At 42.6% G+C, this 72,089-nt stretch overlaps 1 protein-coding gene across 2 annotated transcripts; it reads right to left on the bottom strand.

Moving 5' to 3' along the window:
• Positions 1-32,917: 32,917 nt before the first annotated feature.
• Hprt1 (hypoxanthine phosphoribosyltransferase 1) lies at positions 32,918-64,836 on the bottom strand. 2 transcript variants are annotated; one of them, XM_051141251.1, is made up of 9 exons: positions 64,710-64,836; positions 55,670-55,776; positions 53,009-53,192; positions 46,364-46,429; positions 41,017-41,034; positions 38,450-38,532; positions 34,208-34,254; positions 33,954-34,030; positions 32,918-33,281 (listed from the first exon to the last, which is right to left on the bottom strand). In XM_051141251.1, the coding sequence occupies exons 1-9, from the start codon at positions 64,734-64,736 to the stop codon at positions 33,234-33,236; spliced, it is 657 nt and encodes a 218-aa protein (XP_050997208.1). In that variant the 5' UTR covers positions 64,737-64,836; the 3' UTR covers positions 32,918-33,233. The 2 variants fall into 2 exon arrangements, with proteins under 2 accessions (XP_050997208.1, XP_050997209.1); XM_051141252.1 differs by lacking the exon at positions 41,017-41,034.
• Positions 64,837-72,089: the final 7,253 nt, after the last annotated feature.

Below are 72,089 nucleotides of genomic sequence, written 5' to 3'. Positions count from 1 at the left end.
GTAAACAGCGTCGTCCCTAAGGATTTCTAGCATTACAGAAGAAAGACTCCCTTTCTTTGGCCACTCCAGACTCAAATTTAAGTCATAAAGGTTTTCCTTCTTGGACTGAACATACACGTAAACTGTTGCTCCCTGCCCCGGTGTCATGCCCACCCCAAAGCGGACCGCCAGGACCTAAGGGAGCCCTCTACCTGAGGGAGAGTTTGGCAGAGTTTGCCAGAGCGTAGAAAACCCAGCAGAGCCAGGACACAAATGCGCGCTGAGCACTCCCCTCCTGCAGTCTGAGGGTCCCTTGTTTCCCCATCCTGTTTCAGGCACCCCCAAGAAAAACAGTTCCCAAACAGCTTTGCTTAGCCGCCCTGTGTTACTGTCAACCCAGAGGACTGGGCCAGAGGACTAGTGAGCTCATCGTGACTTTTGGGACATAGGTCTTTGAGCTGGAGCAGAGCTACCTTGTGTCCTTCGCTTTGCTTCCCCCACCCCTCCCTTTCCCCTTTCCCCTTCCTCCCTGTTTTTTGTCTCCCTGCACCCGCGGCTACGAGGCTCTGTACGTGGCCACTACAGGCTCCCCGTGTCCTTCCCAGCCCTTCCGGGCTGCGGGCCAAGGCTGTGGCGCTGAGCGCCCGCACTGCCTCCACCCCCCTCCCCCTTCCGCCCCAGGGCCTCCACTCTGAGCGGGCGAATCGCTGGGCGGGGCACGGAACAGCGCCTGGCCACACCCCCCGGGTCGGCTTTTTCTAGGGCTGTTGCCGGCCACTGGGCGCTGGCTGCTCCCGCTTGCCTCTCGGTGTGCGCTCAGCTCCAGCCCGGCTCCAGCCCCGATCCAGCACCACTCCAGCCCGGCTCCACTTCTCCGCCACGTCTCTCTCTGAGCTCCGCGCCGAGACCGCCCCCCGCCCCGGCTCCCCGCTTTCCGTCGCTCTGTCGCCCGGCGTCCCGCTCCACTGCCACCTCGCGCCCTCCAAGTCCCAGTAAGTGATCTTCTACCCACACAACCCGGCCAACAACTCCTCCGCCCTTTCTCTCCCGCTCACCGCCCGTCTGTCAGACCGTTTGTGAGTCCTCCTCCCCACCCCTCTTTTCCTTCCTCTGTCCCGCTTCTCTGGCTTGTTCGCTAGCTCAACGCCGCGGAGCAGCTTCGCAGGAAAATCCCAGAAACCTTTGCAAAAAGCTTACAATGAAATTTAAGAAGTTCTACGATTTCGGCGCCATTTTCGACTGGAGTGAGAGGTGACTTGGGATCTTAAAAAGGGGGGAGGGGGAGGGGACTTTTGGCCCTCCTCCCCGCACCCCCCCTCCCGGCCCCCTGCCACTGTGATGCTGGCCACTGCAGACTGTCGCAGATGCGGGAATAATTCTAAAAAAAAAAAAGTTCTCTGTCGCGCTGGGTGGGGGGTGGGGGCGGAAAGCGCCTTTGAGGTTCAGGGTGGGGAGAGGACAGATCTTTAAAATGTCAAGCAAGTGAGTGTGGCCAGAGAACTTCTCAGAAAACAGGTGAGAAGAGTGAACCGGGAGGAGCGGGCAGAAAAAAGTGAGTAAGCGGCTAGCCTGCCAGGGTAGGGAGTGACTGGTTTTGACAGACTGTAAATGGACTTCGGGTGAGTTTCGTTTGTAAGCAGTAAAGAACGTCCTGGAAAGAAATGTAAAATTTGTTTTACATTGTTTCTGACTAATTAAAACTTTTCAAGGCTGTTTAGTTTTTTCCAGCATGAAACTCGACATTGGAAAAGTTTGGCTCGAAGGTGCGGAGGACGCATGTTTTGGGCGTGGGGGAGTATGGCATCTGCAACATTGGAAGACAAAACGTTCTCAACTCTGAAGAGAGGAAGAGGCGTATTCTTTGGCTCTTAAATCTTTTGGCCAAACACGTCGCAGTTTTGAAGGGGTGGGGCCATGGCAACTCCAAAGTATTGATTCTTTGTCTTTTGTATCAGGGAGTGACCCTCTCTAGAAGTGACCAGAAGCCTCTTTGTGCTCCCCTTTGGTAAGTAAAGTTCAGCCCAAGGGGAAATACATTAACCAGCGGAGTGAGGTGGCTTTTTAGGAATATATGTCGTTGTACTGTGACTGGAAGAAAAGAAATGAAGTAAAATATATAGATGAATTTAGTTCCGGTGTATTCGTTAACAAAATGATCTAGAAGGGCCTTCGTCTTCGACGCTGATGTTAACTTCGAATGAACTTTTGTTTTTATAAGTAGTCAACTAAGGAAATGTTAAATTACATATTTGTGTGGAACATAAAATTAAATAGGGAGAAAGTTATATATCTTTAAAATATAATTGTACCTTTACTAAACATGTTTTTTTCTCTCTCTCTTTAAGGGCGGCCGTCGATGTTTTTTTCTCCGTTATACCGTGTCTATGTAAAAATGACTTGTAATATAGCCAAGATAAGATGGAATTTAGAGACTCTTTCCAACTTAAGAGTGGGGCTACTATTATTAATGGCTTTATTTATCATGACCTAAACAATGCATTTGTTAGCGCTGGATCACAGTCTGTTATGTTAGGAATTTTGTACTTAGTTTAATTACATACTCTGTATAATTAATTAATTAGACCCAACATTCATTGTACTAGGTTTTAAAAACTGACATAATTTTAAATCAAAATACAGGCAGTTTAGTGACATTAAATCTCTATGTGTACAGAATGTATTTTTACTTTCAACGGCACTATAGTTTTATTATTTCAGTAATTAGGTTTGTGGTTAAGGTCTAAAGGATGTTTTCTGTGCTTTCTTGAATGCCTTGTTTAAACAAAAGGAAATGAATGAATGTAACTTATTGCTCATGTGTGTCCACTTTGAAAAGCAAGAGTGGGAGCTAATGAGTTAATCATTAAGGAGCATGCACTGTGCGGCCAGTTCAAGACGTGAGTTTCTGTGGAGTTGCGTTTCTGTGGAGTTGCGTGAGAAGGAGGGATTTGACATCAAGTATTTAAAGTTCTTGATTTGAGATTTGATATGTTGATGTTGATAGATGCAAATTAAGTTTGAGTAACCAGCAGGGTATGAGAACATCCGGGAGTTTCATCTGTAGAGCATGTTCATACTTTGTTCTTAAAAATAAGTAATGACAAGGTGTTTACTGTAAGAATGGAGGAAGCTCCTAGAGTTAAAGAAGACATCTGCTCCCTACACAAACAAGTCCTTATGCCATGCCTGTTGCAGTCAGTACAACCAAGTGGAGCTACCCAGAGGGTTGTTTATCAAAAGCCCCTTGCATCGATTTCCAATAAATGACCCAAAACTGGGGACAATAAATGAGACTTATACAATGCAGCAGGAAGTTTCACCAAGACTTTGGAGCTGGCAAGAGTGATCCAGATGTTACCAAATTGTCTCAGTTTATTTAATCTCACTTTTCATCTACTTTCTGAGGTAAGAGTATCCCCCCCACACCCGCCGCCACCCCACTACCTGCCATAGCTCGGCTTTCCACAAATACACTTTTCCAATATTCATGGATAGCACGCCCTGGAAATCTAGCAAACTTACAAGACATAGTGGTAACTTATGAAAAGGCTATCAATTTAGAGCGCTATGTGCTGAGAAGGAAGCATTGTACTCAATTCTCACCAGGAGCAGAACAAGGAGGGGCACCCTTCTACTTACAGAGACTTCTTCATTCGCAGGTACCCCAGAGCAGGCCCCCACCTTCATTGACTCCGAAGGGATGCAGCAGCAATTCATGTTTTGGAGTATTGTAAAGGTTCAAAACATGAAGCGCTGCAACACCCCTTCGCGGGGAATGTAGAAGGTGGGGACCCGCAGAACCGACCTGTGTGGGTTCTCCTAAGACCCCCCCCCCCAAGCAGGTAGGTGGGAGGGCAGGGGCTTGTCTGTCTTCAGTCCATCTACCCTGGCAGGGCCTTAGTCTAGTGAGAGCTGCTCTACATTGTTCAAGGACCTGGGGGGTGGGGGGGATGGGGGATAGGGGGCTGGGGGGGATGACTGCCTAGCAAGCTGGCCATTCACTTGGAGGTATCTTGCACGCAGCCAGCCCACCACACTCAGTCGTGCCCTAGCAGCGGGAACAGTACTGCAGCGAGTGTTGGGTGCCCTGGAGTATTGTTTCCGCTGCCTGGGTAAGGCTGGGACTTCCACGTGGGCACACCCACCAGGTAAGTTTGGGCCCATCGCCTGCAGCATAAGGCCCCAATGGGAGTGAGAGTCTAAAACAGCTCTAGCGTTTGTCTTCCGGGAAACATTTGCCGATCTGTGAATATGTGACTGGGCGGGACAGAAACTTTGTTGTTAGCACCTCATTCACTCCCCCAGGGAAAACTGAACCACCAACGGGGGGAAAGAAAGCACTTCCTGATCGCTTAGTAGAATAACACCCACAGGACAGCAATGAAGAGAGTTTTGTCTTCAGTCCTCAACAACAAAATGGGGAGGGGGAACCCTGAAAAGGAATAAGAAGGGTTCTGAGGTGACCAGGAAGGGTGACATGAAGCAATCCCCATTTCTCCTTGCAGTTCCCACTGAAAGAGTGGAAAGGACTTTAGAGGTCAGGAAAGATTAGGGGGTCCCACAGTGGGAACGTCCTTGGATCTCAGGCACATGGCCTTGCTGGCACATGGCTTTGCTGGCAGCAAACACCAGGTGGCACAGTGAGAAGCAATAAGCTAACAGGGGCGCCTCAGAGTGAGATCTTGCATTTCCAGACCCCTTTTCTCCTTTCGCAAAGTTCCCACACAGTTCTACCCTAGCAGCTCAAGGACACCCTTGTCCCTGCCTAGAAGTTTAGTATTGACAACCTTTGAGGAAAAAAAAAAAAAAAAAAAAAAACGGCAGGCAGCTGTAGATTCCTGGACCCCTTTGTGACACCCAAAACTGTATGCTGTGACCAAACTGTGGCACCTCTTGTAGTCTCATGCCACCTCCACTCCCTTGAGGAGCCTGCAATGAGGAAAAATGGGCTGAGTCACCTGGGCATTGGAGATGAGTGTTAACTGCCTAAGCAAGGCCTATTTTCCTGTGGAAAATCACTTTATATAATCCGGAGTATGGGCATGTAAACGACTATTGGAAAATGGTGAACTCTGTCTGTTTTGTCATCTTAAAAAAATAAAATACACATAAGCACACCCTTCTGGTCTGTATGAGCTGCCTTGTAGTGATCTTCCCCAGGGACTGGGCGTAGGCCGCCATAAAAAATAGTTACAGGAGGCCTTATGAGCCTGGAAGTCTAGCTGTAGCCACCAAATGCCTCTCACCCAGACTCCCTTGCGTTTGAATAATGTGGGGGAGGTGGTTTGGGCCCCCAAGGACCCCCAGGTTCCCAGGAGCACCAAGATCCCTTGGGACTTCCGCCAAACCTTGCCCCCCATCCCCCCCCCCCCCCGCCTCCACTCATCGGAGCCACGCCTCCAGCTCCTTCCCCTCACCCCGGGTGGGGGGGGCGGGGGGAAGGGGTGGCGAGGGTGGGTGGGGCCTGGAATCCCCTGGGCAAATGGGTAACAGGTTCAGGCAACCGCATTGCTAAGCATAGGGTTGGAGGAGGGGCGCTTTGACTCTCCCTCACCAGCTTCCCTTCTTCCTTTTGGCTGTTCGACAGGGTTTTCCCTTAAGACAGAGGAAGAGCGTTGGGGTGCACTGAAGGGGCCCACCCATCCATAAGAATCTGGCCCGCGCCATCTGGCTACTTCCAGTGGGTGCCTTCAGGACTAAGGTGAGATTCAGGCGGGTTGGGTACTTTAGAGCAGAGAGCAGAGGCGCAAATGGTCCAGATTGAGGGCCATTGCCTTCCAGAAACCAAGGTGCCCGGGGCGCCAAAATAGAGCTCATCCACACAGCACCTGGCTATGTGGTGCCTTTTTCTGATATGAAATGCCCTTCACACCTTTATTTGCCCCGTCGAAGTTATGGTGTGCCTAGATTTTCTTCCAAGGGCAAAAATGTGAATAAAGCAATATTTTAGCCAAACACTTCTATGTCAATTAAAAGGATGGCAATTCGTTCCGGACTATAAATTCTCTTTAACAACTCCCTAAGGTCTTCTTTTAAATTGTTTTTTCAAAACATTGCTAAATGTGCATCATAATGTGTGGGAGACTTGTATAAAGTGATTCAATTTATAGTTGGCTGATTAATTGATCCTCCATTACCACATTCAAAGAGGCACCTCTCCATTGTTTTCTCTGGCCCCCCCCCCCAACACATGTTATTTGTTAGTGAGGAAGCTGCGTGCACGTGGCACTGTATAAAGTTTATTAGACAGACATGGCTCTTAAAACTATGAAAAGCTTAGCCTGGCTTTAAATCTAAACTTTGACTTTTCTATAAGTTGTAAGACAAGATATTCTGGTTATTATGATACACTAGAATGGAACATAATTTTGCAACAGTTTTCATAACAGGAATACTTCTGAAAGCATTTTTCAGTTAGCTGTACTGCTTTGGTTTGGTTTGGTTTTCTTTTTTTCCAACAAGGGAACACTACATCAATAATCCTGGGGATGTGGACACAGAAGACTCCTGTTTCAAGAAAATACAATCACTTTTCAAAAGCTGTAATTTATATTCCTTTTACCACCTTAGATATCGAAAACCACCCACCTGGAGGGTTACAATATATCAATCACTAGTGTCATAATATATGTGTTTTTAAAATGTCACTGGAAAGTATTTTATGATCTGAAAGTCAGAGAATCCCATCCCACCATTTCACTCTTCCTGCTGTTCCCCCAAATCCAGCCTCCTTTGTTCCAGTTGGCATGTAAACTTGTTTTTCCCACCAAGTGAGTCAGCCACAATAGGAACGTCAATTGATTTGAACAGATGTGTGTCAATGTTACTTGGAAAGACTAGATGCCAATAACCAGGGCCACAGAAAAAGTCAGTGATTGTACCTCTGTGAAACATTTGTGCGTGCACACAGACGAGGACAACGGTAGATCCTAAACAGGAAAACACTTGGATATACTCCAGTGCTGGGAGACTAAAGAACTGCACGTTGCTTTTGATTTCCATTAACATGGGCGACTGTCCAATTAAACAGAAACCCAATAAGGACTTTGCAGTGCACATTATTTTGCTGATTATTCTAAAGCGCCATACCTATCCATCCATTGAGGAAGAGGGAATAGCAAGGGACTGCGTTTGTTCCTCAAATCCTAGAGAGAGCATGATTCTATGAGACAGAAGTTAATTTGACAGGCAGCTCTTCTGAGAGGTAGTGCAGGATGAAAACTACAAATAGGTATAAAAAGTATACTTCAGGAAGACCAATGAATATGTTTTGATAAAGATTGAAAGACTTGAGCTGGGGGCTATACCAAATTGATGCTCATTTCTAGAGATCTATTTTCCCATTGTCCAGAAGCATCTCTTGAGACACCAAAAGTTTATATGTTCATCTTTATTTAGAGTTCCTGCATAAGTCTTAAACAAAACACAGTATGTATACACCAATCATATCAAATATGTATGTCCCTGGCCCAGTACAGCCTGCCTATGCCCATCCATTAGTACCTGGCCACCACCAAGCTAGGATCTCCTGGCTCTGTCCTAATGTTTCACGCATCTGCTTCCCTTCCTGCCTCCACAACTGATCTCCTCCTCAAGTTCAAAGGAGCTTAGAGCCTTGTGGGGATCTCAAGCTGCATCATTAGGGAGGAGCCTCTAAAGACTTCCACTTCCTGTGGTCCCCCTTAAGCTCTTGAGCTCTGTCATCTGAGCAACTGGGGGAAATTGAAGAGGGGGCCCTGGCCCCAAGTTGGGGGTAGGGAGCTGGGAATACTGCTTACTTTGCAGCCTGAGTCTCCTGAGACAGGGCCCTTGCTGGGCTTTTGCTACCCCTTCCCCCCCCCCCCACACACACACTCTGCAGAGAGAAAGCCGGATTTTTGTGCCCTGGAAACACACTCTTTACAATCCACATCTCAGCATTTGCCATTATTTCCTTTGTTCATTTACTCTCCCAGCTGCTTTCATAGATTTGTTTTTGCAACAACTGTGAGAGACAAGTAAGGCAAAGTTTCAAGAAACCTGGGAATTCTGAAGATGAAGGGTGAATGGGAGCCTAGCCGCCAAGGCCTCATCATCCAGACTTGACACTGTGCCAGGTAATGTCCCTCCCTGGCCACCAAAAGCCTATACCATAGTGACTACAAGGGAAAATGGGACTACACTAGTATGCTTGCTTAGAAAAGGTCTAAGTGAAACTGCCTTGTCCTAACTGCTAGACATTTCCTTAATTGAGGCCTGGCCCAAGATTGGCCTCACAGTTAAGAAATGGCTATAAATTATTCAATGTGCACAACCTTAAAGTAAGGGAGTAAATAGGGGGTTTTAGTGGTATCCCCAATAGAACCTTTTCAGCCATTATAAATAATATTTATAAAAGCTACCAAAACATTTAGAAAAATGCTTAAGATAGCACGCCTTTAATCCCAGCACTCAGGAGGCAGAGGCAGGTGGATTTCTGTGAGTTCGAGGGCAGCCTGGTCTACAAAGTGAGCCCAAGACAGCCAAGGCTACATAAAGAAACTCTGTCTCGAAAAAACAAAAACAAAATATCAAGGCCACAGAGTTGCATGGGCTCTAGTGACTGAAAACAGAGCAGAAACTGGAGAGAAACTATGAAACTAAAAGATTTGTTTAACAGTAGAATTAGACCCAAAGGTTTTTGTTTGTTTATGTGCCTGTTTGGTTTTTTTTCCCTCTTCAAAGTCCTGTTTCTTTGTTTTGTTGTGCTTTGGTTTTGGTTGATTGTGAAATGTTGCTTTCTAAAAAAGTCTTGTAGAATCCTAGGAGATACAGAAATTTGAGTTTCCACATGCAGGGATCTTAGACGTCTCGGGGATCATCATGTCACGAGATACCACTGTGACCTTGTGACAGATTGATAACTGAAAGGTCTGGGAGCCACTGTCTTCCTAAGAACAGGTGGCATGAGATGAGTCCTCAGGAGGGAAGTGGGCCCTAAGCAAGGAGGAGGGGTTGCCATGAAGTGGAGGAGGGCATCAGTTACATTGTCATAGAAGTTTAATGACAGGAGTTTTATGAATCTTCATTTCTATTCAGTCCATTGAAGCCTACACAGGGGATATGATTTTATATATAGGCTAAAATATTAAAACAATATCCCCCAAACAGGAAAAACATTACCTGTAAGCATTAGAAGGTAAGCCAGGCATGGTGGCACATGCCTTTAATCCCAGCACTTGGGAGGCAGAGGCAAGTGGATCTCCGTGAGTTCGAGGCCAGCCTGGTCTACAAAGAAAGTCCAGGACAGCCAGAGCTGTTACACAGAGAAACCCTGTCTCGGAAAACAAAGCAAACAAACAAACAAAAACCAAACAATAAAATAAAACATAGATAAAACAAAAACCAACACATCAAAGTTACCCCTCCCCCCCAAAAAAAAGAAGAAAAAGAGTCCAAGAGAAGGCACAAGGAACAGAGACCCACTTGTTCACACATTCAAGAAACCTATAAAAATACTAAACTGAGGCAGGCATGGTGGCACACGCCTTTAATCCCAGAACTTGGGAGGCAGAGGCAGGTGGATCACTGTGAGTTCAAGGCCAGCCTGGTCTACAAAGCGAGTCCAGGACAGCTAAGGCTACATAGAGAGACTCTGTCTCAAAAAACAAAAAAAAAAAAAAAAAAATACAAACCACATAATGAGAAAGTCACAGAAAATGGAAAAATAAATCATTTTTCAGTATATTTATTACTATTATTTATTTTTGAGAAAAGATCTTATGTAGCCCAGATTGGACTCAAACTTGTGCAGCAAAGGATTGTCTTGAATTCCTTGTCCTGATTTCACCTCCCAAGTGCTGGGATTATAGGTGTATGCCATCATACCCACTTGATTGTTTTTATTTTTGAGACAAGGCCTCTCTCACTAGTTTGCTCATGCTGTCTTTAAACTCACTCTGCAGGCCAGGCAGAGTTCGAATCTGTAGTTCATTTGCCTCAGTCTTCTATATCAGTGTGATTACAGGGCCCCCCCTCACTTCAGTAGCTCTGAAGATGAAATTAGGAACATCCTGAATGACTAACAGTAAAAGGTTGCATAAATAAAATATTTTTCTAAGACAATGGGATAGGATGCTATAATTGAAATTGACATTTCTGAAAATAATTCTTGTGACATAATGATATGCCACAAACACTGATAAAGTATTTAATGATAAGCACACAAAATATTTTGCTTCTCTGTGTTTTCATTTTACATGGATAGGATCAATACACAGATAAGAGGCTAAGAGGAAAGACATCAAAATATTGTGCTTTAATGCTATTTAACAAATATGCTGGGGGCTGGTGGTGTGGTTGACTGATAAAGGAAGGAAAGAAGGAGCCAAGATGCTGAACCATTTTTGCGATGTGTTCCTAATATGTAGTATGAATATATTGGGAACATTTTGCATTTGTGGTTCTACATCAAGCACATGGGGTGAAGTCACTTACCTCCAAGCTATGGCACCACCAGTGACAAAAGAAAGATGCTGAACTGTTTTTGCGATGTGTTCCTAATATGCACTACAATTATATTGGGAGCATTTGGCATAAATGGTTTTGTATCAATGAACAGGTGAAAGGCTGGAAGAAAGAAGCCGCACATCTAAATAATAGTTATTTATGGTTTGCTTTTATAGTATAGGACTCAGATACAGAATTGTCTTTGCAGTATGTTCCTAAATGCCTGACATAAGTGTATTGGGGACATTTTGCATATATAATTTTGTATCAATATATGAGGGGGAAAATGACAAACTAACGGTCCTTATGTCTCTGATATTACAGATGATGTTTGGTTTTCTCTTTATATTTTTATTGTTTTTTTCAATTATTGTATAAACAGAATGTTTTTCTTTTATAGCAATAATAAAACATTTTATTTTAGTAATTGAGTCTACATTGATTTTGGGGCAAGGGGGTGGGCAGGGGAGTTGTAACAAGGTCTCCCAATGTAGCCCTGCCAGGCTGTCTTGGACTCACTTTGTAGATCAGTCTGGCCTCAAACTCACAGAGATCTGCCTGCCTCTGCCATCCCCGAGGACCAGGATTAAAGGCCTGCACCACTACTATACCTGGCTTTACACTGATTTATTTTTTTACACCATGAACTCCTGGCTCATGTAGGGGACAAGATTTCTATGAAGGTACCTGTGGCCCTAGAACATGTATTTCAACCTGTTTAGGAAAAACCTATAGGGCCTCCATAGGATCTGCACTGCAGATGTGTGTTTTCATTTACTCAGGGGAGAGGTAAAACAAAGTCTACTTTTAAAAGTACAGAAGTTAGAAAAACCCTGTCTCAAAAAAAAAAAGTACAGAAGTTGGGGGGATAGCTTCTTACTGACGTGGTTGACCTGCATTCAGCTCTCGGAACTGCTGTTTAAAGAGGGGCTGGACAGCTGATGGAAACAGATACAGAGACCCACAGCCAAACCTAGGAGGGGAGCACAGAGAGTCTTACAGAAGAGTTGGGGGAAAGGATAGAAAGACTCAGAGGGAACAGGAGCTCCACAAGAAGACCAACCAAGCCAACTAACCAGGGCCCAGAAGGGCTTGTGGAGACTGAAGCACCAACCAAGTACCATGCACGGACTGGACCTAGGCCCCCTACACAGATGTAGCTGGTGGGCAGCTCAGGCTTCAATGGGGGCCCGACTCTGACATGGACCCCATTGTCTGCATTACCATCACTTCCCACTGGTAGGTCTACCTGGCCAGGCTACAGAAGAAGATGATGTCCTCAGTCCTGATGCGACTTGATACATTGGGGCGGGGGAAGGCTCCCCTTCTCTGAGGAGTAGGGGAGGAGGAATAGGGGAAACAGGGAGAGAGGGTGGGACCAGGAGGAGAGGAGGGAGGAGGCTATGACTGGGACGAAAGGTGAATAAGTAATAATAAAAAAGAAGAAAGAAGGAGGGGCGGAAACGTGACTCCTCAGTTAAGAGCTCTTGTTGCCCTTGCAAAAGGACTGTAATTGGGTTCCCAGCTCCAGGGGCTTCTTCCTCCAAGAGCACTGTGTACATGTAGTGTGCATACATACATACATACATGTGGACAACAGGCTCAAATATTTTTTAAAGAAAGATCATCTGTATTTGAATCCCAGGGAGGTGGAGTTCTAACTGAATTGGTGAGCCCTAGGTCCCAGTGAGAGGCCCTGTCTCAAAAATCAAGGTGGAGGAGCCAGGCGGTGGTGGTGCACGCCTGGAATCCCAGCACTCGGGAGGCAGAAGCAGGCGGATTGCTGTGGGTTCGAGGCCAGCCTGATCTACAAAGCAAGTCCAGGACAGCCAAGGCTACACAGAGAAACCCTGTCTTGAAAAAGAAAAAAAAAAATCAAGGTGGAGAGCTCTGGAGGGAAGTAAGGTACCTAAAGCTGACTCCTGGCCTCCATGCATTCGCACACAAGTCCATGTATAGCCCTACACACCAGAGACACACACACAAAGAGAAAGAAATGAAATAAAAATATAGCCATAACGGCCAGGTGTGGTAGCTCAAGCCTCTGATCCCAGCAACACGCAGGAGAGGGAGGGAGGGAGGAGGTTGGCTGGACTACAGAGTGAGACAGGCCCTCTCTCAAAACACTGTATACACAGAGGAGTACCTATGACTGCTAAGCAGAAAGCTGGCTCCTATCTAACCAAACTCTCTAAACAGAAGGTGGAAAGGGACACATTTTCCTCCCGGAGCAATTCAGGAAGGTGGCACTCGCATGAATGCCCCTGGCCTCAAGACACACTGGCTGGCTTGGGAAATGCCTGAGCTGGGGGAAAAAGCCTTCCAGAAAAGCCCACTTTCATGGACAGACAGAACCAGCAGCTGGCTGCACTTCTCCACCCACGGCCCACTTCTATCTGAGTCCCTGGAACTTAGTAGCTCCATATTGGGGACAAGGTGCCTCTCAGGGGTGTTTTGGGCTTCTTGGGATTTTGTTGGCTGTTTTACATTTTGCTGCATGCCTGTGGGTTTGTGTGGTGGAGGGTGGAGGGATCAGAGGACGCTATGTGGAGTCAGGTCCTCTTCCTTCCACTGTGTGGATTTCTGGGACTGAACTTAGGTCCTCAGGCGTGAGGGCAAGCTCCGTTACCCGCTACTCCCTCCCAAAGGCTTTATCAGGGTTCCTCCAACTCGACACATTAGAAGAGGAGCTACAGTCCCCCTGTGAGCCACTTGTAAGCCCTCCAGGAAGACTCTCCCCCAAGACATAAAGCACTGTAGCCAAATGCATGTATTCCTTAAAACAGAGCCACCACTGTCAAGGAGAAGTACCCATTCACAAAGGTTCTGGGAGATCACTCACCTCCCACCCTGCCCTTCTGCTTGAGAGCAAGCACACAGCCAGACGTATCCTGAGCAATGAGTTTTGCATAAACATTTTATTCTGCCATATTTAGTTAGAGCATTTTTACCGAGCCCCTCACACTGTACAGGGAACATGGATGGGAGAGAAGCGAAAGTTAAGGCGAGGCTGAGCCGGAGAGAACTCGGATGTATAAATCCATTGATCTGTATGGTGTGAAGCAGAACTGGGCAGGGGCTTGTGACCTTCCACGCCAGGCCCAATCTCACAGAGAACTTCCTTGATGCCCTGAATGGTTAAAGTGACCTCCTTCCTGTGAGACCTCACTCTGGCCCTTGCTAGGCAAGGATTATGAATTCCTGAAATGGGAGGTCTCACTTCTAGGCCAGAGGAAGAGCGAACTCCATCAATTTAAGCACTGAGCTTCAAGCCCTCTGATTTAACAGTGGACCAAAGTAGAGAGTCTCATTTCTGAATCACAAAATATCCTAGAATTCGGTGGATGCAGACAGCAAACTTCTAGTTGGGAGGATGCCAAGAGGCTCGGGGTGGGGGTGGTGCAGAAGGAGGGAGGGCTTCCCTTTCTAACAAACCAGTCCTCCTTCCTTGCACAGAAGAGGAAACACAGTTGCAGAGAGAAGAAATGACTCCCAGAGAGGCCTTGCAAATGGTGAACTTGAGCCTGGCTCTTCGGGCCTCGCTCTACTGTCATACACTGGGCCTAAAGGACAAAGAGAGTGGCTTTAGAAGAGTCTGGGAAGTTTGTGGGGCTTGAGGGACACCTTCGAAGGTGGGTGGGGCTGGAAGGGGCAGAGAGAATGAGGGAGCGAGTTTCAAGCAGAGGGAAATGACAGGGGCACAGGCAGAGGCAGGAACAGATGGCTTCTGTCACAAAACAGTCAGGAGCGTCTGGAGGAACCTGTCAAGGACAAATCCAGCTTCCAAATGCGGGCTAGGCTATAACCTGAGAGTGGAACAGTGTCTTGGGAAGTGAGGGGTGGTACAAAATGGCCCCCACCCCCAGAAAACGGATGACACGAAGTCCCCGTGGTGCAGACTTGAGACATTTTCAGCAGTTTCTCTAGTCAGAGAACAGATTTAAAAATAAAAGCGAAGATCTCAAAGACTATTTCCAACTTCCCTATTTCTCTTGGGCTCCTCTGGGCTCCTCCCAGGCCAGCCTCATCCCTAGGGGTTGAATTCACACACCCGACTCCAGACATTCGGTTTTCCATCTGTTACTGCTGCCATAACTCTACTCTCAGGGTCTTCTAACAGTCCGGGGACTCTTTGCTTTGGTGAGCTACCCCCTCCCCCTACCATAATCATAAGACTCCGGAAGAGCTGTCAGTCATAGTAAACTGTTAAGCCCCCTCCCCCACAGGCTTCCTCCGCAGACAATCCGAGCACCTTTTCTTTTTTCTATTGATTGACCTAGAACCCAGCTCCTGTGACCCTAGTCTAGCCAACTGGAGTACTTGCTAGGGAGTTGTGGGCGTGGCTGAGTTGTTGTTTGGGGAATTTTGAAACAGGATCTCACAAGGTAGCTCTAGCTGGTCTTGAACTCTCTCTGTAGACCAGACTAAAGTCAAACTCACAGAGATCCTCCTGCCTCTGCCTCCCACTGCTGGGATTAAAGGTTCAAATCACCATGCCTGTCCTTGGATTTCCACCCGTTAATTAAACACTGACCCAGAGAGTCTGTTTTTCTTAGGCAGATTTTAACTGTAGAATTGTATGTAGTAGAGTCCTCCCTCACATCTCTGCGAATTCTTTCCTCGGTTTCCTCTTTTGTGGAATGAGGATTGGACAAAATGTTCTATCTATCTCACCAACCAGAGGACACCCAGAAAGAGAAAAGACACAGGGTTTCTCTGTGTAGCCTTGGCTGTCCTGGACTCACTTTGCAGACCAGGCTGGCCTTGAACTCACAGTGATCCACCTGCCTCTGCCTCCCCAGTGCTGGGATTAAAGGCCCGCACCACCACGCCCGGCTCAGATTTATCCTTATTTTCAATCATGTCTTTGTGTGGATGTGTGGATATGAATGCCAGTGCCTGCAGAGGCCAGAGGCAGCAGATCCCCCAGGACCTGGAATTACAGGCAGTTGTATATATAGATACTAGGAATCGACGTCCAGTATTCCACAAAAACAGCTTTGTGCTTAAACCTGAGCTACTGATTTTTTTTTTTTTTTTTTGGTTTTTTTTTTTTTTTTTTTTTTTTTTTTCCAGAGCTGAGGACCGAACCCAGGGCCTTGCGCTTGCTAGGCAAGCGCTCTACCACTGAGCTAAATCCCCAACCCCTATGTTTTGGTTTTTCGACAGGCGGTTTGTTTTTGTTTTCAAGACAGGCTCTTGCTATGTAATTCAGGCTGGCTTTGAACTCTTTGGGTAGCTGAGGCTTAGGCTTCCATCCACGCAAACTGTGCCTCAGCCTCCCCAGCGCTGGGAGTATATGCACACTATGACAAATCTTAGGTTTTGTTTTTTGGATTTTTTTTTTTTTTTTTTTTTTTTTTTTTTGTCCTTTGTGGGGGTTTTTGCTTTTTGTCTGAAATGGAGTCTCACTCTATAACTTTAATCAGCATTCCGAATGCTGGGAGTACAGTTCTGTGCACCCCACGCCTGGCCCTGAGTAGCTCAGTTTTTGCTGTGCCTCCTGAGGAGCATGACATAGATGAAGCAAGATCCCTTCAGTGAAAACCAGTTGTGAATGAAAGTAAGACCCTTCCAGGAAATAGTTTGTACCTAGGTCTTCTTGCCCTCTCTTGTCTGCTCACTGTGTCCTTTTAGTTCAGTCTTCCTCGGCCTGCTCCATCTACTTGTCCTTGGCCTCAGTCCTGTAATGATTGGCTGGTCACGTTGGACACCTCCACCCATGTCAGTCTGCATATGAAGTCCACATGCCACTAACAACAGTGAAAATATTAGCTGAAAGAAACATGTCTGGTCCTTGCCCCAGTCTATTCACTGTTTCATCTACCTGAGCCTACACTGGACCTCCTCTAAACTGCCACACGACATGTCCAAACACCTATTAAGAGTATCCAATGAGCTAGGCAGGCATGGTAGCACAGGTGTGTAATCCCAGGGAGGCAGAGACAGGCGGATCTCTGTGAGTTTAAGGCCAGTCTGGTCTACAAAGCAAGCCTAGGCCAGCCAAGGCTACACAGAGAAACCCTGTCTCGAAAGTTTGCCCTCTGTCTTCAGTAGGACTATTCACAACTGCCCAAAGGGCCCATTGGTAGGTAAGAAAACAAAATATCTACACAATGGAATATTATTCTGTCTTCACAATTGCTACAAGGCCTGGGGAGATGGCTCAGTGGGTGCAGGGCTTGCTGTGCAAGCATCAAGAAAGCACATGTAAGAAGCTACTATGCATGTCCATAATCCCAGCACCCAGGTGACAGACAGGAAAAGCCCAGAGCTGGCTGCTCCATTAATCCACCTGCCTAGCTGAGCTCCAGGTTCAGCGTGGTTCCAAAGATAAAAGGGAAGAGTCCAAGAGGAAGGCAGCATCTTATGCTGGCCTCTGCCCTCACACACAGGCGTGCTCACATAAACGTGTGCACAGGGAACGACCCCTCTGCGTGCCACACAGCTAAAATGTAAGCCAGGAGAGATGATGGATACATTTGGGAGGCCGGGGCCAGAAGACTGTGAGCTCAAGGCCAATTTAAACTCTGTAATGAGTCCCTGTCAAAATAAAAGGAAACACACACACACACACACACACACACACACACACACAATGGTGCTTGCCTTGCAAGTTGAGCAATAAAAAGAAAAGAATTAATGACTAATGAGTGTAGCGCTTACTTGGGGGAGGATAAAGACCTTCTGGAACTGTGTAATGAATGTTGATAGTACAACAGTCAAAACATGCTGGGCTATATATTTTGAATGTTTCGAATGGCAAATGTTATATGATGTGTCTATTACTATAATTGTAAATTTTAAATCTTCCAGAGATAATACTCATTAAAGTTTAGTCAGTGGGGAGCGGGTCTGTGGGAGCATTGGCGAGGCTGAGAAAGGGGGATTTCCACAAGTGCCAGAAAAGCCTGGGCTGCATTGTGGCTTGGAGAGTTAGTGAGATGACTCAGTGGGTCAAGGCATTGCCAAGCCTGATGACCTGAATTTGATTGCCCTGGAAGCCACAAGGTGAAAGGAGAGAACTTATTCCCTCAGGTTGTCCTCTCACCTCCACATTCCTTCCAGGTCATGTGCCCACCTGGGCGGGGGGGAGAGAGAGAGAGAGAACAGCAACAATAATAGTAATATAATAATAATATTTTAATATTTTAATAATTTTTCCAAAATCTTTTTGGTGTACAGAATTGCATAGCACACATGAACCCCTGGATTTGGTACCTTTTATTGTTCAAAAACGCCCCGAATCTTTCACATGATAAGCAAATGCCCTACCACTCAGTTACCCCCCTACCACTGTTATCCCCCTACCACTCAGTTACCCCCCCCCTTTTGTTTCTTTCTTTTAAACAATCCTCTTGCCTCGAGCTCCTCAATTTACAGCTTGGCATGGAGGTATAGGCCTAGAATTTCAGGACTAATGAGTGTGTGTTTTTAGCTTATCCTTCTGGTGCGACACAATGTTCCAGGTTCTTCTCGGGGACTTCTTGACCCTAACCTTGAATTAGCCATTTGTCCAAGTAGCCCTGTTGCTAGCAGAGGGAAAGAAAGGTCCAGGGTCACCAGGCAGTCCTTGCCTATCATGTTTCAAGCTCCAAGCTTCCTTTCCTTTCTGCCTCACACTTTCCTCTCTCCTGTTTTAGTTTTCCCTCGCTCTCTCTTCTCCAGCTATGATGGCTAAATGCATATTCCACTGACTGTGCTTTCCAAGCACCACAAGGGTCAAGAACCATTGTAGCTTTGTTGCTGGCCCTGTTCACTGACGTTACCTCTACTACCTAGATCTGGCGCGCACCTGATGTTCGGGAGATGTAGTTCAATGACTGAATATATTTAAGCTCACGCCGGGCGTGGTGGCGCATGCCTTTAATCCCAGCACTCGGGAAGCAGAGGCAGGCGGATCGCTGTGAGTTCGAGGCCAGCCTGGTCTATAAAGTGAGTCCAGGACAGTCAAGGCTACACAGAGAAACCCTGCCTCGAAAAACCAAAAAAAAAAAAAAAGTAGGAAAGACACATCTTACTTCATATCACATATCATAGGCAAAGGTACGCTTAAAAAATACTGCATAAAGTTATATATCATGTATTTACAGCATATGTGAGACATATGGGATGGAACTCAGACGGTCAAGTGTTTGCCTAGCATTCACAGAGCCCCAGGTCCTTTCCACAGCCCAAAGCATATGTAGTGCTACACTCCTGTAATCCAAGTGCTTGCGAGGGGGAGGCAGGAAGTTTAGAAGTTCAAGGCCATCCTCCTCTACATAGCAAGTTTGAGGTCACCCTGAGATACATGAGACCGTATCTTTAGGGGGGGGTGGGAGAGAGGGAGGGAGGAAGGAAGGAAGGAAAGATGGATGGAAGGAAGGAAGGAAAAGACAGTCAGCTGTGGTGGTATCTATCTCTAATCCCAGCATTCAGAAGGCAGACGCAGGTGGATCCCTGTGAATTTGTAGCCAGCCTGGTCTACATAGTTCCAGGACAGCCAGAGACACATAATAGAGACCATGTCTCAACAACAAAAACAAAAATAAAAGACAGAAAGAAGGAAATGCCTGAATGAAGGAATAAATGAACAAGTGGAGCAGGCGTGCATTTGTGGTCATTTAATCCCAGCACTCAGGAGGCAGAAGCAGGAGGTCGGTTGTGAATCTGAAGACAACATGGTCTACAAATTGAGCTCCAGGGTAAGAGAATCCCTGGGAGCCTGGAGCATGCAAAGGAGAGACTTTGTCTTAAACACAGTCAGGGCCCTGACACCAGAGGTTGTCTTCTGAGCTCCACATGGATGAAAGGAAGTGCCATGGTATAAACATAAAAGATCGTCTTTTCAATCCATCTAGTGAGGTACTATGAGTTAGGATGTCAACATAGGACATTAAGGCAACAGAATCCATGCCATAGCAGTGAGTTGGCAGACTTACTCGGCTCGATAGCAGTTCATACAAACAGCTAAGACTTACTACAGCAGGAGAAAGGCCTGTGTCAGCAAACTCAGAGGAACCAAGTACAGGTTCCCATTATCATTCATGTGGGCTGAAAGCACACACAACACAATTTCTTTATAGCAGCAAACTGTAGACATGGACTCAATGCCTCTGCCCAAAGTAGACTACTTAGTATCTCAAGATCTGGGGGCCATATGGCTGCTGGTCACAGAAACTTATCTGCTAGTGACTGTCTATGGCAACTGAAACTCAGGGTTCCAACGGTGAAAACTCAACTCAACATACCCAGCACAAAGATGCAAAATATTTTAAATTAAGGAAAATGTTATCTGATATAAAGACAATATGAAAATAGCTGTTTTCAAGTGCACACAGATGGATGAGGCTGGGGCAACTGGCTCTGAGGCAGAAGCCACCCTGGAAAAGCAGGTGACAGGAACACACACGTCACAGTTTCCAAGACTCTGACTCATCAGTGTTCTTCTGTTTTTCCTAATGCAAGTTAAATTGCTAACTTTTCACTTAGGATTCAATTATGAAACGATTATATTGAAAACAACAGTATGTTTATATTTACTTACTTGGGGGTGAGGGCAGTACACACTTAATCCCGAGGGTATGGAGGTCAGAGGACAACTTGCAGTTCTCAGGTTTTCTGCTCCATCATGTGGGGCCTGGTGATTGAACCCAAGGGCCTGTGAGTTCTAGGTAACACTACCCCTGAGCTACACCCAAGCCTGACTTCTTTCTGAGGGTTCTGAGGACTGAACTTAAGGAAGCAGTTTCCTGGTTGAGCTATTCCTCCAGTCCTCCCACGGCTTTGGAGATCAGAAGATTAGAATTTCAAGGCCACATTCAGAGAAAAACAGGGTGGTTGTTGCTCATAGGGGGATGAGTGGGGAAAGCTGGAAATCAGAAGTTGAGGAAGCCAGGAAGGACAAGGATGGAACAAAGCTCCTCTGAACAGAGCTTTCTGTGTAGTTCTGACTTGTTTTGCTTTGTTGTAATATGAATTATGGGCTGGGAGGCAGAGCCAGGTAGATCTTTGTGAGTTCGAGGCCAGTCAGTCTACAGAGCCAGTTCTAGGACAGCCAGGGCTATTACACCAAGAAATCTTGTCTCAAAAAACTACAGTATGGGAGACAAGAGCCTAATGGGGATAGAAACCCCAACCAAGCAAATTGCTACAAACAACACAGCAATATTCAACTTGGGGAGGAAGAAAATAACTAGGTGGTTTTGGAAAATAAAGTTTTGATTGAGTACCAAAAGATATAGGATTAAAAGAACGAGCAGGACATGGTGGCACACGCACTTAATCCCAGCACTCAGGAGGCAGAGGCAGGTGGATCTCTATGAATTCAAGGCCAGCCTGGTCTACAAAGCGAGTCTAGGACAGCCAAGGCTACACAGAGAAACCCTGCCTCGAAAAACCAAAGAAGAAAAAAGAAAAAGAAAAAGATCTATACGTAGGTCACCTTGCTACCAGGATGTGTAATTTCATGATGGTAAAGTAGAATAGCGCATATGAGGCATAGTAAGAGAATATATACGTGTGTAAGTATACCAACGGGCTGTTGAAAAAAACAAATTGACAATAAGGGACAAGGAACTGCAAAGATTGTCGCATGAATCAAGAGTTAGCTCTACAAGCCTGAGAACCTGAGTTCAATTCTTGATACCCACATGACAGTAGGAGAGGATCAGCTCCACAGTGGTCCTCCCTCTGACGTCCACATACACGCTGTGGCACATATATACCCTCCACACATCAATAATGAGATAAAAGGCCAGGAGGTGGCGGCGCACACCTTTAATCCAAGCACTCGGGAGGCAGAGGCAGGTGGATCGCTGTGAGTTCGAGACCAGCCTGGTCTACAAAGTGAATCCAGGATAGTCAAGGATACACAGAGAGACCCTGTCTCGAAAAGCAAACAACAACAACAACAAAAGCGATAAAAATTTTAAAAAGAAAAACAGAACTTTTAGAAAAGAGGGAAGGCTAGAATGAAACATGTGGTGTGAGCCAGAGTGCAAACATCAGTGTAGATGTGTGTTTACTTTCACATGCATATAGACAGAAACAGAAACATATTTTGACATATATCAGCACGGGGTTGTATGACTGCTTGCTTTATCTAGCACTGTCCCCGGAGAGACCCTAGAATCAATGACATCCCAACAGCAATGAGCATCTCCAGTGCCCAGATCCTCAATTCTAATTCCATTTCCCATGAAAGGAACAAGGGCTCATAAGAAAATGCCTGAGTCTAGTCCAGGGAAGGGAAAACACTGAGTCTGTGATGTCTTCTGCTCCAAAACGGGTTAGGCAAAGTGACAAGCAAGCACGAGGGGTGATGGGAAAACGTAGAGCATTAAGCTCTAGCTATGGCAAGGGAGACGGCGCAGTAGACCAGAGTTAGGATTCCCAGATCCTACATTATAAAAAGAAAAGAAAACCTGGTAGCAATGGGGCCAAAACGTAATCCCAGTGCTAACCATGGAGGTGAGATGGCTCAAGGGTAAGCTGGGTAGAGCCAGATTAGCTGAATGAGCAAGCTCCAGATGCAGGAAGAAAATCCAACTCAGTAAACAAAATGAAGCATTGAGGAAAACATGCGATGACAACCTCTGGCCTCCACATGTATCCCAAAAGTGTGCACGCGCGCGCGCACACACACACACACACACACACACACACACACACACACACACACCACCATGTCCAGATGCAAAGTAAACGTTCTAGGCAGAGGAAGCCATGTGTGCTACAAGCAAACCTTGAGGGGGGGGATGATGTCATGAAAGGAAGTTCTGCTGGAAAGCTACCAAATTTGAAAGTCACTTTGGTCATGAATCAGAACAAAGAAACCCATTACTAAGCACATTCATATAGTATAAAGCAAAACCCTGAAATTTAACTTGACAGTTTATCAGTAACACTTGAGGTTACAAATAACCATTAAAAAAAAAAAAAAAAAAAAAAAAAAAAAAAAAAAAACTTTTAAAAAGCATTACTCTTCCAAGTGGCTGGGGGCATCTATAAAATTATAAAATTCACATTTACAAATGGCAAAGAGCACACATAATCCTTCCTACTAGAAAGTTATTTTGTCTGAAGCTGCCCACATGACTGTAAAATAACCCAGAAGAAAAATGTGAAGAAAATGCTGCTTAATGCCATAGGAAGTCAAGTGGCATGCTTAAAGTTCAGCTGGGACCTCCGAAAGCCATGTGTGATGTCTAGGTCATTTCTGATTATTACCCTGCAATCAGCTTAATGCATTTCCTCCGTTGTTAGCATACTAGTTTCTACAGAAAAGCTGGCTTAAGTGGCAGGGCATTACTCAGGAAGATTCTGGAATAAAATTGCCTGCTTAACTTCCTTATCTGATACTTACTAGCTATGTGACCGGGGAAAAAACATGCAGCCCGCTCTGGGCCCGCATTTCTTTATCTGTAAAGTTGGGAGGGAACAAAAGAGCAAGCCCAACTTTCTCATCACAAGATTCCAAAAGCGCTTAGAACAGTTCCATTGCCTAACAGACATGTAATAATGGTAAAAAAAAAAAAAAAAAAAAAAAAAAGTTAGCTGTTTGTAATAATCAACAATTAAGGCTTCTTTTCCCTTCAACCCAAAAACATGTTTTCCATCTGCACCTGTGGGTTCTGCATATCTGGATTCAACCAGACTCAGATTATACATTTTTGAAAAATAGAATCACATGCACACTGAACAGGACTTTGTGTCTCATTCCCGCAACATACAGTGTAAGAACTATTTACGTAGCTTTCATAGAGTGCTATGTATTGCTAGCAATCTAAAGATGATTTAAAGAATACCACAGGTGGTGTCATGAACTTCTCCCCGCAGATTTATTGACAAGGGCAACTGCAGCCTGCCCTGTCTTGAAGCAATGCCCCCAGATCCTCCCCTGAACACAGTCTTGTGAGCTGTCCCAAAGCCATTTGTCACCCACCTCCCTATCTTGTGGAGGCTGCCTCCTGGGTTCTGGAAAGGCTTGGGACTTTTGACCTTGCCTCCCTAATAAGGGTACAGCTGCAGCTGCAGTCCATAAAACAATTAGGCTGGAGTCTGACTGTTCGAGTAATGCTGTGGGACAGGGACTTGGGGGGCTGACACCATGCTGGTTTCCACAGTCTAAGTTAAAAAAAAAAAAAAAAAAAACTTAGGCATTGGGCTTGTTTCCCCCTTAGCCAAATCTAGGCCAAAGTGATGAGGCCAAAGCAGCCTTTATAGGTGGTAGCTACAGTGGTCACGGCAGAGTTCACCAAGGTAACTCATGAAGTAGCCACTGGGCTGAGTGTCAGGGAAGCCTGCTAGGGAGAAGGGGCAAGCATTATAGGGATCCTGGGGCAAGGAGGAAGACAGGTTTGAGGCCTGGTAGAATGATGGTCTGGGGGAAGCGAAGGAATAATGAGGGTAACCAGGGATAAACATGGGTCTGCAGGCCATAGTTTGTTTTCTGAGACACTAAGGATGTGATGTAATCTGATTTATATTTTGAGAAGATCATCATCCTCCCAAAAGTCAAATAAACAGACTAAATTAATTTTTTAAAAAGATTTATTTATTATTATGAATTCAGTGCTCTGCCTGCATGTACACCCACAAGCCAGAAGAGGGCATCAGATCACATTATAGATAGCTGTGAGCCACCATGTGGTTGCTGGGAATTGAACTCAGGACCTCTGGAAGAGCAGTCAGTGCTCTTAACCTCTGAGCTAACGCTCCAGCCCAAATTAAAATTTAAGAATAGTAGAAATAAGCAAAAATAGGGCTGATAAGCTGGCTCAGTGGGCAAAGACAATCGCTACCAGGCTTCATAACCTGGCTTCCAGTCCATGCCTTTCATGGTAGAAGAGTCAACTTCCACAAGCTGTCCTCTGACTTCTGCATGAACAGCAAGGTACACACAAACACTGTAAAATGAAATAAGCCAGAGAGATGACTTCAAGTTCAGGGCAAAGTCTTCCTGGGATGGGAAGAGGAGATGGAGGTCAGCTAGGAGGCACTGATGGGAATCCCAGTGCTTGAACTAAGTTGGAGGGCAGCTCAACTATCCCAGAGCCTACATGGACATGACCAGGTTGTCATGAAGGGAGTAGATTCTCCACCACGAAAAGGATTTGGCTTTTACTGTAAAACTGAGCCTCACAAAGGATTCCAGCAGAACAGAACTCATTATGACTAAAGGGTTGTTTGTTTGTTTTTTAAATTCTTATCTTTAAGATGGGATCTTGCTGTATTACCCAGGCTGGCTTCAAATTTTGGGGGTTGTGGTCTTCCTGCCTTTGCCTTGTGAGTGGCTGAAATGAACAGCAGTCACCATCACTTCTTCGAGCTCCAACCAGGATGTTGTTTGTTTATTTGTTTGGTGTTTTGTTTTGTTTTGTTTTGTTTTGCTTTGTGAGACAGGGTTTCTCTGTGTAGCCTTGGCTGTCCTGGACTCACTTGGTAGACCAGGCTGCCCTCCAACTCACAGAGATCCACCTGCCTTTGCCTCCCGAGTTCTGGGACTAAAGGCTTGTGCCACCACACCGGCTTCTTGAGACAGGTCTCACACAGGCCAGCCTGGTCTGGATCTCCCTATGTAGCTGTGGATATGTTTGAATTTCTAGCCATCCTGTCTCCACCTTTCCAGTGCTGGGATTCATCACAAGAGTGTGCTCTTCTTTTATTTTCAGACATCTTTATGAGTATTTTGCCTGCATATATGTCTAGGGCCACAAACATGCTGGTGCCCACAGAGGCCAGCAGAGGGCACTGCTCCCCTGAAACTGGAATTATGGGTGTTTGTAAACCACCCTGTGAGTGCTGGGAACTGAGCCCAGGTCCTCAGCAAGGGCAACAAGTGCTCTTAACTACTGAGCCATCATTCCAGCCCCATCAAATATTTTATTTAGATTTATTTATTTTGGAATGTGCTTTTATTCTGGGCTTTACAAACGAGAGAGAGAGAGAGACAGAGACAGAGAGAGACAGAGACAGAGAGACAGAGAGGGTCAAGGGAGAAGCATATTAGGACATAAGCTACTACAACAGTCCAGACAAGAAATCATGGCCAGGGACTGGAGAGATGGCTCAGTGGTTAAGAGCGCCAATAAATAAATCTTTAAAAAAAAAAGAAATCTTGGCCAGTTTTCCATGGCAGACTTGCCTAATTTAGCCACAGAACACCTGAGATGACCTTTCCTTCGTGAAAAGTGCTGTGAATGCAAATCATGTGTACAAGTACTTCACATCAGGCCTGACTGTAGTAAACAGGAGTTGGCTGCCATTGCCACTGTCACTCCTGAAGCCCGTGAGCCTGCCTTTCAGAAGGCTCTTAGAGGTTCTTGTGCTCTTAAAAATGCAAATGAAATCTCAATTCTGGCTTAAAGTGCTCAAGGGCCTTTCCATTGTAGAATGCAGAAAATTCATAGTTCTTGCCATAACTTTCAAGGTCATTCATGGTCTGGCTCTGGCCTTCTTTTCTAGTCTTAGGTCCTACCACTCTTTGCCTAAGCAACATCTAATAGCTTGTCTCCACCGCACTTTCTTCTGTTTTTCTCTCCCTCTAGGCTTTCCCAGTGGTAAATGTAGTCCATTTCGGCTCAGTCATCACCTTCCCTACTTACCCTAATCTAAGAAGAGGGCCTGTCTCTCATGGCCAGCATTCCAAATTTAGTTCCTTCACAGCGCAGACTGTCTGAGGGCTGGAGTAGCTGAGTCGTAGAAAACTCGGCTAGCATGCGTGAGGCCTTAGGTTCATTTCCCCACTCAAATTTTTAAGCCTGGTGTGGTAGTAGGTCCATACCTGTAATCTCAGTCTGGTCTACAAAGAGACTCTGTTGCAAAAATAAAACAAATTAATATAAGTGAAATTTTAAAATGTCCTGTTTACTATTTCTCTAAGTAGAATGAATCTAGCTTATGTTCCCCCAACACGTGGGGCAGAGAATACCATTTCTAGAATTTCAAATGCAGGAAGTGGCACCAATTGGTTAGCCTTACAAGCCTAACAGAAGCAGTTAGCATTTATACATCTTCTACACAGAGAATTAAAATAGAGGCTAGATATGACTCTAAGCACTCTAAGCATCTGGAAAGGAGAACTACAAACACTTTTTTTGTTTGTTTTGTTTTGTTTTGTTTTGTTTTGTTTTCTGAGACAGGGTTTCTCTGTGTAGCCCTAGCTGTCCTGGATTCACTTTGTAGGCCAGGCTGGCCTCGAACTCACAGTGATCCGCCTGCCTCTGCCTCCCAAGTGCTGGGATTAAAGGCGTGCACCACCACCACCCAGCTTTACAAAAGCTTTTATGAAACAAACTACCAACACTTTCTTGGGCAGCAATATTCCTGAAACAAGTGCTTAGGTGTTTCTGTTCAAATGCATTGACTCTTCCCTTGGACTTAGCCAAGGTAACTAAAAGCAGTCTAAAAAGCCTGGGGTCTCTGCCTGCATTTTCTGTCTGTCTTCTTTACTTCAGCTAGAAGGGCCGAGTTAAGTCATCCTTAACCTTTCTTCCAGTTACCTAGGAATCATGGGACAGCAGAATCTTGTGGGACAGGTGGGAGCAATTATCTGTGAGGGCATACCCTGCAGCAGAGTGCTATCTGTAGGACCAAGGTAACTCCCTTGGGGGAGAAAAACAGGGATAAGGCCTTCTGAGGCTCATCTTGCAAAACCGAAACTGAGACAACTATGAACCAGATCATGCCTTACTTATGCCTCTCTTACCTTCTTTCCCCAGCTTTCTCTTTTGCAACCTAAACCTCATGCTGGTACTCTGGAGGGTTATCTTAGAGTCATGGGACCCCTTTATTTATCCCTCGCGACGTTGCAACAGTTGCAACATCTCTTTTTCACCATGACTTGTCTTTTCAGTGCATACTGGGGATGAGTGGCTAAGTCTAGTTTGCTAGGTTGCTAGGACCCAGGCTTCTGCTGCCTTCCTCCAAAAAACCCTCCAGTTACAATTCTTAAAATGGGTATATGCTTCCCCAATCTCTCAAAAGAGGTTTGATGCAATTTTGTTTTATCGGCATGCATTTTGCAGGACTGTAATAAAAATGAAGCCTTGGAGGACTGAGGTAGGATAGTTATGGCCATTTGCTCTTATACTAAATAGCCACAGGAAAGTACAGCTTCCTTTCAGATTTTACTCTTCCTGTATCTTAGACTGTTACCCTGAAAATGACTACTTCCTCTTTTTTATTTTTTAAAGATTTATTTATTATGTATACAGTGTTCTGCCTGCATGTGTGCCTGTGACTGAACTAATTGACCAAGTAATTAAACATGTCCTAAGTACAAATGGGAGCTCTAACATAAGCAATACAAAGCCATTTTGTGCGTTAGCTGCATAGACTTTCATTAAACTTAGAAATTTTACAACTACTTTTTCCATGAATAAGAAAAGAATTCTAGCATTAACAAAGTGTTCCGCTCAGTTATTCACTATAAAAATGTCTTTTTTTTAAAGATTTACTTATTTATTATGTATACAGTGTTCTGCCTGCATATGTCCCTGCACGCCAGATCTCATTATAGATGGTTGGGAGCCACCATGTGGTTGCTGAGAATTGAACTCAGGACCTTTGAAAGAGAAGCCAGTGCTCTTAACCTCTGAGCCATCTCTCCAGCCCCGTCACTCCCTCTTAGTTAACTCCCTTTCCCTGTCCTACAAACTGACTATTTGATCTGTTGAAAGTTGGTTTTTTAAAAGTGACATAATTAGGGAGGTGGTTATGTGCATGCACAAAGCCCTCAGTACAAGCCCTACCACTACACAAACTGGATGTAATTCCAGAATTTGGGAAGTGGAGGCAGGAGGATCAAAAGTGTAAGGTCATACTCAGCAACAGAGTTCAGGCCAGCCTAGACTAGACAAGAAGTCTGAATCGACAAAATTATTATCATTACATACCCTCAAACTAGCTTCAGTAAATGCAAAGAGGCTTTCTTTCCCAGCTGTTAGCTACAATTCTGGTCAGGTTAGGTAACCAGCTAAAACATTATACTAAAATCTGAAAATTCTTTGTGGTAAACTGCAGCAAATACCAGGAATATCAGGGTTAAATCTGACTCTGCCATAGTTTAACAAATAACTTCTTGAACCATTCGTTTGTTTTTCTTTAATAACTAATACTACTGGGGCATGTGCTATGTGTCAGGTGACTGTCTTGTGTCACCTGCACTATTATAGCTAATTAATCCTTGAGATAAGCCCAAGGAGACAGAAGACAGCACTGAGCTGGTGAGATAGCTCAGGAGGTAAAGGTACTTGCTGCCAAGCCTGATGATATGAGTTCGAGTCCTGATACCTGTAAGGTGGAAAAAAGTTGTCTTCTGACCTTCACATACCTTCTATAGCATGAGTGCACCCTTCCAAAAATGTAAAAGGAGAAAAAGACAGCACTACCCCTACTACCATGTCCTAAAAATAAGTATTGGATGTCAAATCACTATTAATTAAGTAGACAATCTAGCCCAGAGTAGGGCTACCTACTTGTCCAACAAATATGTGAGCTCCTTCTTCCTCCCCCTTCTTCCCTCCCTCCCTCCCCCCCCCCTCTGTCCTGAACTCATGAACTCACTTTGTAGACCAGGCTGGCCTCAAACTCAAAGCTGCCTGCATCTGCCTCCCGAGTTCTGGGATTAAAGGTGTGCACTACCACGCCCGGCTCTTTTTTTTCTTTTTTAAAGATTTATTTATGTGTATGAGTGTTCTGCCTGCATGTACACCTGCAGGCCAGAAGAGGGCACCAGATCTCATTATAGATGGTTGTGAGCCACCACCAGTGGCTGCCAGGAGATGAACTCAGGACCTCTAGAAGAGCAGTGTTCTTAACCGCTGAGCCATCTCTCCAGCCCCAAACTCCTATTCTCTAGGCACTGATGAACTCACCTAATGCACACCAGTGACTGTGACAGGTGCAACTCAGCTATAATTCACATCCTCCACATCCTTGGGAGGCAGAAGCAGAAGTAGCAATTTGAAACCAGTCAGAGTTAAGAGAGCCCTGCCTCAGTACACAGATAAAAGGGTTTTTTTTTTTTTTTTTTTTTGCGCTTTTTTTTTTTTGTCAGCTGGACAAGATGGCCCACCTCTTTCTTCCAAGCACAGGGGAAGCAGAGATAGATGGATCTCTGAGTTTCAGGCCAGCCTGGTCTCCAGCTAGAACTAACATAATAGAGACTTTGTCACAAAAAACGTGGTTTCCCTGCTATGCAGGGAGTTGGGCAAACTGTAAAAAATGAACACAAAGGCTGCCAATAGCCAAGTAGGGAGCTTTTTTATCTACAAAAAGTCATCTCAGCCGGGCAGAGGTGGCCCACGCCTTTAATCCCAGCACTCGGGAGGCAGAGGTTTGAGGCCAGCCTGGTCTACAAAGAGAGTCCAGGACAGGACAGGGCTCTGTTACACAGAGAAACTGTCTAAAAAAATGAAAAATAAAGAAAAAACCAGTCATCTCACATGACTCAACCCAACAGAGGTTATAGCACAACTGAAAGAGTTAAGAAGGCTCAGGCTCAGCAGTGTTAGCTAGAGGTGGACATTTGAAAGGAGAAGACTCTGGAGTTAATTAATTTTTGTTGTTTGTTTTTTGGGCTTTTTTTTTTTTTTGGTTTTTCAAGACAAGGGTTTCTCTGTGTAACCCTGGCTATCCTGGAACTTTTTTTGGAGACCAGGCTGGCCTCCAACTCAGAGCTCTGCCTGCCTCTGCTGGGATTAAAGATGTGCCACCACACCCAGGGGTTCTTCTTGACACGGCATTCGCACATACCACCACCAGGCTATCAAGAACAAAGGAGAAAACAGAAGTGAAATGTTTTGTAAACTAGACTAGGAAGTTCTAGGACTGTAGCAATTTTTTTTATTTAATTACATTTGTCAGCTTAGTGTGTGGGTGTGCACACATGTGCCTGTGTATGAAGGTGAGAGGACAACTTGTAGTTCTCTTCTTTTACCATGTGGGTGGTTAATAGGGATGGCAGCAAACCTTCACTGCCTGATCCATATCACCAGCTTGACTATAGTAAGTCCTTGGTATTATTATTATTACTATTATTATTAGGTTTTTCGAGACAAGGTTTCTCTGTGTAGCACTGACTGTCCTGGACTAGATTTGTAGACCAGGCTGGCCTCGAACTCATACACCTGCCTCTGCCTCCGGAGTGCTGGGATTAAAGGGGTGCACCACCACCATCCAGCTCAGTCCTTGGTATTATTTAAAGCTCCTTACTTAAGGGGCGGTCGTGGTGGCACGCTCACATGCCTTTAATCCCAGCACTCGGGAGGCAGAGGCAGGTGTATGAGTTTGAGGCCAGCCTGGTCTACAAAGTGAGTCTAGGACACCAAGGCTACACAGAGAAACCCTGTCTCAAAAAGAACCAAAAAAAAAAAAAAATTAAAAATTAAAAAAATAAAGTTCCCTACCTCACTGCTGTAAATAAAAATAAAGTTTGAAAGGGATAAAAATATGTACTGTGCTACAAGGTTGCTAATTCATACCTCACTATAACAGGAGGGCAAACAGGACTGTTTAAAATATTTTGCTTACTCTCAAAAAACAAAACAATGTTTGTTATTGTTCTTTGGCCAATAAAGCTTTATCTACATGAAAAAGGCAACAGGACACTTCTGAAAACGAACTGTAGGTCAGATTGTAAACAACCTCAGAGAAATCCATGAGATAGCCAATTTTTGAGACAGAGTTTCTCTGTGTAACCTTGAATGTTCTCGATGTACTTTGTAGACCAGGCTGGCTTTGAACTCACAGCCATTTACCTTCTTGTGCTGGGATTACAGGTGTGCACCACCACACCCGGTTGAGAGCCATGTTTTTTAATATAATTTATTCAGATTGTTATCCCCTCACTTGTATCTTCCCGTTCCCACCCTCCCTCCCCTAGACTTCTGACAGAAGGTGACCTCCTCTACCATACGACCACAGCCTACCAGGTCTCTTCCAGATAGCCTGCCTCCCCTTCCTAAGGGGATTCACATTGGAAAGGAGTAAATCCAAGTATCACTATTCACAGATGATATGATAGTGTACATAAGTGACCCCCAAAATTTCACCAGAGAACTCCCACAGCTGATAAACACCTTCAGCAAAGACGCTAGATACAAAATCAACTCAAAAAAGTCAGTAACCCTCCTGTATACAAATGACAAATGGGCTGAGAAAGAAATTAGGGAAACTACACCCTTCACCATAGCCATGAGTAATGTAAAGTATCTTGGTGTAAGCCTTACCAAGAAAGTGAAAGATTTATATGCAAAAAACTTCAAGTCTCTGAAGAAGGAAATCGAAAAGATCTCCTATGCTCATGGATTGGGAGAATCAACATAGTAAAAATGGCCATTTTACCAAAAGCAATCTTCTACAGATTCAATTTAATCCCTATCCAAAGACCTACACAATTTTTTAAGAACCTTGAAAGATCAATTCTCAATTTCATATGAAAAAACAAAAAAACCAGAATAGCTAAAACTATTGGGTAAAATAAAAGATCTTCCGGAGGAATCTTCATCCCTGATCTCAAGTTGTACTAGAGCAACAGTAATTAAAAAAAAAAAAAAACCAGCATGGTACTGGCAAAGAAATAGGCTGGTTGATCAATGAGCCATGTTCTTTTAACAGAAGAAAGTGTAAAGTCAGGCATGGTGGTGCACACCTTTAATCCCAGCACTCTGGAGGTAGAGGCAGGTGATCTCTGTGAGTTCAAGGCCAGTTTAGTCTACAAAGTGAGTCCAGGACAGCCAGGACTACACAAAGAAACCCTGTCACAAAAAAGTGTAGTAATAGTACTGAATGTCCGTAATTTAGTCCTAAGTAGGTAGGAGCTTTCCTAGGTCTACCAAACCATTCTACCAGATAACCATTACTTGGAATACTTGGTCAGGATTACAATTAAACTAGTTCCTAAAACTTTAGGAAAAGATAATCAATCTATGGAAAAATATATACTAAGTTAATTTGTAGAGAAGACGACTTTTTTAAAAAAAAGTGTTTCAAGACAGGGTTTCTCTGTGTTATCTTGGCACTCCTAGACTCATTCTGTAGACCAGACCAGGCTGGTCTCAAACTCACAAGATCCGCCTGCCTCTGCCTCTGAGTGCTGGGATTAAAGGTGTGTGTCACCACACCTGGCTTAATTTGTAGAGAAATGATAGACATGTAGAGTTCCTTTAAAGAGACAGTTTTAGTTTTAAGGACTTTTACACTGAAGAACTCAAAAAGCAGTCATTTTTTTTAGAATTTATTTATTTGCATTTAAAACAAACTGTTGACAACAATTCACTGATAATCCAAGTGGTAAAATACAGCCAACACTGCTAAACCATGTTTATTTCACTGAGCAAAACCTCTTAGATGCTGTTACTGACATGAAACTGACTGCTTCAGATTGTTGTGAACACAGGGTGGTATAATTAACAATATTCAATCACATCTTTCTCTCTTGAATATATAAAAATTAAAATACCAATTAAAAAACTAATATATCTTCTCTTTAAATGCTTCTTACAGATACAATCTCAGTATTATTATTTAACAGTGGTAATTTAAGAGCTTTGTTTTACTCATAAGGTAAGTGACAATCTACCAAAGGAAACTGATAGTCTGCCTACAGGCTCATAGTGCAAATCAAAAGTTTGGGGATGCAGCAACTGAGATTCTCAAAATAAAAACACCATAAAATTCTTAAAGGTTCATGCAAAAAGGTTTACTAAGCAGATGGCCACAGAACTAGAACACTTGCTAATTTTACTGGCAACATCAATGTGACTCCTCGTATTTGCAGATTCAACTTGACTCTTGTCTTAGGCTTTGTATTTGGCTTTTCCAGTTTCGCTAATGACACAAACATGCTATAAAACAAAAGAAATGCACATTAGAAAGTGTAGTCTGACGAGGTAAGAACAGCATTAGAGAGTACTACTACACTGTCTGGGTTCCTACCAAACAAGACACTTTGGATTAGTAAATGGAAGAGAACACATTTTGAAAACAGGCAGAACTATGTTCCGTTAGTTTGCTTATTCTCTGTCTTACCAAGTAACTCTGAAAAGCAAAGCGGGAAATTGAAGGCGTATCAAAATAGTGGCAAAAAGATGAAATAAAATTTGTGCATTAGATAATGCCATACATATAGTGTTCCTAACTGCTCCTGGACCATGTTCATAAACTTACCAGAGGGACTCCTGAGTGAGAGGCAGGTATCTGAAGCAAAGTCAATTACAAGATTTAAACAAAATTGTTTATTTCTTACTTATGACCATATTTATCATGTGAAATAACAATGAGACAGTTATTGTATATAAAAGCTGTTCAACTATTACAGCTAGCAAGAAGTGTCACCCTAGCCTGGCCAAGTTCCAGTTCTAAGGACATCTGTACTTGACTACAGCTTTATGTGACTAATGGGAACCATCAGTCTGGTCAAATTACGAGGTGCTGGAAGGAGAAAACAATTCTTTCCTTTCCTAAATTTTTATGTGGGTTTTTGAAAAATGAGAGTGTGAAAAAAAAACATTACTTACATTCAAATCCCTGAAGTACTCATTATAGTCAAGGGCATATCCAACAACAAACTTGTCTGGAATTTCAAATCCAACAACTGTAAATAAAGAATCAATTTATTCTTTAGATAGAGAAAATAGTACTTTCAGATTTAAAACTTGCAAATGTGCCTTCTTTACAAATGTTCTCTAAAGTAGCTCTGAGCCATTTCACAGTTAACTTTTTCAGTTATAAGATGGATAAATGATTGACCAAACAAAGAGCATCTACTTACAGTCTGGCCTGTATCCAACACTTCGAGTGGTCCTTTTCACCAGCAGGCTGTAAATTACAAAAAATTACATGTGACATATGGAAAGACAACAGAGCATTACAAAAGAAAACATCAGTGTTCTTAAGTAGTATCATCTGCATTCAGAATATGGCCAGCTTAACATACACATAGGAAGACTGAAATGGAGAGCTAATTCAGAGTTCACATGAAGGTCAAGGCCTGGCTGATAACCACCTGGAACCTGGTAAGCTGCTTCTGAGAGCAGAATTTTAACTACCCATATGTCTAGTGAAGCATAAGCTACTGAGGAGGATGAATGGGAAGTGCCAATAAGAAAAGATGAAAGATAAGGGATCTAGATCTGAATCCTTGAAAGACAACCCCTAAATTTGTAAAGGAGGTGGGTAAGAAACGCTCTTTCATCAAACTTTTAATAACTGGCTCACAAATGGGAACTCTAGTGTGTTAAAAAACAAACAAACAAACAAAACAAAAAACTTTTATTTTTTGTGCTGAGATTGAATCTAGAGCCTTGATCATGTTAACAATGTGCTCTACCACTGAACTACCCACTCCATTTTTTAGTTAATTACAGGGTTTCTTTGTGTAACAGCCCTGGCTTTCCTGGACTCACTTTGTAGACCAGGACTGCCTCTGCCCCCTGATTGCTGGGATTACAAGCGTGCACCACCATGCCCAGCTAGTTAATTACACTTTCAACTATTTGTGTTTTGCTAAAAAAAAAAAAAAAAAAAAAAAAAAAGAAAAAAAAAAAGAAAAGAAAGGAAAAAAAAAAGATAGTTTTGAGTTGTTTTAGTTATACTGCTTTTATTGAATATTTATAGAAATCATGAATTTGCAAATGTAGTTTGATTACATAATTATATACAATTTTAAAGTTAAATGTTAATTATCTGAATGCTTGTCATGTTCGAATACAACCCGAGTTGCATCCCTAATACCACCAAAAATAAATTAACGGCTTTCAAAATTTTTATTTGCATAGTAAGTCACAAAAGAAAAATCACACACAAAGGAGGTCTCATGTCCTTCTTCAGCAGATTATCACAAACAGAACATCGGCACTGGTGAACTAAGTGACCTTGTGCAGATTTTACCAAATTTACATCTCTGTGTACAGTTCAGACCATTTAATCACTTATAGATTTATCTAACCAGTACCACAATCAAGACACTTTGGATCATGCAAGGTTCCCTCCTGTATTCCCTTAACCCCTGGCAACACCTAATCTGTTCTCATCTGTATAATTTTGTCATTTCAAAGTGGATTATATAAGTAGAATCCTATTATTTGTTTTGGGGGATGTTCTACTAGCCTTGAAAAAAACAGGGAATTTTAGGCTTATCAAAAGACCAGAGCCGGGCGTGGTGGCGCTCGCCTTTAATCCCAGCACTCGGGAGGCAGAGGCAGGCGGATCGCTGTAGGTTCAAGGCCAGCCTGGACTACAAAGTGAGTCCAGGACAGTCAAGGCTACACAGAGAAACCCTGTCTCAAAAAAAAAAAACAAAAACAAAAACAAAAACAGAGACCAGATAAGCAGTTTAAACAGAAAGAGCAAAACACTTGGTTTACAGACTACTGAAAATGTCATAAGTGGTACAGTTCCAGTAATACTCATCCCAACTGCTGCATATTGATAGCTGTTCCTATATTGCTGATTTGATTGTATAGGTGTGCTACAGTTGTATTCAAATTTCGTTACTTTTAATTCTGGGCTACCACAAATGATGTGAACAATCATACACAGATTTGAGTAGAGAATTATAAGACAGGTTCTTACTATATAGCTCAGGCTGCCTGTCTCAAGTTCAGTGTGATCTTCCTGCCCCCACTTTCCAAGTGCTGAGATCACAGGGGTGAACTACCATAACTGGCTATCAACTTAAACAGATTTTTATCTCAACATACCGGTATATTTTCACTTATCAGGGATAAGCATTCAGTATACTTTCTGAGACCTTCTGGTAGTTAGATGTGTAGTTTTTAAAGAACCTGCTTTTCTAGAGTGGCCACACTTTCTTATGTTCCTATTAAATAAGAGTTTTTTAATTTTTAGTTTTTGAAAGACCAAACACATTTGTTTAGGACAACTACATCATCCAAAAATTACCCAGGTATTTGAGTGTTATCTCACCTCCAGTAAGACAGAAACTGAGGTATATTTGCACCATCTACCAGAAAACTCCATGAGGATGAACTGCTGAAATATGTTTTATTAAAATTATAGAGATTCAAAGACCTTACAGATATTTATAAAAACAAGTTAACTGGTCAGTAGAGATAGCACAGTGTGTAAGGCTATTGCTGCCAAGACTGCCAAGTGGTGTTCCACCCTGACTTAAGACCAACAAGGTAGAGAGACCCAACTCTCCTAGGCTATCCTCTGACCCACCCAAGTGCACATGCCACGTGCCCATATTCTGCCACAATAAATAGGTGTAACTTTAAAATGTTAAGAACCAGCTAATCCTTCATGAATAAAAGACCTTACCTTCCTCTACACAAAAATAACAAATTAGCCAAAGATTTTAAAATAAAAATGAAATTGTAAAAGTAAAAGCCAATAGCAACAACAAAAACAAAAATGATATTGCTTTTAACAATAAATCCAATGTAAAATAGCAGAAGCATCAACTGAGCCAAGTTCCCTGTGTTCAAATCTTCTTTCTATAGCTAATTGGCTCTGTGTCTGTGGGCAATTCCCTAGACTTTAGCATCCTCATCTATAAGGTGGAGATAACAACTGCTGTAGGATCAAACTATAACTAAGGATAAACATAGAACTATGAAAGCAAAAGCCAAACATCCAGGTATAGCAAGATGTGAGACTGCTTCAAGAAAAGCAAGCAAACATTGTACAATTTCAATAACACAAAACAGGATGCCTTATTCACCACTCAAATCAAGGAAATGCAGGGCCCACCACTTGTTACCACCTTTTGTGTGACTGGCTTCAATTTCACAAAGGGATCCTGGATCCTCTGCTGTGCTGCTCAGGGCAAGTTTGATATAAATAACATGCTGCAAAACAACTGTTATTTAACTCTGTATGTATCTGAGAGTTCCGTATCTAAAATCTTGTGTATCAAGATACTCTAGGGACTGGGGAGGTGGCTCAGTGGATAGGAGCATTTGGTCTGCCAAGTACAAGCACCTCAGTTTTATTCCCAGTATTCACATAAAAAGCTGGCCATGGCTATATGTGCCTGTGACCCCAGCACTGGGCTTGACGATGGAATCCAAAAACCCACCAACCAGTCTGCATGGGTAAAACGTTTGAGCTTATAGCACAGCTAAAGACCCTGTCTCAGACAACAGAGTAAATGGCAATAAAGGAAGATATTCAATCCTGCTCTGGCCTTTGCATATGTGCACCTGCGTGTATACATACTTGCACATAACTTATACAGTATATACATTTTTAAAAAACCTCAGAAGACAGTATCCTTTGTAATTTTATTGTATGCTGATAAAGCCCTTCATTGTAGTCAACTCCTTGTCTAACATAGTATATACAGGGCCTCAGATTCAGAACCACTAAGCTCCCTAGATGCTCAAGTCCTTCATAAAGAATGTCAGAAAGGCTGGTAAGGTGTCTCAGTGGGTGAAGTCACCTGCTCCCAAGTCTGGCATTCTGAATTCAATCCCTGAGATCCGTGTGGTGGAAGGAGAGAACTGAGTCTCTGACCTCCATGTGTGCACCATGACACATGCTCCCACCCCACACATAAATAAAATACATTATTTTTTTAATGTCAAGAATGTTTGCACAGAACCTATGCATATTCTCCCATATACTTTGATGCCTATTACAGTGGTAATGTCATAATCATGCTAAATCATCTAAGGAAAAATGCATATTTGTGGTATAGTTTCTTAGAATACTTTTATTTATGTATACAGTGTGCAAGTTATGGGATTAAAGGCGTGTGCCACCACGCCTGGCTTACTGTCTGAGTTTTAAGATTACATTACCAGCAGACCTTTGGTCACAGTGCTCTGGGAGGCAGAAGCAGGTGGATCCACTGTGAGTTCAAGGCCAGCCTGGTCTACAAATCTAGGACAGCCAAGGCTGTTACACAGAGAAACCCTGTCTCAGAAAAAAAAATTACATTACTCTTTAAAGATAAAGTGAGAGCTGAAAGCATTTCTCTTTACAAAGAAATAATCACTTAATGCTCAAAATGAAAAAAAACTCTACTTCAAAATGTCATACATACCTTGCAACCTTAACCATCTTGGGGCTGTACTGCTTGACCATGGAAAGCAAAGTCTGCATTGTTCTACCAGTGTCAATAATATCCTTTAAAAAGAAAACAGACATTTAGTGGTAAATGGTAAATAAAGCCAGCGTGATTTTTGTTTTGTTGTGCTTTTTTAGATTGGTTTTCACTGTGTAGCCCTGGCTGTCCTGGACTCACTTTGTTGGCCTGGTTGGCCTTGAACTCACAGTGATCCCCCTGCCTCTTCTAATACACACACACACACATATACATATATCTAACCTCCAGATAGCTTGATGGAAAGAAGGGAGGTGGATGATGGAAAATGCCTGTAATCCCAGCACTTAACTTGGGAGGTACAGGCAGGTAGATGTAGTTAGGAGTCTAGCCTGGGCTGTTTATCTTTCTCAAAACAAAAAAACAAAAACTTAAAGCAAAGTGCTGAGGGTAAGCCTAGTGGTAGAACACTTATTTAGCATGCTCTGGGTTTGATCCCCTGCACCAAACATAAAAACAAAGAAAAGTGGTTTTTGTTAAAAAACAAACAAAAAAACCAGAAACAAAATAAGGGCTGGAGAGGTAGCGCAGCCGTTATATATACTAGATAGAGTTTGTATTTCAGCACTAACACAAAACCAGGCATCTGTTCCCACCTGCAAGCCAGGTCTGAGAAGGCAAGAGGCAGAGGATTGTGTGTGTGTGTGTGGGGGGGGGGGGGTTGCTGGTTTCCAGCCTACATAAGAAAATGTGAGCCTCACATTCAGGGAGAGAGCCTGAATAGATAGCGCAATAGAAGAAGGTGCACATCCTCTCCTGGCCTCTGTTCTTGTGCACAGGCATGCATACTTGCACATTCAGACACACAAAACAAGGCACAAAAATAAATATTACAAAGAGCAAAAAGGAAACAGATTTTAAAAAGGAATAAGCAGCCGGGCATGGTGGCGCACACCTTTAATCCCAGCAATCGAGAGGCAGAGGCAGGCGGATCTCTGTGAGTTCGAGGCCAGCCTGATCTACAAAGGGAGTCCAGGACAGCCAGGGCTACACAGAGAAACCCTGTTTCGAAAAAACAAAAAAAGAAAGAAAGAAAGAAAGAAAAAGAAAGGAAGGAAGAAATAAGTAACTAGGGGCAGAAAATAGTGACAGAAAAATAGTAATGTGAAATGTATAGAGAAAATAAAAGATAATCGAGAATGAGGTTGATGTGTATTCTGAAGCCACACTGTGTTGCTCGAGGTTGGTCTGATTTATTTTGATGCTAATTACTGCTTGCTGTCTCTGCCCCACTTGTACTTTGCCTAAGAGCCTAACCTGTTTGACCAATAAAGGCCATCACACCTGGCCAGGGCAAATGGGATGGGGGTGGCTAGGGTTCCAGGGCTTGGGGAGACAGAGAGAATCTTGGGAGGAGAGCAACTGGAGGAGTAGAGGAAGAAGGCTTCACCCTGGGTTAGGTGGGGAAGCACATGGCCGGTGTGGATGGAGGATTTGGCCCAGATGAAGAACATTACCAAGTATTTGGGATTATGGATGGGAGGTAGCTTGATAGAAATTGTATGAAGCAGATGGCATGGAATTGGGACAGGTATCCTGTACCTGCCTCACTGTGGAAAGTAGTTTAGGGGATTAATATCTGCCCTGCCCCAGGTTAACTCAGGATATTTTAAAATATAACAGGTGTCTGTGTCTTGATTGATTGCTAGCTGGTTAGGAAATACTGTTGTAATAATGATTATAGGCCTAATAGTAAACATTATTAGGCCATACTGATAAATTAACTAGAACAACACTGGGAAATGTATACTGAAGAAATGAGGAATAGAGTCAAGGTAGGAGGATAATCACAATCTTTGGTTTATAGGTGTACAGAGTTCAGTAAGGCAGACAGATATGAACTAGGGAGACTACAGACAAAAAAGAAAGAGTGTGTGTGCGCACATGTGTATATGTGCATGTTGTTAAACAGTGATAAATGAAAAAGTACTGAAAGGAAAGTTGGAGACAGGCAGATCTCTGTGAGTTCGAGGCCAGCCAGGTCTACAAAGCGAGTCCAGGACAGCCAAAATATTTGATACTCATATAAAAATAAAATTTAAGACACTAAATAAATCATACAAACATATACCCCTCTATATAGTCACAGCAAGTTTAAAAACAAAAACAAAAGAGGAAGTGTATAACTTATTTCATGTGCAGCAAAATATAACATTTAGGAAACACTTTTTGTGTGTGTGTTGTTTTTCTGGTTTTGAGACAGAGTTACTCTGTGTAGCTATGGTTGTCCTGGAACTCGCTCTGTAGACTAGGCTCGCCTCAAACTCACAGAGAGTTTTGTTTTCTTTTTAAAACAAGGGCTCTCTCTAGCTTTGAACTCACTATGTAGCCCAGGCTGACTTAGATGGAATTCATGAGCCTACTGAGTGTCTGGGATCCCAGGCATGCCCTACTGTACCTGGCTTCTTAGTGTTAGAAAACACAACTCCCTCTGGCTTATCTTTATTATGATACACACTAAGTTGGAAAATTGTAAACAGTATATTAAAAGTAAATGCAGAACTTACTTCAACAATCAAGACATTCTAGAAAAAAAAAGAAATGCAAATTAGTACACGAAGTAAGATAGTATTTCAAATTATCATTGAAACCATATAACTCTAAGAAATTACCCAAACTCTTGCTTAGAAGTACTTTATTATACTGAATCCTGCTTGAAAAAGTAAGCTATTAGAACACAGAATTCCTTAATATTAAATCTTTCATAAAGAATATCTGACCCATATGTTCATTTTTTATAAAAAGCTTTCAATTCTTAATGCAAAATCTTATGCAACTTGTTGAAATTTCTCTGGATCCCAGTGTTCCATATGTAAACTAAGAAACTGGAACCAGCTGGCCTTTTATATATCTTGACTCTAATATTCCAAGAACTGTAATCTGTACAGCTCCAAAAAACATACTTAATGTAACAGAGAATTCAATTAAAGTTTTATTTTCCTATAAGCTAAACTAGTATGGTTGTGCACATATTTGGGGGAACTGTACTAAAGAAAAATGCCAATACTTCCTTCCACCATAAACCCTAAACCATTCACCACTCTTTTCTTTCTTTTTGTTTTTGTTTTTCGAGACAGGGTTTCTCTGTAGGCCTGGACGTGCTTTGTAGACCACACTGGCCTCAAACTCAAAGATCCGTCTACCTCTGCCTCCCAAGTGCTGGGATTAACAACCCACTCTGGGCAGGGCATGGTGGCACACATCTTTAATCCCAGTGCTTGGGAGGCAGAGGCAGGCAGATCAATTTGAGTTCGAGGCCAGCCTGGTCTACAAAGGTAGTTCAGGACAGCCAGGGCTACACAGAGAAACCCTGTCTGGAAAAATGAAAGAAAGAAGGAAGGAAGGAAGGAAGGAAGGAAGGAAGGAAGGAAGGAAAGAAAGAAGGAAGGAAGGAAGGAAGGAAGGAAACCACCCACTCTTCATTTACTCTGTAGCCCAGGCTGGCCTAGAACTCATGTAGCCAAAGCTGTCCTCAAACTGGCAACAACATTACTGCTTCAATCTACTGAATGCTAAGGTTACAGTTGTGATTTATCATGCCTGGTTCCTCCACTCACTCACCTTTAATCCCAGCACTCAGGAAGGCAGAGGCAAGCAAATCTCTGTGAGTTCGTTTGAGGCCAGCCTGGTCTACAAGGCGAGTCTAGAACAGCCAAGGCTGCAGAGAGAAACCCTGTCTCAAACAGCAACAATAAGGGATAATCTAAAGGTACAGAGTACAGAACAAATTAATAACAAAATGTCTTTATTATGAGGTCAATATAAATTCTAAGTAAACTGAAAATATATAAATATACTGAGGAAAAAGAGTAATGTAGCTCAAATGACTCCTTGTATAGTGTAAGAAACACTGACACTGGACTAAGACATTTACAGGGCAGCTGTGAGAACTACATGAAATAATAAACATAAGATACTACAATGTAAATCTTTAGCAAAACTAAATTTATAGTTAACTCATAAATCAGTAATTGTTTCCTTATCCAGTATACAGTTTTCACAACATGTTGTCCCCTACCTTGAACATCTGAAAGATAACATCAATAAGTGGCTCACAGCAGCAGTAATAGCTGCTTCAATATTATAAAAGTATACACTGGTAAGCAGCATGAGTTTCTGTGACAGAAACTGAATGACTGAATTCTAATCTTGTATCTAACACTAAATAACCATGGTTGAATCCTAAGTATATGTTCTAATTCTTTACATTTTTTCTGTTTTTTGTTTTTCAAGACAGGGTTTCTCTGTGTAACCTTGGCCATCCTGGACTCACTTTGTAGACCAGGCTGGCCTCGAACTCAGTGATTTGCCTGCCTCTGCCTTCCAAGTGCTGAGATTAAAGGCATATGCCACCACACCCGGCTATTATTTTTTTTCTAGGCAAGGTTTCTCTGTATAGTCTTGGCTGTCCCAATGAAACAGAAAATAAATGTAAAGAAGACAGAGGCAGGCTGAGTTGAAAGCCAGTATGGTCTACAAAGAGAGTCCAGGTCAGCCAGGACTACAAGAAAAACCTTGTCTTGGAAAAAAAAAAAAATTCCCACAAAGGAAAAGAAAATGTTTCAAATGAACCCACAAACTCATCACCGAGATTTAACTTTGCAGCCAGGCGGTGGCGCACACCTTTAATCCCAGCACTTGGGAGGCAGAGGCAGGCGGATCTCTGTGAGTTCAAGGCCAGCCTGGTCTACAGAGTGAGTCCAGGACTACAGAGAGAAACTCTGTCTCGAAAAAAAAAAAGATTTAACTTTGCTTTATTTTTATTCCTTGATTCTTTTCCTCAATAAATGGAATCTACTGTGACTGCATAGAAAGCTATTTTAGAAGCAGAAATCTGTTTAAGATCACAGAGCTGTGTGGTAGGTCAGAGCTATTAGAAGAAAAAGACAAGGTCAAACTAAATCATAGACGGCCTTGAAAGCTAGGCCCCTTCCAGCACCAAAAACTGATTATAGAAGTGCAGGTTTCAAATAGCTTCTAAATATGGACAAAGCATGCTGAATGAGGAAGAGGTCTGGCAGTTGTACACCAAATGGACAGGAGGAAGAACGAACCTACAGATTACAAGTTCTTCTGTGAAGTTTCTAAACGCTGCTGATGGCAACATTAGTTTGGCATGATCCTGATACAGAGCTACAGAATTTCACAAGTGTTTTATGTTAAAGTTCCCCTACAGATTTTCAGCAAAGTAACTAGTGAGCACTAAAATCTAAAAGCTAAAGGAAAGAAAGAGCTTTGGTGTCTGCATTCAAGCTCTTCATTTCCTAGCTGTGTAACTTTAAGATTGTGACACAGTTTTCATCTCATAAGCCCATGTAGTTTTTGAAAATGTAAGCATATTGCTTAATTTCCTTATATGCAAAATGGAAATATAACTTCCCTGACCAGATTACTGCAAAATTTACCAGATTAATACACTTACATATGCACAGTGTCTACAGTTAAACAATAACTAGCAGCTCAGAAAACATAAGGTCTAATATAGTGGCTCATGTTTGCAACCTTAGCATTTGGGAGGCTGAGTCAGGAGGACCACCATGACTTCAAGGCCAACCTAGCTTACATATGAGATATTTAAGGATGATGTAGACTACAAAGTGAAACCGTGTCTCAAAAAAGCAAAATAACCCAAAACAAGTGCTAGTGAGATGTCTCAGAGGGTAAAGGCAGTTGGTGCCCAGCCTGATGATGTGAACACAATCCCCTGAACTGATATGGTAGAAGGAAAACACTCACTCCTGTAAGTTGTCCTCTGAGACACTGAGACACACAAACACACACACACACACACACACACACAGAGAGAAAGACAGAGAGACAGAGACACAGAGAAAGAGACACACAGAGAGAGAGAGAGAGAGAGAGAGAGAGAGAAAACTGGGCATGGTGGTACGACCTTTAATCCTAAAACTCAGGAGGCAAAGGTAGGCAGATCTTGTGAGTTCGAGGACAGCCTGGTATGCAACGTGAGTCCAGGACAGCCAGAGCTGTTACAGAGAAACCCTGTCTCGAAAAAAACAAAAACAAAACCTAACAAAAAGTACCAGAATAAAGCAAGAAAACTACAGATTTCTCTCATAGTAGTATATTTGAACTTATTGGCCGTATTTATTTACCAGCAACTGCTATAAGAGCTCTACCAATATTATATCACTTAATCCTCTTAACTTTAAAGTAGCAACCACTACCTCCTTAGCTCTACCTACCTCTGAGGCATGGAGGGTTAAATATCCTCCCCAATGTCATAGTGTTAGGAAATACCTATCCAAGGTTTTGATCAACACTGTCAGATTCCACAACTCACAGTCACAATACAGTGTCTACCTTTCTAGAGATAATAAGTTGAGGTTGAGCAATGGCTCAGTGGTGGTGGCACACATCTTTAATCCCAGCACTAGAGAGGCAGAAGTAGGTGGGTCTCTGTCAGTTCAAGGTCAGCTTGGTCTACAAAGGGAATCTAGGTGCCGGGTCTACACAGAGAAACCCTGTCTTTAAAAAAACAAAAAATGATGGGCATGGTGGCACATGCCTTTAATCCCAGCACTCAGGAGGCAGAGGCTAGCAGGTCTCTGTGAATTCCAGGCCAGTCTGGTCTACAAAGTGAGTCCAGGACAGCCAGGACTACACAAAGAAACCCTGACTCAAAAAATAAGCAAACAAAAAGAATGCTTTCTGCACAACCCTAAAGTCTGGAATTTAAGATCCCACCACTCATCTGGGGTGGTGAGGTGGCACATGTCTTTAACTCCAGCACTTGGGAAGCAGAGGCAAGTGGATCGCTGTGAGTTTGAGGTCAGCCTGGTCTACAAAGGGAGTCCAAGACACTCAAGGCTACACAAAGAAACCCTGTCTTGAAAAACCAAATAAAATAAAATATCCCAGCACTCATGTAACAAGCAGTGTATCCTGTAGATTCCTGTAACTTCAGCTCTGACAAATCTAACACTCTCTTCTGGCCTCTGTGTGCACACAGACTTGCATACTGGCACACACACACACACACACACAAATCTTAAAATGAAACTACATGTGAATCTATTAAGAATTACTGCCTCCCTCTCCCATTTGTATCTTCTGAAGGTCCCAAATTAGATTTTCAACAAGGTATTATAGAAAGCAGTAGTTAGCAATATGGCCTTTTAGGTTTTTTTTCCTTCGAGATAGGGTTTCTCTGTGTAGCCTTGGCTATCCGAGACTTACTCTGTAGACCAGGCTGGCCTTGAACTCACAGCGGTTTACCTGCCTCTGCCTCCAGAGTGTTGGGTTTAAAGGCGTGAGTCTTTTAAGGGCTAGTGTTAGATTCCGCTGTCATTTGGCTATACAGTCCAGGAGATAATATTAAACTCTATCAGGTACTTCTTTTCTTTTAAAGATTTACTCATTTATTATGTACAGTGCCTTGCCTACATGTACACCTGCAGGCCAGAAGAGGGCATCAGATCACATTATAGATGGTTGGGAGCCACCATGTGGTTGCTGGGAATTGAACTCAGGACCTCTGGAAGAATAGTCAGTGCTCTTAACCGCTGAGCCATCTCTCCAGCCCTATATCAGGTACTTCTAAGAGTTAAATGGTGCTTGCTTATTTTTACTAATAAAGTACATCTGAGTGAGTGACTGAAAGTGCAGTTACTAATTGATTCTTGTGCCGGGCATGGCGGCACACACCTTTAATCCCAGCACTGGGGAGGCAGAGGCAGGCAGATTGCTGTGAGTTCAAGGCCAGCCTGGTCTACAAAGTGAGTCCAGGACAGCCAGGGCTAACACATAGAGACCCCGTCTCAAAAACAAAACAAAACACCTAATTGATTCTTGCTATAAAATTTTTATTTCCTTCCTCTTCAAGATACATACCTTTCCAGTTAAAGTTGAGAGATCATCTCCACCAATAACTTTTATGTCCCCTGTTGACTGATCATTCTAGGAAAAAAAACATTTATATGCATATTCTTGTGTACAGACAAGCTTCTCAAATTATTAGATGTAGGCTATAGGATTTAAGAAGTTAGCTATTTAATGGTCACAACACTATGATATTCTAAATTATATAAGTGATAGAAATGAATGACTAGGTAAATTTCACATAGAGATTAGTAAAAATTAAAAATCCTAATTGGTCATTACTAGTATTTGATGCTCTGAAGATTTTTTAAAAATCAGGTACATTCATTTCAAAGTGGGCATATTATAGCTACGCATCACTAATCAGGTACTTCCCAAACACAAAGGACAATTTATTAGCATGGCAGGTGTCTGCTTCTGGCCCTGTACCATTCCTGTGAGTCACACAAGTTGTAGAAGCTGGGCTGTGTCACATCCAACCCTAAGAACATGCCCCCTAAAATATCCTGCATATGCCCATATCCAGGTCATCTTCAGAACTATCTGAGAAACCAAGTCTGATTACTAGTCTGTCAATACATACTACTTAAGTTCTCACTTTCTGCTCTCAGAGAAATCAGCAGAAACCTTTACATAGGTTTTAAAGTAGGGTTATTAACACTCACTATAGTTGGTAGGTATAACTATAATTTGGATGTGCTGGAATCAAGACAGAAGCTGAATTGAAAACAGGTTATTAAAAGAGCTCAGACTTGTTCTACTAGAATAGCAAAGCACACCATAAACTACAACAATTACCTTGGTATAGCACCAGCACAGTGACTGACAAAAAGTTCAAGGAACCAAGTAAAATCCAGAAACAGACCCAAAAATGTATGGCAATTTAGTATATGACAAAGATGGCACTTTGAGTCAGTAATTAAAAGATGAATTGTTCAACAAACGGTGTTTGGTCAATTACTTATCCATTTTGGGAAAATAAAGCATGGTCCCTACCTCATACCATGCATAAAAATTAATTCCAGATGGATTAAAATCTAAATATAAAAAAATAAAACTATAAATGGATTAGAACAAAAAATAGGAATATATATATATATATATATATATATTTTTTTTTTTTTTTTTTGGTTTTTTGAGACAGGGTTTCTCTGTGTAGCTTTGGCCATCCTGGACTCACTTTGTAGACCAGGCTGGCCTTGAACTCACAGCGATCCGCCTGCCTCTGCCTCCCGAGTGCTGGGATTAAAGGCGTGCGCCACCATGCCCGGTTAGGAATATATTTTTTACCCTCATTCTTAGAAAGGGCAAAAAATTAGTCATAAACCCCAACTGAAAAGACCTGTAACCAATATTCCTAATGCACATTTCTATTCAAAATAAGAACCCACCAGATGGGACTGGAGAGCTAGCTCAGCAGTTAAGAGCAAAGGACCTGGGCTCAGTTCCCAGCACCCACACGGTGGCTCACAATTGCCTGTAACTCCAGTTTCAGGAGACCCAATCCCCTCTTCTGGCCTCAATGCATTAGGCATGCACATGGTGCCCATACATACATGTTGACATTCATGCATACACTTAAAGATAAACAAATCTTTTTAAGAAGAACTACTAGAAAATGGAGAACACAAATAGACAATTTATAGAAGTCCACGCCACATTTATAGAACTTAAGCCTGGTAATACATTGAGGGAAAAGAAATACTCAAGTTGCTCGTTAAGATTACAGAAATCAGCATGACTTCTTTTGAAAAACACTACAGCAATGTCTATTAAAATTATGAACATGCAAACCATTGTGTTCTAACAATCCCATTTCCAAGAATCAATGTCACACACACACATAAAAATCACAAACATGCAAAGGAACATTCAAGGATGTTCACAGCTGGCCTGTAATCCCAGCACTCAGCCAGAGGCAGGCGAGTCTAGGACACCAAAGACTATACACAGAAACTCTGTCTCAAAAAAAAAAAGGATGTTCACTATACCAGTTATTCATCAAAAGAAATCAACATGTCTCTTAACAGGGAATTACCTACATTAATAAAGTTAATATATGTAACAGTAATACTATGGAACTATTAAAAGAATCACACAATATATACTTATCTAGATCAATACTAATTAATAACACCAAGTAGCAGACTAATATGCTACCTATAAAACTATTTTTATTCTGTATTTAAAGTATGTTGAGACAGATATTCATGACACATACCTGTAATCACATCACTATGGAGGCTGAGGCAGGATTGAGAGTCTGAAATCACTGTGGGTTACCTAACAAGACCCTATCTCAAAAATATTTTTAAAATAATGATAGCTTAGTTGGTAGAATGTTTACCTAGTGTGTGTGTAAGGGGGAGTTGGGGAGAGAAGAACAAAAGAAATAAAAACATACTACTAGTTCACGCTGTAAACTAAATATTTGGCTTTTCAATTTAATTTTTGCATATTATTTCTTATATCAGTCTAGCCTAAAACCCTGAACTTCAAACAAACAGACCTGATTGGTGACACAAAGACAAAGAACCGTACAAAACCTGAAACTAGTTAAGAAAGAATTAAGATGAGTGCTATACAGTAGTAACAAACCTTGGTAAATACTGACATCTCCTGTAGAAATGTGGTATTACAGTCCAACACCAATTATTTCTTTTTTCAAAGGAAAGGCAAAAATAATGGAGCTGTGATCTAAAGGCTATGGCAATAGGGTCTGAGGCAACAGAACTCCAAAGCATACTGGCACTCTAAGACTGTTTACATTTCCAGTCCCATTAACCTCACTGTATCTTTTTTGAACCTCAATATTTTAGCTTATGTTTTCCTGAAGCTTTTTTCTTTTTCTTTATTTTAATACTGATTTTAAAAAGATTTATTTATTATTTGTACAGTATTCTGCCCGCAGATGTGCCTGCAAGCCGGAAGAGGGCACCAGATCTCATTATAGATTGTCATGTGGTTGCTGGGAATTGAACTCGGGACCTCTGGAAGAGCAGCCAGTGCTCTTAACCTCTGAGCCATCTCTCCAGCCCCTGAAGCTTTTTTCAAGGAAACAGCCTCCTTTTAAATGGAAGCTAATTTTTTTAAAAGTTCATTTAATAGTTGTTATGTAAGTTTGTTTGCAAATGTTATCCATGAATTAATTACCTAACTTGACTGGCCAGAAAACTTATAGCAACCTTTCTGTTTAGAACACAAATCTCACTGTACCCCTTAACTTAGAGCCTCTCAGAGGCCTCATCTTTAATTATTATAGTAAGCTCTATGGAGACATGACTGAATTGAATCAAATGACAGTCCTCTCCAGATTTGCTCTACTCTCTTCTCCTTTCCTCAGCACCCATATGACAGTTATCAATTATCTCTAACTCCAATTCTAGGGGATCAGACACCCTATTCTGGCCTATGTGGACTTAAGGCATATATGAGGTGCATAGGCATGTATGCATGCAAAACATTCATATTCTCTCTATATATATATATGTATATATACATACATATACACACATATATATGTATATACACATATACATATATATATATATATATGTATAATTTCCCTCCCCCAAAGTTCTGGGGTCTATAAACACAGGCTTAGTGTTTGCTTCTACTTTATCTACCTGTTAAGAGTTCTGATGGGAAAATGGGGGTGACAGGAAAGGTTTCTTCCTATTTCTCCATCAATAGGATTTCTGAACATCTCTAGCAGCCAGAGTTCCAGCTTAGCATACTTGAGGCCTTGAATTCATTCAACACTCAAAATACTTGTGAATTAAAAAATAAAACTCAGTGCCAAGCATGGTGGCGCACACCTGTATTCTCAGCACTTGGGAGGCAGAGGCAAGGGCATCGCTGTGAGTTCGAAACCAGCCTGGTCTACAAAGCAAGTCCAGGACAGTCAAGGCTGCACAGAGAAACCCTGTCTTGAAAAAAAAAAAAAAAAAAAAAAAAAAAGTGAGTCCAGGACAGCCAAAGCTACACAGAGAAATCTGTCTTGAAAAACTTAAAAACAAAACAAAATAAAAAATAAAACTCAAAATACTATTTATTAACAATCCTTTCAGCTGGGCAGTGGTGGCGCAAGCCTTTAATCCCAGCACTTGGGAGGCAGAGGCAGGCAAATCGCTAAGAGTTCGAGGCCAGCCTGGTCTACAAAGTTAGTCCAGGACAGCCAGGACTACACAGAGAAACCCTGTCTGGATTAAAAAAAAAAAAAAAAAAAAAAACAACCCAATCCTTTCTCTCAAGGTCTCATTTTTCTTCAAATATTTTAGTAGAAATTTATAAAATTGAAATAAACCTCAAAATAGAAAAAACATGTTTGTGCACTTATCAGATGTTTCATTTTCCTGAAAGTTACAGAGCACTGGAAACAAAAAAATGTCACCAAATATATAACACTATATTTCATTGTTTTAAGATGCACACTCACCAAGTGGTGCACACCTTTAATCCCAGCACTTGGGAGGCAGAGGCAGGTACATCTCTATGACTGAAGCCAGCCTGGTCTACAGAGTGAGTTGCAAGACAGCCAAGGCTACACAGAGAAATCCTGTCTCAAAAACAACAACAAAACAAACAAACACAAAAAAACCCAACAACTTCAAAAAGATGCACATTCACACTTTATTACCTCTGAAAACATTATAATTCATGGCACCATACAGCTATAACTAAGGGTATTTTCTTAGAAACACACACACACACACACACTATATGTGTATATATATATATATATATATATATATATATATTTTTTTTTTTTTTTTTTTTTAAATTAGTAGACTCTTTCATTTAACAAAATAGATATTTTGAAACCCCAGGTTCTTTTTCACCTAGGTAGTTAAATAACATCTGGACTAACACTGGTTATGTAAACTATAGCACTATGTGCATACTCTTTAAATATTCAAAAGAAAAAATGGTAACAAGAGCTAGAGAGATGGCTCAATAGTTAAAAGTATGTACTGTCCCTCCAGAGTACACAGGTTAAGGTCTCGGCACCCACATGGTAACTCACAAACATCTGAAACTCCAGTTCTAGGGGATCCCATATCATCTTCTGGCCTCTATAGACATAAGGCATTCACATGGTACACATATATACATGCAAACAAGACAATCATAAACATAAAATAAAAGCTAATCTTCTTTTGAGAAGTAGAATGTGGAATGACTTTAATTTCTCTATAACTTTCTGGAGGTGAACATCTTTAATCCAAGCACTTGGGAGGCAGACACAGGAGGATCTCTGAGTTCAAGGCCAGCCTGGTCTATCTACATAGTGAGTTCCAGGACAGCCACAACTACAGAGAGAAGAGAGAGAAAGGGTGGAGGGAAGAAGGGAGGGAGGGAGGGACAGAGGGAAAAAAAGGGAGCAATCCACCTGCCTCCGCCTCCCAAGTGCTGGGATTAAAGGCGTGCACCACTACGTCCTGCCTCGCATGTGCATGGGTGTTTCTGCTACATGTTTGTTGTGTGCCATATGAGTGCCTGGTTCCCTCAAGGTCCAGAAGAGAGCATCAGATCCCTTCTGGTCTGGAGTTACAACCATTGTAAGCTACCATGTGGGTGCTAGGAATTGAACCTGTGTCCTCTAGAAGAGCAGCCAGTGCTTTTGACTACTGAGCCATCTCACCAGTCCCATAATTCTCTTAAGACTGATATATGTTTATTTTACATGTAGCTTTGTCTAAATGTACATATGTGTACCACATACAGGCAATAGCTCTGGAGGCTAGTCTATCAGATCCTCTGGAACTAGAGCTACAGATAGTTCTGAGTCATCTTTGGTGTGCTAATAATCAAATCTCGGGCTTATACAAGTGCTCATGACTGCTGAGCCATCTCTCAAGCTCCACTAAACAGCAATTCATAAGAGTTTTTTGAAAAATACCAAAACAGGCAGGCGTGGTGGTGCATGCCTTTAATCCCAGCACTCAGGAGGTAGAGGCAGGTGGATTGCTGTGAGTTCAAGGCCAGCCTGGTCTACAAATCAAGTCCAGGACAGCCAAGACTACACATAACCCCTGTCTGGAAAAAAAGAAAAATACCAAAACCCAGCCAGGTGTGGTGATGCATGCATGTACTCCCAGAACATTTGGAGACTACAACCAGACTGTTTGAGGACTAGCAGTTATTGGAAAACAAATCGAAATCCAGAGCAAAATAAGACAACAGAAAAACCATGCAAAAGTAAATATAATTCACTTTTATGTTGGTCATGAACTACAGTGGTTAATATTCTGTGTTATGAAGGAAAGTATCAATGAATTAATAATAGTAACAATATGATCATGGCCAGAAGTGGTAGCACCTGCCTGTAATCCGGGCTACTCCAGAAGCTGAGGCAAGATGGTTGGAATTCCAGACCAGCCTATGTTTTAATGAGTTCAAGGATAGTCTGAGCAAGTTAGTAAAAAGAGGTCTCAAACTAAAATTTTAAAAAACCTTAGCTGGGATAATTCAGTTTTAGAGTACCTAGGCCTTGGGTTCTACTCCCAACACAGAAAAATAAATATACAGACATAATAGTAATTCCACTATAACCAAGTGAGATGATTATGTAGTATAATTTGCAGAACTTCAAAGAAAATAGACAAAGCTAGAATTGTCCTATATTTAGAAAAATTATAAATTAATTATACTTACACAGTAGCTCTTCAGTCTGATAAAATCTACAGTCATAGGGATGGATCTATCACTATTTCTATTCAGCGATTTAATGTAATCCAGCAGGTCAGCAAAGAATTTATAGCCCCCCTTGAGCACACAAAGGGCCACAATGTGATGGCCTCCCATCTCTTTCATGACATCTCGAGCAAGTCTTTCAGTCCTGCAGAAATAAAACCAGGAATTAAAAAGAAGACTCTGAGACAGGTGTGGTGGTGCACACCTTTAACTCCAGCACTCAGGGAGGCAGAGGCAGGTGGATCGCAGTGAGTTTGAGGCCAGTCTGGTCTACAGGGTGAGTTCTAGGACAACCAGGGCTACACAGAGAAACCCTGTCTTGAAAAAAATAAGACTCTCGATATTTATGTTTTATAACCCCTAAGTATTAAACTTCCTCTCTGTCAGCATGAAGGGGATTCCTGCTTTATAGAGTAATTTTTAGAAAGATTTATTTTTATGTATACAATGTTGTGTCTACATGTACAACTACACACCAGAAGAGGGCACTAGATCTCATTATAGATGATGGTGATGAACCACCATATGTGGTTGCTGGGAATAAAACTTAAGACCTTTGGGGCTGGAGAGATGGCTCAGTGGTTAAGAGCACTGACTGTGCTTCCAGAGGTCCTGAGTTCAATTCTCAGCAACCACATGGTGGCTCACAGCCATCTATAATGTGATCTGATGCATACTGTATACATAATAAATAAATTAAAAAAAAAAAACTTAAGACCTTTGGAAGAGCAGACAGTGCTTTTAACCTAAGCCATCTCTCCAGGCCATAAAGCAACTTTTTTATAAAGTGGGGGACTTTATTTTCCATATGCCAAAGGCAAGATTTTTGGGAGTAGGGGAAGGTGACATAAAATCCCTCTATATAGCCCAGGCTAGACTGTAAATCATGATCCTTGTCTCTACTTTCCTGTGCTGAGATTACGGTGGCGCATACCTTTAATCCATCACTTAGGAGGCAGAGGCAGGTGCATCTCTATGAGTTCAAGGCCAGCCTGGTCTACAAAGTAAGTTCCGGACAGCCAAGAGAAAGCCGGGCGTGGTGGCGCACGCCTTTAATCCCAGCACTCGGGAGGCAGAGGCAGGCGGATCGCTGTGAGTTTGAGGCCAGCCTGGTCTACAAAGTGAGTCCAGGATGGCCAAGGCTACACAGAGAAACCCTGTCTCGAAAAACAAAAAACAAAACAAAAAAAAGACTACACTGAGAAACTCTGTTTTGAAACATTCCCCCCCCCCCGCCACCCCCGGGCAAAAAAATGATGTTAACTTATTGGAGGATAATTTGGCTGTATGAAAACATCCAATAAGGGCTGGAGAGATGGCTCAGAGGTTAAGAGCACAAGCTGTTCTTCCAGAGGTCCTGAGTTCAATTCCCAGCAATCACATGCTGGCTCACAACCAACTAGGTAGGAAACGGGTATAGAAAGCTGGGAGAACAGAATTATAATTTCATTTATAGCCTCCACAGACTAGAGGCAATTCTTCTAACCTCTCTTCAACATAATCACTATCGATACCCATAGTGATTGTGTGTGTGTGTGTGTGTGTGTGTGTGTGTGCGTAAAGGATTAACAGAACACACTGAGGCTGGACAGTTAGGCAATTAAGAGCACTTGCTGTTATTGCAGAGGACCTGAGTTCAGTTCCCAGTACCCATACAGTAGTTTCCAATGGTCTTTAACTCTAGTTTCCAGGGAATCCATCACAATTTTCTGGTCTCCTGGAATGCATGTGCTGTGCGTACATACATGCAGGCACTCATACATACAAATAAAATAACAAATTATATATATGTTTTTTGAGACAAGGTTTCTCTGGATAGCCCTGGCTGTCCTGGAACTCTCTTTGTAGACCAAGCTGGCCTTGAACTCACAGAGATTTGTCTCTGCCTCCCTAGTGTTGGAATTATAGGTGTGTGCCACCATACCCAGCATCAAATTGTTTTTTTTTTAAATAGAAAACTTAAATTCAGATCTCCCTAGTACCCATATAAAAACCAGGTGTGGCCAGATGGTGGTGGCGCACGCCTTTAATCCCACAACTCGGGAGGCAGAGGCTGGTGGATCTCAGTGAGTTTGAGACCAGCCTGGTCTACAAAGAGTTCCAGGACAGCTAAGGTTACACAGAGAAACCCTGTCTCAAAAAAACCAAAAACCAAACAAACAAAAAGGGAGGTGTGGCTACACCAGCTTGTAACCTCAGCAGCACTGGAGGGCAGAGACAGGCAGATCCCTGGGTCTTACTAGCCAGGCAACCTAGCCAAATCGGCATGCCCCAGTTTCAGAGACACTGACTCAGGAAATAAGACAGAGAACAGGGGCCGGAGAGATGGCTCAGTGGTTAAGAGCACTGATTGCTCTTTCAGAGGTCATGAGTTCAATTCCCAGCAACCACATCTATAATGTGATCTGATGCCCTCCTCTGGCCTGCAGATGTACATGCAGGCAGAGCACTGTGTACATAATAAATAAATAAATAAATCTTAAAAAAAGAGAGAGAGAACAGAGCACCCTTTGTCCTCCTTTAGCTTTCACATACATACATGTATGACACACAAACATCACATGCTTAGGTGTCTCTCTCTCTCTCACACACACACACACCTTCAACTGAGGTCTTACTAACCTGTCCATAATCAGTCCATGAGGAATAAACACCCTCTCCAAATCCTTGGCATAATGATGAGGTATACAAAATAAATCTAGGTCATAGCCTGGTTCATCATCGCTAATCTGAAAAATAAAGAGAGATGTTTCAAAACAGAGCATTAGAAGATATCCACATTTAATTAAATTTAGATAATAAGCCTTAATTCACCAGAGGAATTTAGGTTTGAGATGGTATGAAGGGCAGTTACTTTCATAGTTTTGCAATAAATTATACTTCTCTAAGAAAGCCATGTACCTTATTGCTAAATAGGGTCAAGAATGAGAATTTTTTTAAAAATTAAAAAAAAAAGAATGAGAATTAAAACATAGAATTTTCTTAGGTTACAAAGAAAAAAGTTTAAAGAAGTATGACAAATGTGGTAAAAATATTTTAAGCATGAAAGACTAGCTTCTACTCTATACATTTTGAGTATATTTGAACATTTCATTGTGTACATGTTCATGCTGTGTATATATACATATTTACATGCAGGAACATGTGCACATGTATGGAGTCCAGAGATTAAAATTAGTTCTAAAAAAATTTACTTCTTCACTGGCTTCCAGAGGTCCTGAGTTCAATTCCCAGCAACCACACAGTGGCTCACAACTATCTATAAAGGGATTTGATACCCTCTTCTGGCATGCAGGTGTATATGCAGACAAGGCATGTACTTTTTTTTTTTTTTTTTTTTTTGGATTTTTCGAGACAGGGTTTCTCTGTGTAGCCTTGGCCATCCTGGACTCACTTTGTAGACCAGGCTGGCCTCGAACTCACAGCGATTCGCCTGCCTCTGCCTCACGAGTGCTGGGATTAAAGGCGTGCGCCCGCTTTTTAAAAATTTTTTTTTTGCATGTAATTTAAAAATTACTTCTGTTTTGAGATGGGGTCTCTCATTGAACCTGGTTAACGAATTTGGCTAGTCTATCTGATCTGGAAGCCCCAGAAATCCCCGTCTCTGCCTCCACTGTGCCAGGGTTATAGGAATGTGCTGCTTTTTATCCAATTCAAATCCTGAAAATGACATGGCAGGCACTTTACAGACTCAGACATCTCCCCCAATCTTCTAAGATATTTTAAAATTTAACATAATATATTCTAGTAAATTTAATAAAATATCATACAGAATAGCTGATGTTAAACATCCTAATTAATTAATTAATTAATTAATTTGTTATTTATTATTTTTGGTTTTCAGACAGGGTTTCTCGTGTAATAGTCCTGTCTATCTTGGAACTCTCTTTGTTGCTCAGGCTGGCCTCGAACTCACAGAAATCCGCCTGCCTCTTGTAGTGCTCGGATTAAAGGCGTGCACTACCACACCCACTAACCATTCAAATTCTCTTAAAGTGTGTGTGTCACAAAACCCAAAACAAAACAAAACAAAACAATCCTTTAAAAGCTCCCAAATCTTGAGCCAGGCTTGGTAGCTCAAGCCTTTAATCCCAGCACTTGAGAGGCCAGCGTGGTCTACAAAGTGAGTCCAGGACAGCCAAGGCTACACAGTCTCAAAAAAACTCCAACTCTTAAAAGTCTGAGATGGTTAAAATCCACTAATGAGGTAATTTCATAGAAGATACTCCAAAATTTGTTTTGAGTTGCATCATATTGGTTATAATTAATATGCCCAGAGCCCAAAATATAAAACATTTAATGACATTAATGACATGGTACTTAGGTGGCAAAATATATTATGATATTTTTATAAACATATATATACCTATACACACAAAAAATGTACAGCAAAAATCATAAAAGCAGGCGAAATCTGTTGGGACATACCTAATAACCCAGTACTTGGGAAGATGAGGTAGAAGTTTCTGAGTTTGAGACCAGCATAAGTTACTAAGTGAACTCCAGGCCAGCTAGGGGCTACAAAGCAAGACCCTGTCTTTAAAAATATCCCCAAAACTCCCAAATCATAAAAGCCACTATCTTTGGCAGTGAGTGTTATAGGGAGATAGGAGGGGGTTGTATCCCAGGCTGGCCTCAAATTCACTACACTGCTCATCTTCAACTTCTGAACCTTGTGCTTCTCCCTAGGAGCATGAGCTATCACGTCCAGTTTATGGTATTAGGTGTCAAACTCAGAGCTTCATGCATACCAGGAAGGCATTCTATCATCTGAGCTATATCTCCAGCCCTCTTTACACTAAAAACAAAACAAAAAACTACAAGAAAACTTTAAAAGATCATAAATTAATCTAATAATCAAAACTTACTGAGAGAAATAAGACAGGAAGAATTATAATATTCAGTCTTACATGAATGATATTCTTCAAGATTTTCAAACACTATCTAAGAAGCTGGCAGTACCTGGAAAAGTGTCAGAACTAGAACATCAAGCTGCACACGCTGCCACATATCTCTAATGCCAGCACTTAGGAAACAAAGGCAGGAGAATTATCACAAGTAAAGGCCAAGGTGGCCTACACACGGAGCTCCTGCCCTCAACCCAAAATACCCTCCAAACCAACTAGACGGGAAGAAATAACTGTCTGTATAAGCTCTGGCAGTTTTCAAGGAATACTGGTCAAATCATAACTAAATCTCGTTGTATCAGTTACTTCCTACTGAGTTATTTTTCTTTCACTTAGCACTGTATTGGGTACTTTGGCGTCAAGTAGTTTGACTTTTAAAAAAATTGAAAAATACATAAATTTACATTCTTTGCAGAATTCACTTGCTATTGTTTTTGAGACAGAATAGAATTATATAGCTCACACTGGCTCTCTCTCTCCTTTCTCCTCTCCCGCCTTCCCTTGAGTTCTGCCTTTAGTATAATTTTATTTCTTTTCAAGAGTGTTCACAGGACCCTGCAGCATGCAGAAGTAAATATTGATTTATTCTTAAATACATAGTTTTCTTTTCTTTTCTTCTCTGTTTTTTAAGACAGGATTTCTCTGTGTAACAGCCCTGGCAGTCCTAGACTCACTTTGTAGACCACGACTGGCTTGTATTTTTTTTCATACTCAGAAAAAGAATGTTTGTGAAGCATTATAGCAATTTCTTTTTTAAAAAAGTAGGAGCCAGGTGTGGTGGTATAAGCCTCTGCCTTTAATCCCAGCTCTAGGGAGGCAGAGGCTTATACCACCACAACTGGCTCCTCCTACTTTTTAAAAAAAGAAATTGCCATTATGTTTCACAAACATTCTTTTTCTGACTATGAAAAAAATACAAGCCGGTCATGGTCTACAAAGTGAGTATAGGACAGCCAAGGCTGTTACACAGAAAAATCCTGTCGGGAAAAACCTAAAAAAGTAGGAGGAGCTAATGTATCTTCTTAACATTCGCTTAAGAGTATTTTACAAAAAACAAAAAACAAAACAAAACAAAACATTTTTGTAAGTTTTATAAACCCAAATTTAGTTCACGTTTTGGGTAAAGATAGACTGCTCAATTTTATAAGATAATAATAAACATTCATGCCAGGCTCATCTATAATCTAACAAAAATGAATTTGGATGATTTCAAAGAACCTTAGAATCAAGATTAGAATACTACAATGACTTTCCTGAGGCATATTCAAATCCTCCACCCACTCACTCGTCTTCTGGCATGAGTTCAAGCCATATCACACCCAGGTTTCATCAGACTACTGTCTGTACCTACTAACATGGCTCAGTGCCTGCATACAGGTTCTACAGGTAACCTAAGAACTTCTAGGACTGTTTGCTTCAATCAAAGAAATTCAATGTGAACTCTGCCAAGGTCATCCCAATCTTTTTATGTGTGTTTAAGACAGGGTCATACTATGTAACTTTAGCTGTCTTAGATATATAGACCAGAGTGGCATCAAACTTGCTATGGTCCTCCACCCTCTGCATCTTGACTGTTGGGATTACCAGTATGCACCTAACTAACTCCCAATCATGTATTCAAAGAATTCAAACTTATCAGCAGGAATTACTCCAAAATGGAAATTCTATTTCTGTCAACACACCCAACTGCTTTCCAATGCAAGAGTTTTGATTTCTAATTAAAACAGATTTATGTCTGAGAATTTTTATTTTGCTCTCTCCGAACACTGTATTTTGTTATTTTAAGAATAAAACTTTTATGGCACACAACTTCAATCTCAGCACTTGGGAGGCAGAGGCAGAGGCAGAGGCCAGCCTAGTCTACAAACTGAGTCCAGGACAGCCAGGGTCCTGGCTGACACAGAGAAACCCTGTCTCGAAAAACCAAATAATAATAATAATAATAATAATAATAATAATAATAATAATAATAACAACAACAACAACAACAACAACAGCAACAACAACAACCTGTAAAGATCTCTGAACTACCAACTCTGTATAAAAAAATGAAAACAAAAATTCATGACAGTTATTGTAACCAAACAAATTAGTTGGTTTTTTTCCCTCTTTCATCTAAAAAAGTACAAAATGAAAAAATAAAACAATAAGAGCAAACACTTTAGAAACTAAGAAGGATTCCAAGTTTGAGACCAGCCTGGCCTACATAAAGAAAATCTGTCTCAAACTAAGTAAACCAATCCCTCATAAAAAGAATCCCAGCCAGGCGTGGTGGTACACACCTTTAATCCCAGCACTTGGGAGGCAGAGGCAGGCAGATTGCTGTGAGTTCGAGGCCAGCCTGGTCTACAAAATGAGTCCAGGATGGCCAAGGCTACACAGAGAGACCCTGTCTCGAAAAACCTAAAAAAAAAAAAGAATTCCCCCCCCCCCAAAAAAAAGAATCCCACCCAAGCAGGGTGTACACTTGTAATCCAACTCAGGAAAGCAGAGGCAGACATACTGCTGAGAGTTTGAGGCCAACCAGGTCTACAAAGAGAGTCCAGGACAGCCAAGGCTATACAGAGAAACCCTGCCTCGAAAAACCAAAAAAAAAAGGATGTTATTTTAATAAAACACCATTGATAATAAAATAGTAATAGGTAAAAAAATTGCAATATTTTAAGCAATTTGGGGGGAAAACCACTGGCTAGAAAGATGGCTCAGTGGTTAACAGTACTTTTTGCTCTGGCAGAGGATCTGGATTTGGTTCCCAGCACACACATGGAAGCTCACAACAGTCTGTAACTCCAATTCCAGCAGATTAAATACCCTCTTTTTACCTCCATAGACATGCTAATGATACACATACATACATGCAGGCAAAACATTCATACAAATAAAATAAAAATAAATCTTGAGCTGGGTATGGTAGTGTATGACTTCAACCCCAGCACTGGGGAGACAGAGGCAGGCAGATGGATCCCTGTGAGTTCAAGGCCAGCCTGGTCTACAAGGGGAATCCAGGACAGCCAGGGCTATACAAACCAAAAAAGAAAAAAGAAAAAATTAGCACATTGATAGAGGTACAGGTCAGTGGTAAAAACACATGCCTAGCACAGGTAAGACAACAAGTTAGATCACTAAAACACACACACACACACACACACACACACACACACACACACACACACTCACACTCCCTCTCTATCATTAGCATTCCAGGCATGATAGAATATGTCTATCTCTAATTTCTACACTCAGAAGGGAGATCAGCCTGTAACTACATAGAGAGTCTGTATATTAAAACAAAAAACAAAAGCCAAAAAACAAGTAATTTAAGTGTGGTAGTTCATGATTATAATCCTAGCACGCGGAAGACTAAGGCAAGAGGATGTTAGTTTAAGGCAGGCAGATCTCTGTGAGTCCAGGACAGCCAAGGCTACAGAGAAACCCTGTCTCAACAAACAAACAAACAAACAAACAAAAACAAAAACAAAAGAAAGAGAAGAAAAAAGAAAAACAAAAAACCCAGCCATATAGAGGAAAAAAGTAGAAATTAAAACAAAAGTCAAGTCAGTTAAAGGGCTTAGAATAGCAACTAGAGCCAGAGGTGGTGGCGCTCACCTTTAATCCCAGCACTCTAGAAGAAGTGGCAGGCTGATCTCGGTGAGTTCAGAGGCTAGCCTGGTCTACAGAGTAAGTTGCAGGACAGCCACTAAATCATAGTAAGCACTATTGAAGTGTTTGTTATTCCTAACATGCAAACAATTTAGGGGAAGGAAACTTAAAAAAAAAAAAAAGGAACAGGAATTTGCAAACTAAAAATACAGTAAATTTCTTGATGTTCAAACAAAACTAAGAATAACCACTTCTAGCAGTAAGGACTAACTCTACACTGAACAAGTACCCTATCTCAAAGTTTAAAAGCATCTATATAACTTCCTCAGTAACTGGATAAAAAAAACAGCCATAGGCCGGGCGTGGTGGCGCACGCCTTTTATCCCAGCACTCGGGAGGCAGAGGCAGGCAGATCGCTGTGAGATCGAGGCCAGCCTGGTCTACAAAGTGAGTCCAGGATGGCCAAGGCTACAAAGAGAAACCCTGTCTCGAAAAACCAAAAAAAAAAAAAAAAAAAAAAAAAAACCAGCCATTACCATTTGCGTATGGTACCACAGTATTTACTTGCATAGATTCCAGAGACAAACAGGTTTGAGACAGAGTTCCACTTTCTAAAATCATCCTTGTTTCTAGTGGTGACGATCTAAACGAGGGCTCAGTGCATAATGGGGAAAATGGCTCTGTCCCCTCTTAATAACTGATGTGAACATACTTTTGTTACAGGATTATTTTGAGACTAATTAGGAATATATACATAAACACAACAATGGCTATTATTACTATTCCCAATGAGGGACTATGTAAGGGCTACTTATTTGCATAAATTATCTCTCAGTCCTTTTAACACCAGCAGCCAGCACCTAGGATATAAGAAAATTTAAAACCAGATAGTGGCAACATGCTTGTAATCCCCACATTGGGGTAGAAGCAAGAAGATGGCTGTAAGTTCAAGGGCTGGTCTAGGGCATCAAGGGCTACCCAGCAAGAAATTGTCTAAAAGGAAAGTTTGAACCTAAGTGAAGACACTGAAGGCCACACAGAACATACCCTAAACAAGCAGGATTCTAGGTCATTAAGTATACACACAGTGTTGGCCAGGGATACAGTGTTGGCTAGGCGTGATGGCCCAGGCCTGAAATTCTCCAGCACTCAGGAGGCAGAGGCAGGTGCATCTCTGTAAGCTGGTGGCCAGCCTGGTCTACAAAGCGAGTCCAGGACTGCCAAGGCTACACAGAGAAACCCTGTCTTGAGAAACAAAACAAAACAAAGAACAATATTGTCTGACGTGGTGGCACATGTCTTTAATCCCAGCACTCAGGACTCAGGAGGCAGAGGCAGGCGGATCTCTGAGTTTGAGGCCAGCCTGGAAAGGGAGTTCCAGAGAAACCCTGTCTCAAAAAAACAAAAAATATAAATAAATAAATAAATAAGAACACAGTGCTTTTGCCTTAAGTCATGATGTCTAATACAATATGAGACAGTAGTTTTTTTAGGGTTCAAATTCACCCAACAAACTTAGTGAAAACTTCCCACAAACCAGACATTGTGCTATATGCTAAAGCTATAGTGGTTGAGTCCTGCCCTTATAAAGCTTGTTTACAGGCATGAGGCTTTTGACCCAGTGGCTGAGAGCTTACCTAACAGGAACAAGGCTCTGGGTTCAGTCCCAAGTATGTATGTGCTACATGCTAAAGCTATGGTGGTTGAGTCCTGCCCTTATAAAGCTTGCTTACAGGGCTGAGGCTTTTGACCCAGTGGCTGAGAGCTTACCTAACAGGAACAAGGCTCTGGGTTCAGTCCCAAGTATGTATGTGCTACATGCTAAAGCTATGGTGGTTGAGTCCTGCCCTTATAAAGCTTGCTTACAGGGCTGAGGCTTTTGGCCCAGAGATCGAGAGCTTACCTAGCAGGAACAATACACTGGGTTCAATCTCAAGCATGGATTTAAAAAAAAAAAAACCAACAACAAAAACAAAAAACAGTAGGGCATGGTGGTGCAGCACTTGGGAGGCAAGAGTCAGGAGGAATGTCACAAGTTCAAGGCCAGCCTGGCAGTCTACATCACCAATTCCAGCCCAGCCAGAGATACACAGTAAGATCCTACCTGAAAACATCAAAATAAAGTTTGTGTAAGTGGGAGAAACCATCAACAAGTAACCAGGTAACTGCTAAATCTAAGACACTGATATTATATAAAGCATAATATGGCATTTAAGTAGTAGCAGAGGCAATAATCAGAATAAAGCAGGCTAAAGTAAAGTATTTAATGGGAGGCTATTTCAGCAAGCATACTCAGCAAGGTTGTGGGAGGGGGGATAGGGAAAGAACAGCTTGGTAGGTTACAAAAAATAGAGGCAATGGGGTAAGAGGGAAGGTATCAACTGCTGACTGTGAAAAACTGTCCTTTAGCATAAAAACCAAATCCTTGTTTTAAAAATAAAAATTCCCGCAGCACCCAAGGGCATGGGTCACTGAGTCAAGTGTATCTGAATCCAGTACTCTGAGCCATAGTTAAAAGAAGCCTCCTTTCCACTCCTCAGGTGGAAAATAGGCGTGATTTTCACTACCCTGGCCTCAGCGCGGATTCAATGGAGCAATTGCGCAGTCCCACAAATATGAATTATGGCATCTGCAGAATTAGAGGTACAGGCCAGGCCCGAACATGCCCTCCTTTGGGTGCCAAAGCTCCTCCTAGAGGTGCTCCGAAGCCGCCAAACCCAGAAACTTCCACAGCAGGGCCTCTCCCCCAGAAAGCTTCCCCGCCCACCCGCGCGCTGCCGGATCATTCCCGAAAGCCGCCCTCCGCCTCTGCCCGCGGCGCGCCCCGTGGGCCACACACGTCAAGCCCAACGCCATTTCCACCCTCCCGCCCTACACGCCGCCAGCCCCCTTCTCTCTTGGGGGGGGGGCTCACCGGGAGGGGCGGCCCACCCCCACCCCGCCCCTGGAACCCCACCATTCCATGCAGCCCCGTGGCCCTCACGGGACAAGCAGCCAGGCTCTTGGAACCCGTGGCCGCCCCCGCCCCCGCCCCCGCCCCCGGGCTTCCCCGCCGCCTCAGAGCCTCAAGCGCCTCAGGGCCCCGGCCGGCGTCATTGTGCCTCCCGCTGCGTGGGCCTGGCAGAGGGCTCTGGCTGAATAGTCCCGTAACTCACCACGATGCTAGGACTGCGGGTCGCCATGAGGGAACCTCTGAGCTAGCGGGAAAGAAGCGGTCTGAGGAAGAAGCCGGCAGAGGAGGCGCTAAGGCTCGGGAAAGCCGGGAGGTAAAGCCCAACGCTCTTCACCGCCGCCTCAGCAACCGCTCAGAGACGACGCCGGCCAGGCCCCGCCCCGTCGCTCCGCCCAGGCTCCGCCCCGTCGCTCCGCGCAGGCTCCGCCCCCAGCGGCCTAAGTCGGCTTCTCCCGCGCGCCTTCACAGGCGGCTACCGGTGTCTCCTCAGGCAAGGTGGCCTTGGGAATTTTTCTTCTGGAAAAAAAACAAAACAAAACTTGTTTTGGCCACACCGCAGCCTCCAGCCCCCTGTAGTACCCTAGAGGGCTCCCAAATAATCAAACTTACCTTATTTCCGCATTTTCCCCCTCTCCTCATGACTCTAAACTCGTCACCAGCTCTTCAGGTTCCCTTTGTTACCCGCGGTTCTTGGGCCAGCAGTCCCCATCCCTCCCAAGATCGACCTGGGGGCTGGCCTCCATTTTCCTCATTGAGGTTCTGTTCTTTGAAAACTCCTTACTTAGTTGGAATAATTGAACCTGCAGCCCTAGAACAGCCAGATCAGGGTACAAATCCAAGAAGAAAAAAAACAACTGTTTGGTAACCTTATGAAAATTTGAACCGAGCCGGCCATGGTGGCACACGCCTTTAATCTGAGCACTCGGGGAGGCAGAGGCAGGTAGATCGCTGTGAGTTCGAGGCCAGCCTGGTCCACAAAACAAGTCCAAGATAGCCAAGGCTACACAGAGAAACCCTGTCTCGAAAAATAAATAAATTAATAAATAAATAGACAAAGTGAGTCCAGAATAGTCAAGGCTACACAGAGAAACCCTGTCTCAACCCCCCCAAAAAAAACCAACAACAACAACAACAGAAAATTAGACCCCAAACTGCTTTTTGCCTTTACATAAAACTTTATTTTAAGCCGGGTGACAAAGTAAGAAAAGCTTATATGCCCAGCTACCAAGAAAGAATTACATATATATTCAACCTACCCGGGCAATTTAGTAAGATCTTGCTTCAAAATAAAATTAGATAAGTGGAATAGTGATTGAGAAAGACATCTTGCCATCAACTTCTAGACTCCTCAAGCACCTGCACAGGTGAGCACACACACACGCGCACACACACACACACACACACACACACACACACACACACAAGAAATGCTGATAGACATTCGTATGTTGCCAAGAAAGATGTTGTCATTTCTTCTGTATTGAATTTTAGCCAGGTGTGCTGACACATATTTGTAATTCCAGTACTACAGAGGCAGAGGTAGGATAATTATAATTGTGTATTCCAGACAAGCCTGGGTTACAAAATGAGACCCTCGCTCAAAAACAAACTCACTCACTAATGTTTGAAAAAAATAAGAGACAGGAGTATAGTGCAGCAGTATTATGGGGAAAGTTCTAGCTTCAATCTTCTATACCACAAAAGAATAAGTAAACAAATAAATAAGTAAAATGAGCATGCTCACACTGTGGTGGCAGCTGGGCGTGATGGCCCATGCCTTTAATCCCAGCACTCCGGAGGCAGAAGCTGGCAGATCCCTGTGAGTTCCAGGCCAGCCTGGTCTACAAAGTGAGTCCAGGACAGCCAAGGCTGCACAGAGAAACCCTGTCTCAAAAAACCAAAACCAAAACCAAAACCAAACCAAAACAAACAACAAAAACAGTGTGGTGGTTCACACCTGTGATCCCAGTACTGGGAACACAGAGGCAGGTGGATCGCTGTGAGTTCGAGGCCAGCCTGGTCTACAAAGCAAGTCTAGGACAGCCAGGGCTACACAGAGAAACCCTGCCTCGAAAAACCAAAAACAAAACCGGTACATGATCAGAATCTTTATGGGAATTAAAAGATTACACATGCATTTGTGTGAGCATACATATGGGACACAATATAAAGTACACGATCTTTGGAAACTGTGACTGCTATTGACATTTATTTTTGTCTCCAGAATTTCTTACATGGAATTTGTTTTATACTTTGTTTGTTTATTAAATACTTTGTTTTTGAGACAGACCCTATTATAGCCCAGGCTGGCCATAAACTTACTATGTAGCTGAGAATGGCCTGGAAGCCCTGTTCCTCTTCTCTTTCTCCCCTAAGCACTGGGATTACAGGCAGCTGGTTATCCAATATGGAGTCAGAAAACAAAATCTGCCTCTACTTACCTCAAATGCAGCCCACAGTTGCTTCTCCTAATGCTCCTCCCAGTATGCCCATTTTTATATCTGTCCCCGCCCCCATCACAGTGCTCTCTATATAGTCAGTGCCCTCCCTGTTACTAGGGATACTGAAATGAGAGATGTGATGGTAGGTGGTTTTACGTTTGTTTGTTTGTTTTTCCCAAGACAAGGTTTCTCTGTGTAGCTCTGGCTGTCCTGGAACCTCTATACTCTGAACTCTGAACTCTAGGCTCTGTGACCCAGGCTGGCCTTGGACTCACAGAGTTCCCCTGCCTTTGCCTCCTGAGTGCTAGGATTAAAGACATGCGCCACCACCACCAGGCTCTTCCTATGTTTTAACAATGCATTATGGGGTTTTGTTTGTTTTGAGTCAGAGTCTCACTATGTAGTCTTGGATGGCCTGGAATTTGCCTCAGTGTACAGTGGAAAACAACCCACAGAGTGCAAGCTGAAAGAAGTAATGCCTTTTTTTTTTTTTTTTTTTTTTTTTTGAGGGAAGGGAAGAAGTGAACAAAAAGTTCACATATAAAGTGCTTTATTGAAATCATACATTAGGGGCCGGGCGTGGTGGCGCACGCCTTTAATTCCAGCACTCGGGAGGCAGAGGCAGGCGGATCGCTGTGAGTTCGAGGCCAGCCTGGTCTACAAAGTGAGTCCAGAACAGCCAAGGCTACACAGAGAAACCCTGTCTCAAAAAACCAAAAAAAAAAAAAAAAAAAAAAAGAAAAAGAAAAAAAGAAAAAGAAATCAGACATTATATTTAAAATTGAGATTGTAAGTGTATTCGCTCAAAATTTTCTTTCCCAATTTAATATGAAATCAAGAAAGTGACCCTTACTAGTCTTCACATGATACTACTGAAAATAATGTCATATAGAGTCAATGGCTAGCCAAAATGTCTCTGCCTTGGATCTGCAGTAGCCCAGTCATATCACTTGCCAAACATGTGCCAGGCTTGGGACTGACTGATGCTAAGCACTACAAAAAGAAAAAAATACCAGCCAGATGCAATGACACACGCCTTTAATCTGAGCACTCAGGAGGCAGAGGCAAGTGGGTCGCTGTGAGTTCGAGGCCAGCCTGGTCTACAAAGTGAGTCGGACAGCCAAGGCTAACACAGAGAAACCCTGTCTCAAAAAAAAAAAAAAAAAAAAAAGAAAGAAAGAAAAAAGAAAAAGAAAGAAAGAAAAACACAAAATACCACCTCACTCCTGCCTGTGTTTGGACACAATTATGAATTATCTGGGCACCACAAACAATTCCAAATACATATGTTTCTGCCCCAAAACTTTTAAAATATTATTCATTTTTTTCCTTTTTCTTTGGTTTCTTTCTTTCGCTTCCTTTTTGGGGGTAAGACCTCACTCTTGGCTCACGCTGTTTTCTAACTCCCCATGTAGACCAGACTTGAATTTAGGGTGATTACCTGCTTTTTTGCACCCTGAAGTGCTAGGATTATAGAAATAAGCAAGAGCCTCAGCCTTTTTCTTATTGTTTTGGGTGTGTGTGTGTATGTGTTGGGAGGGGTGTGTACACATGTGAGCATGTGGAGGTTTTTTTTTTTTTTTTTTTTTTTTTTTTTGGTTTTTCAAGACAGAGTTTCTCTGTGTAGCCCAGGCTGTCCTAGACTCTCTTTGTAGACCAGGCTGGCCTCGAACTCATAGTGATCCACCATGCTGGCATCTGTGTCTTTCTCAATAATTCTGCATCCTGTATACTAACTAAGGCGGGGTCTCTCACTTGAACACAGAGCTCTACTACTTGGCTAGTCTAGCTAGCTAGCTTGCTCCAGGGACTGCCTGTCTCTCCCTGATGTGAGCTGGAATTACAGATGGCTGCTACCTTCCCACCAGCATTTATATGGGTGCTTGGGATCCAAACTCGGGTCCTCGCCGGGCATGGTAGCGCACACCTTTAATCCCAGCACTTGGGAGGCAGAGGCAGGTAGATTGCTGTGAATTCGAGGCCAGTCGGGTCTACAAAGTGAATTCAGGACAGCCAAGATAACATAGTGAAACCCTGTCTCGAAAAACCAAAACCAACCAACCAACCAAACAACCCAAACTCTGGTCCTCATGCTGGTATAGCAAGCATTTTACACGCAAAGCCATGTCCCCAGTTCTCAAGAACCTTAGTTTTTACTTTGGTGTTGTAGTCTTTCGATTTTCTAGAGCTGGGCCAGGCTGTGGTGGTGCTCGCCTTTAATCCCAGCACTCGGGAGGCAGAGGCAGGTGGATCGCTGTGAGTTTGAGGCCAGCCTGGTCTACAAAGAGAGTCCAGGACACAAAGAAACTCTGTCTTGAAAAACCAAAGAAGAAGAAAGAGGAAGAAGAGGAGGAGGAGGAGTTGTTCAAGGCCAAACTGGGTATAGTATCTCATGTCTTTAATCCCAGCACCTCCGGAAACAGGCAGGCAGATCTCTGATTTCAAGGCCAGCCTGGTCTACAAAGTGAGTCCAGGGCAGCCAGGGCGGTTACACAGAGAAACCCTGTCTCGGAAAAACCAAAAAAAAAAAAAAAAAAAAAAAGATTAGTGTGTGTGTGTGTGTGTGTGTGTGTGTGTGTGTGTGTGTGTGTGATGTATGTGTTCATGTTCACTATGTGTGCCTGTAAACATGGAGGCTAAAAGAGGCTCTGTCATCCTCTTCTTTATTCCCTTAAGACAGGATCCTTAGACTCACTTTGTAGACCAGGCTGGCTTTGAACTCACAGAGATACACCTGCCTCTGCCTCCCTAAGCGCTGGAATTAAAGGTGTGCGCCACCCTGCCCGGCAAGACAGGATCTTTTATTAATTCTGGAGCTAGGCTGGCAGTCAGTCAGCCACACAATTCTCTCTCCATCCAGTGCTGTTCAGTTCCATGCTGTCCCAGTCCGCCCTCCTCCAGAAGCCTTAGGGTTACAGACTAACAGGCAGGCGATCACTTGGATCTGAACTTTGGTCCTCATACTTGCTCAGCAAGTGCTCTACTCCACAATGTTGGAATTTTTAAAGTGACCCTCACCAGAATACTTCTCTCCAGCTTTACTTCGTATGAAGTGGATGCTGAAGTGAATCATTATTGACACAAAAGAAAGCAATGATGGATTTTGGGTATCAACTTGGGCAGCCTTTGGTCCCTTCGATATTTGGTCAGACGTTATTATGGATGTCTATTGAAGGCGCTTTTGCATGAGATCGACATTCACATCACTGGGGTTTGCCAGAGCAGATTACTCTCCACAGTGGGGGTGGGCCTCCTCGGCTGATGACTCCCTTGAGTGAGAAGGTGTTCTCCCATCTGACTGCCTTTGGATTAGAACATAAGCTCTCCTGAGAGTCTCTCCAACCTCCTGGGACTACCCCCATCAAATTGGAACTCACCATGGCATGGTCATGGAAGTCAAATTTTTAAAATTCTCTAAACCCCAACTCCTCTTTCCCCAAATAAATATTTGGCGAGATATAGATAGATAGATTGGCTGTTTCTTTTTTCTTTTCTTTTTTTTTTTTTTTTTTTTTGGTTTTTTGAGACAGGGTCTCTCTGTGTAGCCTTGGCTGCCCTGGACTCACTTTGTAGACCAGGCTGGCCTCAAACTCACAGCAATCTGCCTGCCTCTGCCTCCTGAGTGCTGGGATTAAAGATGTGCACTACCACACCCAGCTGGGACTGGACATTTTAATTAGAAAATCAGTTTTATTAGTTGAGGTTTTCCATAGAAACAGCCAATCTGCCAGAGAAACCCTGTCTCAAAAAACAAAAAAAAAAAAAAAAAAGAAAGAAAGAAAGAAAAAAATGTCCAGTCCCTAACTCGCGTTCTTGAGCTACCTGTGAAGTCCGGTGACTAACTCGTGGTAGTCATCACAAACATTGCTTCACTTTTCACAATGTGCAAGAAGAACTATTTGAGCTAAGCAAAACGGAATTCACAGGGCGGTGTTTAACTCTCCTCGTGACAGTAGCACCTGTGTAAATCATTGTCTTTGGGTATACCTGCCGACAAACAACCACAGGTCTTGAGGTATTTGCTGATGTATTCTCTCTTCTCAAAAGATTTGGTTTTTCCCCCCTAGTGTCCATGTGGTCAATTATATTCTGCTGAAAAGGTAGGTGAGAAATATTGAGGGGTGTCGTATGAGTCATCAACTTTCACAAGAAACAAATGCAGTGGTTGACCTTTCATCATTTCGGTGCTTTTGGTTTTGGACTTCTATACTAAAATATTCTACTGAAAGTTTGAAAACTACCAATCAATCAAATAATGAGTTTTAGATGTGTTTCCTATGATGAATAACACAACCATTGGACCGAGGGCATTCCAACTAACAGCTACATGCTTTCTGACAAGACTCCTTTGTTTCTCGAATGTATTTTACCCACATGTCCTTGTGGGGTATCCAAGCCTAGTGACTAATGAAAGGTCTAGGGGGCTTTCTTTAATTTTCAGGCTTCTTTCATGTACAGCAGATATTCAACAAGGTACACAGTGACCTGTACTCTTCTCGTGACCTCCTGGGAATGGAATGAGTTTCCTAGAGTCAGGGTTGCTGTGCTTGCTCTGTTATCAGTGAATAATATGCATGCTGTCCTTGAGAGGGGACTTGTAGCTCTGCTGTATTTGGAAAAGATAAAGGAAAGGAGGAGTCATCTCTACTTGTCTTTGTTTAACTCTCTGTTGGAATAACAATGCTGGTCTTTGTGCGTCTAACACCGAAGCAGAAGCTAGACACTAGAAGTAGAAGCTAGAATTAAAAAGTTCCAATCCACCAAATAAAATTGGGGAAATGGTAGGCATAGCATTTGTGGTCCAGTTTCTAAATGTTGAGAAATTCCAGGCTGAATTAGAGTCCTGTGTGGGACAATCTGAAACGCTGTCAGATATATTGGGCCAGAAGGCTGAAGATGATGCTCCAACGTTACAGAGAGTTTTGGGTGACTGTTCAGGCAGCAAACTGTCTCTGTCATCTTCTCATTTGGGAAGCTACTATCCTGCACTCCCTGTATACTCAGGTAATCAATTTTATTCCTTCTCAAGTCTCTGATGGGGTTGAAGACCAGATAGTTTAGTTTTACAATTAAGATGATTAGTTGTTTAGAGGTTAAGATATTTTTAGGTCTAGATACATGTTTTAAGTTGATAATGACAA

Source organism: Acomys russatus, chromosome X (assembly GCF_903995435.1).
Source record: "Acomys russatus chromosome X, mAcoRus1.1, whole genome shotgun sequence".
NCBI classification, from domain to species: domain Eukaryota; kingdom Metazoa; phylum Chordata; class Mammalia; order Rodentia; family Muridae; genus Acomys; species Acomys russatus.
The sequence above is the reverse complement of the archived record's forward strand: the minus strand, read 5'-3'. Positions and strand labels throughout refer to the sequence as shown.

What these genes read in the sequence shown, in the direction of transcription:
- Hprt1 (XM_051141251.1), bottom strand. Translation starts at nt 64,736, where the DNA reads ATGGCGACCCGCAGTCCTAGCATCGTG. An exon ending in TCAGACTGAAGAGCTACTGT is followed by an intron (nt 46,430 to 53,008) that starts GTAAGTATAATT and finishes TTTTTTTCCTAG; the next exon opens with AATGATCAGTCAACAGGGGA. An exon ending in AAGATGGTTAAGGTTGCAAG is followed by an intron (nt 34,255 to 38,449) that starts GTATGTATGACA and finishes TGTAATTTACAG; the next exon opens with CCTGCTGGTGAAAAGGACCA.